Source organism: Protopterus annectens, chromosome 7.part0 (assembly GCF_019279795.1).
Source record: "Protopterus annectens isolate FY-2018-M chromosome 7.part0, PAN1.0, whole genome shotgun sequence".
NCBI classification, from domain to species: Eukaryota; Metazoa; Chordata; order Ceratodontiformes; family Protopteridae; genus Protopterus; species Protopterus annectens.
The window spans coordinates 192,756,011-192,828,099 of record NC_056739.1 but is presented as its reverse complement, the minus strand read 5'-3'; positions in this window follow the sequence as shown (position 1 = coordinate 192,828,099).

Below are 72,089 nucleotides of genomic sequence, written 5' to 3'. Positions count from 1 at the left end.
TGTTTATTTTACTACTTGAGGCAGGCAGAGTGTTTTAAAGTGTTTTTTATTGTGTTTTTTGTGTGATAAAGTGACTTTAATTTTTTACCAGCTGTTGCTGTTTCCCATTTTCATCTTGACTATGGAACAAGCTACCTGTTCCATGGTCGGTCCTCTTTCCAACCACAAAAAGAGTTAAGCAAACAGCTTTTGCTACAACAGCATGCTAGCAATTTGCCTCAGCCACAGGTGAGTAATTCTGCTATAGCTATAGCTATAGTTTGTTCTTCATTCCACTCTTTTACCCAGATCCCTCTGTTGTAATACCTACAGCCACTGTGGACCAGAGGTTAACCACATCATCTGCAGCTGTTGGGGTCTCCTCAGTTGTCATCCATCCTGGGAGAGGGAACAGGGAAGAATTTCCCTGTTTGATCAGAATGTTGTTTACTTCCAAGGGTAAACTGCTGCTGCCATTAATAACACTGTTGGCTTCATTTTATCCTGTCCAAAAGAAACAACAAAAAAAAAATACTTAACATATATCTGCTCTTCCTCAAATTATCCTAGACAGGAGTAGTTTACTGGGTCTGACTCAGGGTTGAATTCAGGCTTTTGATCCTTCTTGTAGAGTGGCTTCTAGTAAAAGAATGAGAGAGACGACTTTTCCTGAAGAGATTCAAGTTTCTGAATCTGGACAATAAGTTGAAAGGACAGATGCAGATTTTCTCCTCAGTTGTCTAATTGAGACTCCAAGGAGAACTCAGTTTGTGATTCTGCCTGTAGGAATTTATCTTTCTCAGAGACTGTTTCCTAAACGTGGGGCAGTGTTTTCAGTGGGAGAACACTGAGGTTTCCCAATTCATCAGAAAATACTGTGAGCTGTTACAGAAGGAATTTCCAGAGCATGCCCCCATTCCTCCAGTTCTATCAGCTCTGGTGGATACGTATGTCATTGGCTGCAATTTTCCTGGTAGTCCGGGTACTGCTCCTAAAAAGGCAGGTAGAATGTTTAATGTTCCTCCATCTTTTAAGTTTTTATGCATTCATACCACACCTGACCCAGCAGCTATGGCTTTAGTTAATCTAAAAACAAAGTAACCAAGCTAGTAAAGCAAGTCCCAAGATGCAGGAAATAATGACTTTAATAGTTAACAATGAAAATAAAAATACAGTTAAGTACTTTTGTCTTGCAGCATCTTTCATTAAGACTTCATCAGAACCAGGTTCTGAAGAAGAAATGGCATGGGTGTTTTAAAATACTTCTTCTTAGTGACTTATTTTGGTTTCGGTGGCAGTGTTAAAACCTCTTCACATTGTTTGCTCCATGACATAGAAGGATAAATCCCTAACTGTGATGCAAACAACCCAAGATCAAGTAGCAGTCTAGGTAATGAAGGAGCAGACACAGGATGGGACTTGAGCATCCAGCAGCTGCTCACTCTTCCAAGTCCGAGTAGTTTGTTATACTGCAGTGTCAGTATCTTTCAGTGAATTAGTGCATATCTAACAGCACAGTGGACCAGCCAGGGAGTGGCATGTGATTAATGTTGCCAAGCTGTTCCCAGCAGATTTCCTGGCATGCATATGTGGGAGAATGTATTACATCAAGGGAAGATGTAGCTAATCTTCACAGTGACATAGGCATAGGTAGATATGCCAGTCATCAAGGGGTGAGGTTAAAACATCTGAGTGGAAAAAAACAAATGTTAGTCATTCTTACTGCTGCAGTAGCCTTTTGACCGTATAGGTTGTATGCTGCCCAGGATGCAACAGCCAAATCGCTTCACAAAGAAGTTGACTCCCTCCCACACCTTCATTGTGACTTTGACTGCTGCTTTCCGTTCAGTGGGCTGTCCAAATGAAGAAATCTTCAGTACTTTCTAGCCATCTGAAGAGAAAGCAGCTCTGTGGTTTCAGAGGAGCAGCAAATGGCCTTCATCTTCAGTTCTAGCAGAGGAAGTCCCCACAGGGACCATTCCACACAACTTTTTGCAGTTTTAAGAAAAGTTATTTTTTTATTGGGCGACTGTTTCCTTAAAAAATGGTATTTTTTTTTTCTTGGTTTCAGAAGTTTCCTGTTAAGGACCACTAATTTTAATTAAGGGCTTATTTAATTTGGGAGTCATGTTTGTGGTAAAATAGTGCTTATGTAAACTTTTAAACTGAATGTGTTAATTAAAGGATCAGGAAGTGTTTTGACAGAGCAGAAAATGTTTTTAATGTTTTTTACACTTCGTAACAACCTGCCTGTTAATTTTTGCTGTCAGAGTGCAGTGTGAGGAAGTGCTTGATTTCTGACAGGATTTTCTACGTTATGCTTATGCTTTCACAGGAAAGAGGACTGTGTGAGGATATATAAATGGGTCTATGTGCTGCTTGTAAACTGGTTTGCCAGTTTACCATCCAGCCAACTCATTTCAGCAATGTTTTCTGGCATTCAAATCTCCTCTTCAGTTGCATCATAGGTATTTACTCCAGTCATGTTAGGTCTTCTCCTGCTGTACCTAAAAAGAAGAACCAATTCAGAAAAGCGCCCTCAAGCCATTGAGTGAGTGAACCTGTAGTGTCCAGTCATTAAATGTCCTACCATAATCACTGTTGTAGTATTCCTTACAACAAGGATATCCTGAGAAGGATAGCCATGTGTGTGTGAACAGCATAGCAAAGCTTGGGACCTTCCATTTGCTATACGTCAGATGTATGTCCTGTGTCTGAGAGCATGAGTTAGTGACATATGAGTGCAAAAACCCAGAACTACTTTGCCACCAGTCCGAATACAGCATTTCTTATTCAGTCTGTAGATTGTACTTCTAGGGTACAGTTCACCAAGCCTTGAGAAGATGTACCCCATGAGGACTTTTAGCTTGTTTCATTTTAGGAACATTAATCTAGAAAGAGAAAATGTGAATGTGGAAGGGAGATTCCCTATAAGGACAGACACGAGGAGAGTCTTTTCTGTTTAGATGCAAAACATGACCATAAAGAGTGTTCTAAATGCCAGGCCTTTATTCGTAAGACTCTGTATAGCCATCTTTCCTCTTTTTCAGTTTACCTGGAAAATCAGCACCTTAAACTTCTTGATTAAGGAACCATAGCTTTGGAATCTTTCAAACCAGACATCCATCCAGCTTTCAACAAGTTAAAAAAATTAAAAATGGAGTAGCAGTCCAGCCTCTGCTGGATGTCTTCATTGTGTTTGATGAAGAGGCTTCAAACTATCCGGTTCAGATGCTTGTCACTACCCTGTTAGAGTCCAATATGGGGCATGCAGTTCATCTGTCCTTTGAGGCTGAGCTGACAGCCATTGAGGAAGAGGAAGGGGAACCTTGGCTGGTAATTTCGGAATGGCCTATGGGGATTCTTGCAGTTTTAGTGAGACAAGAAATCTCACATTATTTAACAGAAGTATACCACAGTTTAGAACCTCTGAGATTTGTCAGAGTGGATGAACTGTTAAAAAGAAACCAGAAATGAGACATGTTGCTTCTATTGCTAAGGACCAGTCCTGATAGCTTTGAAACCTCCTCGGGAGTGCCATTCCCCTTCTCCAGGAATTCCTTCTGCATCTACTCCTTCAAAAATGGACTAGGGAAATTTCTGATGAAGAAGATTTAGACTCGAGAGAATAGTCTTTTGTTTATTCTTCCCAAATTCATTCACCTCTTGCTTTGGGTTCTGATAAGGAGGACTCTCTCTCCCCTGATTCCCCAGTGGAAGAATTTTATGTTGGGGATACTATCCTTAAAATGATGGAACATTTTAAGTGGGAAAGCTCTTAAGATGTCTGAGTATCAAAAAAGATATTATGACCTGCAGATGGATTCTCCTCGACCTACTGCTGTGCCTCCTGTTATTGAGGCCCTGTTTAGGCACCTTTACCTCTGATTCTGAAGCCCTTGAGTCTCAGCCTCCTGCCCCTGTAAAACTGGGCAAGTTTTATATGGTTCTTGAGGATGAGAAGTTTCTTTGTAAAAATCCCACATCAGACCTTTCTGTCATTTTCCTCTCTACTGACAAACCCACTAAGCTTCATGATTCTTTGAAACTCTTCTCATCTGATAAGGATAGCAGAGCCATAAACAGATATGGTAAAAGGGTATATAATGAGTATTTCTAATTATCAATGGATAGTGTGTGCTTTTGGATATCAATGGTGTGTGCCCATTTATTTGGAAGTGAGGGTACAGTTTGAATACATTTGATTGGTTCTGCTTGGGGGTGTTTTTAAATGTTATGGTGATGTAATCAACCATTTATTTAAAAAGATGAATCAACAGGCTGATTTTATCTGATGAAGTTTCTTAATATGCAAGTTAGAAATGAAAGCGTTTATCTCGTAAAGTTTTTTAGATGTCAATAAATTTTGGATAACTGAAGTGTACGTGCTGATTTGGGTACTGGACATTGTAATCCCCCTTTGCAGACTAACTGTGTTAGTTTGGGATTTAGCTTCACAGCATAATGTCTCTCTACAGGCATCCTACATACTTTCAGAGGAAAACTGTGTGACAGACAAGCTGAGCAGGGCAAGGGCAGACCCTTAAGACTGGAAACTAGATCAGGGGCTCTTCCAACATTTGATCAGTGTGTGGGGAGTTTTTCAAGTAGAAGATTCTTCTCCAGGACGCAATGCAAGAAGGCCTGGATGGCAGATGCCTTTTCTTTTCCTTGGGCAAGAATGTTCCTGTATGCTTTTCACCTTTTCCCCTTATTTCTTGGGTACTTCTGAAGATTCAAGAGGACTTCCCCATGATCATTGTGATAGGCCAGGCAAGAGTGGTTCTCCCTTCTTTAGAAAATGGCTAGGGAAAATTACCACAACCTTCCTCACATACTGGATCTACTCGGGTCCCCTTCTAAAGACCGAAACGCCGATTCCCCGACGCGGAAATCACTGACGCCAGATGACCGACAGGTACGTATACCGACAGGGTGATTCGCCGACAGTGGAAAGACCGACAAGGGTAATGTGTGATCGCGACCCAGTAAGTGTGCGACAGTGACGGAGGTAGGAGTGGTCAGGTAAGTGAGTGAAGGTTAGAGTGCAGGTAGGTGAAGTGTGCGTTAGTGTCGGAGCTTGGGCTAGGGGTGGGTAAGTGAGTTAGGGTTAGGGTGCAGGTAGGTGAAGTGTGCGTTAGTGTCGGAGCTTGGGCTAGGGGTGGGTAAGTGAGTTAGGGTTAGGGTGCAGGTAGGTGATGTGTGCGTTAGTGTCGGAGCTTGGGCTAGGGGTGGGTTAAGTGAGTTAGGGTTAGGGTGCAGGTAGGTGAAGTGTGCGATAGTGTCTGAGCTTGGGCTAGGGGTGGGTTAAGTGAGTTAGGGTTAGGGTGCAGGTAGGTGAAGTGTGCGATAGTGTCGCACCTTAGGGTTAGGGTTTGGGTCAGGGCTAGTGTGTATGCTATGTAGTGTCGCGTGTTGTTTACGTTCCGTGTGTCGGTGTTTTGGTGTTCGGTGTTTTGCGTTGTCGGGTTTGTGTGTTGTCGGTTATTTGGCGTCGGTGAGTTTTGTGTCGGGGAATCGTCGTGTCGGTGTTTAGAAGTAGACCCATCTACTCACACAAGTTCAGAGGTGTTTGATACACCCCAACTCCAGTTGACTTCAACTGACTGTCTGGATGATTCAGTTTTGATTCAGGTATCAAAGGCAGCAAAAAACTGCTACTAGGAAATCTTGTATTATCAAGTGGAAAAGATTTTATAAAGGAACCCCCATCAGGGATTGTACACCACTGGTACTGAAGTATGTGTTGCTTTCCTCTGGCATGCCTTATTCCTCTATCAGGGTATACCTTGCAGCCATCCCATCCTGTCTGTACATATATTTTGCCCTTTCTTCTGTGATTTTAGTAAAACAGTTTCTCAAGGGGGTTTACATCTTAGGCCTGCTAGGAAACAGGTGGACACTTCCTGGGATTCTTAATTTTGTGCTAGAAAAGTTAACTATGTCCACATTTGAACCAGCTCCTCAGGTGGATTTTAGGTTTATTACAGGGAAGATTGTACTACTAATTGATTCAAGATCTTAAAGAAGAGTTATTTCATCTGCAAACTGTCATGGTGGGTGCACTCTATCTGTTCTTCCATAGAGAGAAAGGGCCACAGTAAGAACAGATCCCTTATTTATGAGCAGAGTTGTTTCAGAGTTTACTTCGAATCAAGCCATCAGTCTCTCAGTGCTCTATCCAGGTCTTCAGAACCAAAGAGAAGGGATTCTACATACTTTGGGCATGCATAGTCACCTCAGATATTATCTTGTTGGGACTAGGTTCCTTAGAAAAGTTGGTCAGCTGTTTATTTCTAATGGTGGGACAAAGAAAGGAACAATCCATGTCATGACAGATTATTTCAAGGTGGTTGTCCTCAGCTATTGCCTTCTGTTATACCAATCTTGGTAAATCTGTTCAAGGCAATATCAAGAGACATTCTATTAGAGTCTTAGCTTGCCATCTGCCATTGCATATTAGATAGGGATGATCTCTAGAAGCATGCTAGAGGCAGCAACCTGGTCCTGTGTACATATTTCCAGGTGCAGGACTGGTTTTGCCAAGTCCATTTACTTTGATTCAAGCCATCCAGGGCTGTCTTGATCCATATCCTTCCTCCTCCCAGGTTGGATAGGCTTTGGTAATCAACCCATATAGTGAAAAAACTACTGCAGTAGTGAGAATGATGACCATAGTACAATTGTGTAAGCCGCACTTAACATAACAGTAGATTTTCAAATTCTTCACTGCTGCAGTAGCTGCAACCACCCACCATCCTCCTCCTGTTATATATAATTAATTATTTAAGTAATAACCAATGACGTGGTGTAGTATATTGAAGATTTACCCACGGTTGGCATGGTTTAATCACGAGGGTGAAGCCCGAGTGATTAAATAAAGCCAACCTTGGGTAAATTTCAATATACCACAACCACGTACTCAGTTATTGCTATTCTACAATGACATTATTAAAGAAATAAAATACTTTTCTTAAATAATGTCTTTGTATAACGGTGCCATACTGTCCTTCCATGGCTAGTGATGTCCTGCTGTCTTGTTTTGATGTAATGTGCATGCATATGGGACTTGCGTTCCCACGAATTCCCAGTACATCATTGCTTTGAAAAGGACGCAATGGAGAAAAGAAAGTCTCCGTTGCTCCGTTTTTTTTTGTTTGTTTTTTATTTTATTTAAAAAAAAAATTTGGCTACTTTAGGTGTAGGAGAGAGAGACAGAATGGAAGAAATGCAAATAAATTCAGGTATGTGTGTCTAGTTTTAAATAAAGTACCTTATTTTCTTTGTATTTCCTCCATGCTTCCTCTCTGGTATAAATTTTTTTTAGTTTTTGTAAATAAATAAATAAATATTGTGGAATATACGAACGGAAAGAAGTCCGGGTGACCGAACCTTTTTCCGTTGGTATATTCTAGGATTTACAGTGGGCACACTGATGCTGTGGGCAAGATAGTCCTGAAGCTTTCTACAGTCTGACTGCTGATTTTCCTCCAATGGGGCTGTCCAGTCATCAGTCATACTGAAGATGTGGGAGGGACGGAGAGCATTGTGAAGCTGGCCATTGTTGTATCCTGGGCAGGATACATCCCGTATAGCTGAAAGACTAATACAGCAGTGAGGAATTTGAGTATGTATTGTTAAGTGCAGCTTGCACAACTGTACTTTTCTGTGCTCCACATCAGAAATTACAAAGTTTATTGTAAAAGGAAAACATTAAAGAAATATTATGGAAAAAAAAAGAAATTACAAAGTTTATGAGAGCAGGGCTTCCAGGTATATAACTATCCTGGACACAGTGTCCCTCCTGAAAAACTGGAGGCCCAAGTCTGGTGGAGGACTGAAGTCATACTCACAGGCCATTGAAATGGGGTGGGGGGTTGCAGTGTGACCTGTAGGCTTGCTGAAGAAGGACACTGACAAAGAGTGAATAAACGAGCACAATGGCTGCTTCAGTGATAAATCCTTTCAGCTGTCACTTTCTCCTGTGATCTCTGGGAGGCCATAGTAATGGGTTAAACAAGTACGCCCAAGAGCTAGGTGGGAAGGAACTGGTGGTTAATATATGTGGAGAGAAAAAAAACAATTTGAGCAAAAATCCTTTGTGCATTGTTCCTCATTTAATAAAACAATTTTTATAAGAGGGTTATGAATAACTTTTGTCTTTATAGACCATAAAAATGCAGGATATTTCTGCTGTTGCTACTTCCATGTAATCTGTAGAAAAATATAATAAAATTAGAAGCTTAGACATCTCCAGAAAAGCACCAAATCCAAGTACCTTGCCACATGCATCTAGTTTTTATAGTGTATGAGGAACACAGATAACTATCAAAAAAGTGGCTGTCCCATTTGCCTTTGCAAAAGGTCAGTCCCATCAGGCAAAGTTGTTAATATGTGGATGTTCATCGTGCATACAGCTGCAGTCATAACAGATGGGTTCTACTGTCGTCAGGCGGGTCCTCAGTCGGCCGAATTCCAAAGTCTAGGTCCGGTGTCGGTTGTCATCGCTTCTTCCCTGATGTCAGTGCGACAGGAGTATAAAAGAAACAGCCGACGCCATTTTCTTCAGTCTTTCTTGCCGCGCGGTGCCCGAAGCAGAAGCAGTTCGCAAGTGCCGGTCGGCCAGCTCCTGAAATTACGAAAATTTTGCAACCGAAGTCTTCTTGAAAGCTAAGTACCCCATTGGGGAAACTTTTCTTCCCTCAGACCGATGTCAGACAAAGTTAATAATTGTATTTCATGTGGGAAGCAAATACCGCATAAGGATTTCCATTCCCTCTGTATTCCTTGCTTAGGCCCAGACCACGACATCTCGGTCTGTCGTTTTTGTGCTACATTCAACAAACGCACCATTAAGCGTCGGGTGGAGTTTGCCCAGCATTATTTTGGCAAAAAATTTAACTATGTTATGTCGTCGGATACTCCGATTCCAGTTTTGTCTAAAAAATGCAAAGATAAGGACCGACTCACGAGGTCCGCGGCCTCTACCGACACCACGCCAATGCCGACTACAGGTGGTCCGGTTCTCAGCGAGGTGCCTACGCAGCCCCTGACTACCGACGACACTTCATTGGCGGTGTCTTCTGTGCCCGAGGTCGCAGGCTCCTCGGCCCACACCCCGACTACAGATACCGAAGCCACTCTTGGTGGTGAATTTCAAAATGTAGACAGGTCTGCCTCCTCTCAAGGTGTCTTCAGACCTTCCTCTTCTTTTTCCATCAAGGCTTTCACTAAGTCTAAAGCAGCCATGCATTCTAAGAGACAAGCTACACAGGGCCCTTCTCCAGGCCCCATGCCTAACAAATAGATGCTTAAAATGGCTGAGGATTTAATTACTCTTATCAGGGGGTTCTCAACCCCCCCCCGGACAAAAGGCCCAGAGTGGAGGAAGAATCCCCCTCCTCTGACCAGGCCTCCATTATATCAGAGCACTCTGATGAACAGGAACATTCTTACTCCCCTTTTGAAGATTCTGATGCAGAGGAGTCCATTCCCACTGTCTCCCCCCCAGAGGATTACTCATTTGGGGAAACCTTGCATACCTTAAGGGAACACTTCCACTGGGAAGGCCAAGAGTACTCAGATTCCAAGAAAAGGCTTAGGGATTTTCTCTTGCTACCTCAGCACAGGCCTCTGGCTATACCTCCTGTCTTAGACATACTAGATGATGTGTACTCGGAGGCCTGCCTTAACCCAGATTCTTTACCTCCATCCCCAGTCAAGCCTGACAGGTACTACCGGGTTCCTGACTCACACCAATTTTTATACAAAAGCCATGTGGCTGTCCCAGAAACTATCTCACAGGGCCCCAAGGGAATTAACGCCTCCACTGCTAAAAATCCATTACCTTCCGAGAGAGATTCCAGATCATTAGAAAGGTGGAGAAAAAAGGTATATACCTCGGCCACCTTAACCATGAGGGCATTAAACTGCCAGTTCCATATGCTAAAGTACCAACAGTTTCTGTTATCACAATTGAGAAGTAAAATGTCACAACCTGAACAACCAGACTTGAAGGAGTTGCAGGATTTGATGCATAGTGCAGAACAAGTGGATAAACATACCTTGCAATGTAGTTTTGATGCTCTAGAGGCCTCATGTAGAGCTGCTGTTACAGGATCAGTGATACGTAGACATGCCTGGCTCAAGGAACAAACCTTACCAGATCATGTCAAAGCTAAATTACTAGATGCCCCTCTTCAAAAGGATGTATTATTTGGTGTTAAAGCTGAGGAGTTATTAAAGAAAATGGAGGAAAAGGCTAAATCAATGCAAACAGTGAAAGATTTTCTACAGGTACAACCTCCACGTTTCAGTAGAAATTGGCCTTCCAAAAATTGGTCCTTTCCAGCCATGGACAGACCCCAAAGAGGTAGATACAGGCGCCCGAGGGGCAGAGGGCAATCTCAAGGATCGTTTAGAGGCAGACAATGGCAAGCTCCTACACAAAGAGGTGGTGAGGATAGTTCGCAGCCATTTAGAAAGCAAGCCCAATGACTTTCCCCTTTGCATGCCAAGCAAGGCTCAAATGGCAGCACCCTTAGGCGGAAAACTGGCATTATTTTCAAAAAATTGGCATATTGTCACAAAAGACAAATGGATCCTGGACATTATAAACAGAGGCTACAGATTCCATTTTCACACCCTTCCAAAAATGAGAGGCATGCCAAACCTGCCACACAATCAAAGGGCAGAGGCACAAAGACAAATTTCAGATCTCATGGACATGAAAGCTATTCAAGAGGTACCTACTCACGAACAAGGTCAAGGTTTTTATTCCAGACTATTCCTGGTACCAAGGAAGGGGAAAAGATTGGAGACCTATTTTGGACCTATCCATCCTAAACACATTTTTACTCGTACCAAAATTCAAGATGCTCACTTTACAGCAGCTTCTTCCCATGCTGGGCAAGGAGTCTTGGCTGGTAACATTGGACCTCAAGGAGGCATACCTGCATGTCCCAATCAGACAAAATTGCAGAAGGTACCTCAGATTTCTTGCAAGTTCAACCCATTATCAATTCTCTGCATTGCCCTTTGTCTTATCTACTGCGTCCAGAGTGAAATGCCTGGCATCAGTAATTGCCTACTGCAGACTTCAAGGGATACAAATATACCCCTATTTGGACGACTGCCTGATCCAAGCGGACAGCAAGCACATACTTCTGAAACATCTGGCTTATGTAATAATGTTGTTGAATTCTCTGGGATACACAGTCAACAAAAATAAATCAATGTTAATACCCTCTCAGAAAATAATTTTCCTGGGTGCCAACTTGGACACAAACACCCAGATGGCCTACCTCAGGCCAGAGAAGCAGGGGCAACTAACTCAATACTTCAGAACACTAGCAAATCTCACCAGGCTGACTGCAAGGAAAATCCTGCAGGCTCTGGGATTCATGGCATCTTGCATCCTACTAATCCCATGTGCAAAGCTGCATATGAGGAAACTTCAATGGTACCTGAAAAACCTATGGTCTCAACACAGCCACAGTTTGGAAACAATAATACCACTAATTCCATGTCTTCAAAAGGAATTTCTGTGGTGGGCTCAAGCATGCCAAACAAACACAGGCCTCCCATTCTGCAAGCTTCAAGCAAATCAAGTCATCACAACAGACGCCTTGGACTACGCCTGGGGGGCGCACATGACAGATCGGTGCATTCAGGGCAAATGGTCCCAAAAAGAAAAGCACCTTCACATCAATCAAAAGGAAATGCTAGCAGTAATAAATGCTATTATAGCTTTCAAAGACCTTCTGCATCCAGGTCAACTATTGATAAGGACAGACAACACCACAGTAATGTGGTACATAAACAAACAGGGAGGAACCCATTCATACCCCCTATGCAGGCTGGCCATGTCACCTTGGAACATGGCTCTGGACTTACAAATCGAACTTCAAGCACAGTACTTGCCAGGCAAGGAAAACACGCTGGCAGACAACCTAAGCAGAAATATGACAGATCCATACGAATGGAAGTTGCATCCTCAAGTTTTTACAGAGATAATTCAAGCATGGGGAAGGCCAGACATAGATCTCTTTGCCTCCCACAAAAATCACCAATTGGCAAAATTTTGCTCAAGGATTTTTCATCCAAAGGCCTGGAGAGTGGACGCTCTCTCTTTCAGTTGGACAACAATGACAGTTTATGCCTTCCCACCTCTTCCTCTGCTGCCCAAAGTTCTATTAAAAACCAGAGCAGACAGACCAAAGATGATTCTCATTGCTCCAGACTGGCCAAGACAACACTGGTACCCACTTCTGAGGAGCCTGACACATTCCCCGCCATGGACCCTGCCTCTAATGCCTCTTCTTCTGACTCAGCACAGCTTCAAAACTCTTCACAGTCAGCTGAAAACACTCAATCTGGCCGCATGGAAGATTCCTTAACATCACAACAGACCCTACTCTCCAAGGAGGTGCAGGATGTCATTTTGGAGGCCAGAAGGCCGTCTACTAGAAAAGCTTACTCCTCAAAATGGAAACGGTTTTGTGCATGGAATGAGAAAAAGGGCCAGAATCCTGGAAAACTGAATTTACCTCAAATATTACAGTATCTAGCTGAGCTGCTAAGCAGTGGACTTTCATTCTCCTCCATCAAAATCCAGCCATTTCTGCAGAATACAACACTGATCCACCTTTATTCTCTCATCCCCTCTTAAGACAGTTCCTCAGAGGGGCTAAGAATATAAAACCCCCAAGGAAACAACCAATACCTGCTTGGGACCTCAATTTCATTCTAGAAAAGCGGACCTTGCCTCCCTTCGAGCCAGCTGCCTCAACAGATTTGCAATATTTGTCCTGGAAAACAGCTTTCCTTCTGGCTATTACCTCAGCTCATAGGGTATTGGAACTACAAGCCCTCATGGCTGTGCAACCTTTTATCATCTTCCATCAGGACAGAGTTTCCTTACGAACCAACCAGTCCTTTATGCCAAAAGTGGTATCCAGGGTAGCTTTGAATCAGGCTATACACTTACCTACCTTTTATCCTAATCCTCAAAACAAAGGGGAGAGATTACTACATTCCTTGGACATCCACAGACAACTGCGTTATTATTTGGACAGAACAAAGCCTTTCAGAAAATCAGAACAGCTCTTTGTGTCCTATGCTATAGGAGCTCAAGGGAAGCCAATTTCCAAACAGACAATCTCAAAATGGATAGCCCACTGCATACGCTTTTGTTACTCTTTTCATGGCAAAACTGTACCTGCAGGCATCAGATCTCACTCCACAAGGGCCACAGCTAGCTCTGCAGCTTTCCTCAGAGGAGTTCCTACCAAAGATATTTTGGAAGCAGCCACTTGGAGTTCTGTGCATACCTTCTCCAAGCACTACCACCTACCATTATACTCCAAAACTAGAGCAGGCTTTGCCACTGCAGTCTTGCAGGGCATCCTGGCTCCTCCTAGTTCCACCTAGTGCCTACCACCCCTTTCTTAGCTTTGGGATTCTACCCATCTGTTATGACTGCAGCTGTATGCACGATGAACATAGTACAGTTTTGTACCTACCATAAATGTAGATGTTCGAGTGCTAATACAGCTGCAGTCCAGGTTTCCCTCCCTCCTTCTCCTCTTGGGTCAGGCCGATCGGCTAACACCTCCTCATACAACCTGATTGGGGTATTCATTTATGGTGTATTTGCTTGCAACTACTGTATTTTGATTATATGGCATTGCTTTATTACACAAATTTATGTATTGCCTTCCTTCTGGGAGCACCTGACATCTGGGGCAAGCAAAACTGAAGAAAATGGCGTCAGCTGGTTCTTTTATACCCCTGTCGCACTGATGTCAGGGAAGAAGCGACGACAACCGACGCCGGACCTAGACTTTGGAACTAGGCCGACCGAGGACCCGCCTGACGGCAGTAGAACTCATCTATTATGACTGCAGCTGTATTAGCACTCGAACATCTACATTTATGGTAGGTACAAAACTGTACTTTTCATCAGTACTCCTACACTGGTTGCCAGGGCCATAAATTACCTGACCCTGATGACACAGTACCATTCTGATATTGTGAAGCACAGTTGTGAGTTAAGGAGGTTGTAGAAGCAGATTGATAGTCTGATAAAGGATGTTGAAATGTTTTCATCACAGAAAGGCTGTCAAAATTCACCCAAAGTTTGAAGTTGGATCTGCTGTGTTAAATGCAGGTACATTGAATGCATAACCTGTTTTCAAGGAGCAGCTTCTTGTTATATTAGGAGGAGGCATGTATGGTTAAGAAACCAAACTTTTTTTCTGATAAATGTCTAAACACACATTTTGTTGATGCTTTTCAGTTTGGGGCAAAATTTCTGAAAGTTATGCAGTAGATAGAAGAGAAGAAGAAAACTATGCAGAACATTAAGCAGATATTTTTCATCATTAAATTGTTGCAATCACGTAGGTGTTTGAGATGTATCCTGCTAAGTGTCAGACATCTGACCAGTATAAGAAAGCTTTTGGGTACCTTCCATACACCCATACTTCTGAGGAAGCTGGTGTCAGAACATGTACAGACAGCAAAATTCAGAACTTTCTTGTAGTTAAAGATTTCGGTCAGTCTTTTTGCTGTGTCTTCAGTGGTCAGCTTGATATCCTAGCTGAAGTCACTGTTGCAGTATTCATCACAGATGGGTTTTTTGTCACTGATGTCTGGCCAGTGTACCAAAGCTTTACTTTCCCAAGTATGCATGTCTGACTTATCAGCTCTGCTCATGTGTGTCAGGTTATAAAGGATGGACATTTGCGTGAGATCCCCAGACTCTCTCATCACCAGCCTGAACACAGATTGTGCACCCATTTGACTGATCCACGTTTGGTTGTTGGCACTGTTTGCTTCACTGATTGTCAGACAAGTGCCCCATTGGGGAACCATCCTTTTCGTACTTAGAGCTGTGGTTTAAAATTGTTAGATGTCAACTAGGAGGGGTAAATGCCAGTGCGGTAGGCAAATTCTATACAAGGACTTGCTCACTAAGTGCTTTTTTTTTGTCTAGACCCTGATCATAGCTACAATCCAATCCTCTTCCATTTGTTAGTCATTTGTACCCAAGACCCTCAGATTAAGACTTTTCTTGCTCAATGCCATCCTTGAAACCCAGCAATTGAAATGCCTAGCCCAATCTAAGATGGCTGACTCTCAGCACTCCGTCACCTTTCACTCTAAGAAAAAACTCGAGGTGCTGAGATGATTCCCAGTCTGTCTGAGTCAGATGTACCTGCTGAGATGGTCGAACCTGCAGTACATCCAATTACTTCTCAGGCACCCACTACCATTGGAAGCCGGTATGGCCCCTAAGGCTGTGAAGACAACTGATACCTCAGAGGGCCTGCACGGAATCCCTCAGATCCTTGTATGGGAGGGGGTTCCTGTTATGCTTGTTGTTATGGGACAAGGCTCCAATTCTCCAAAGCTCTTGCAGGAGGACTTCACTCCATAAAAAAATAAAAAGAAGAAGAAGAAGTAAAAAAACAAGCATCTGACATCCCTTACTCCAGTAAAAACAAGAGTGGATTGACTTTTCATATAGTTTATTTAAAGTAGTCATAGCCCTGAATCTTCTTCCTTTTGTTTTCCAGCTGTCTCAAGCTACACCACAAAAGCAAGCCTTAAATTCTTCCTCCTCTGAAAAGGATCCTGAACAAGACTCTGTTCTTTCTCTGGATTACTCTTCATAACTCCATTCTGTTGAGTAAGTCTCCTCGGATAAAGGGGACTCCATTTCGTCTGACTCTCATCTGGAAGAGGCTTCCTTTGGAGAAACCATTCAAAATATGATGATACACTTTGTGTGGCAGTCAACACAAATCTCAGAAGTACAAAAGAGGTTCTGCATCCTTCTGGAGATGGGTATTCAGCCTCCTTCGCCACTGCTCTCAGTTCTTGAGGTGTATCTTGAAGCCTTTCATTCTTTTGTAACACTTGACTCTCAACCACCTGTTCCTAAAAGACCGGACAGGTTTTATAAGGTTCCTGATCTTAAATACCTGAACAAAAACCCCATGACTATAACCCAGCAACAGTTTCTCTCTCCTCCAATAAGCCTTCCAAATTGCTTCCCATTGCCAGAGCCCTGCCCTTCAGACAAGGATAGCAGGGCCATGGATAGATGGGTTATGAAATTCACATCTCGGCCATTTTAGCATAGGTTATCAGTTACCAAACACAAATGACCAAATACCTGCTTTCTGTGTTGGTCTCTGCATAAGGCCATGTCAGAACCTCAGCAGATTCTAAACAGTGAATAACCCTTCTGTCCCAAACAACACAAATAGGCAGACACAGCATCAAATGCAGTTATGATGCAGTGGATGTTGTGTCAGGGGCTTCTGCCATTAGCTCCGTGATCTGATGGTATGCATGACTCTGGTCTACCCATCCCTGAAGACTTCAAATCCAAATTTTTGGATTCACCGTTGAACAATGAGCTCTTGTTTGGCCCACAAACTGACAATCTTTTTAAAACTCTGCAAGAGGCAAGGCAAGACCCTGAAAGACTGCAAGCAGATTCTTCTCTCTACAGTTCCTAGATACCATAGGAACTACCCATCCATATCCACTTACTTCATTAAGAGGGACCCTAGGCCCTCTTGCAAGCACAGAAAAGCACCTAGTAAAAGATTTACAGGCAAACTACAGAGGGACTTCCTTTCGGGGAGGCCTCCCTTTGGGGGCAAAATCTTGTGACTATCCTCAACTTCCCTTATGTCCTTTCAACATCCCTCCACTCCTCTATCAAAAAGACTTCCCTTTCACTCCAGTTCTGGGAAGTGATAACAATGGACAAGTGGGTTCTGACCATAATCAAAGAAGGCTGTGGGATGTCTTGGGAAAGTGCCCCCCTCCATGAAAGGGATTCCCGATTGTCCACCCAACCAGCTTTCCTTGATTGGCCCCATTATTCAGGAGTTACTGGTACAGGGCACTCTAGAAGAAGTACCTGCATCCTTCATAGGAAAAGGTTTTTATTCAAGGATTTTTCTTGTTTCAAGGAAGGAAGGGCAATGGAGGCCCATCTTAGACCTGTGCCTACTAAACACCTTCCTGAGTGCCTACTTTTAAAATGCTTTCTGTGCACAGTCTCCTACCTTTCATTCTGCTTTAGGCATTTCTAATGTCCCTAAATCTCAAAGATGCCAATATCCACATGTCCATCCGTCGATCCTGCTAGCGATTCCTCAGGTTCTTCTGTTGTTCTTCTCATTTTCAGTTGACTGCTTTATCCTTTGGTCTTTGAAAACATTTGGGGTAGTACAAAGTATCTACTTCCTATGGTAGCCTTCTGTTATACTCAGAGGATTCAGATTTTCCCCTTCCTGGACAACCTGTTAATTCAAGCCCTGTCCACACACACCCTCCTCAAATAACTGCATTTTTCGGTTCGGCTCTTAACCAACCTTGGATTCACCTTCATCTTCAAGAAATCTAATCTTACTTCCACAAAGGACCTAGTCTTCCTGGGTTGCAGGCTAAATACAAAAATAATGCAGGCCTTCTTTCCTCAGGAACAAGTCCAAAGTCTAGCATATTTTTTGCAAACCCTCTGCTCAATGAGTCACTGCACTACAAGGGACATCTTCAGGGCCCTGCAGTTCATGGCTGCATCCATGCCAGTAATCACACTGCCCAGGCTGCATATGAGGAAAATTCAGTGGTACCTGATGTCTCTGTGGGTGCAGCACTCTCATCCCTTGGACACCCCTGATTCCTCTGTTACCCTGCATCAAGAAGGAGTTTCTCTGCTGGGAGAAGCAGGTGTCTCTCAGCCCGGGCTTTTTATTCACCCCCGGCCCTTCACAACAAAATTCTTCACACAGTTGTCTCAAGCATGGTTTGGAAGGCCTGGATGGGCTCCCAGAAGATGTAAGAAATATAGCCACCCTCTCTCCAAAGAGAAAACAGTAACCTGAAAAAAATGAGGGCCCTCCTGCAGGCTCTACAGATTCTGTCATACCTAGGGAAACAAGGCACACTGCTGGTGTACACAGACAATACCACAATGATGTGATACATAAGGTGGCACAAGGCCATACCCCTTGTGCAGGTTAGCTCATCAGGCTTGGCAGTAGGCCATCCAGTTGAACGTGACCTGCACAGCAGCCTACGTTCCCTCAATGGAGAATGTTTTGGCAGACTTTAACAGAGACCTTGTGGATCTCCACAAATGGATCCTGAACATACAAGTCTTCAATGCTGTCATACTTCGCTGGGGCACTCCATTGGTAGACCTCTTTGCATCACCAGCTCCCTGTGTTCTGCCCACGGACCCCATCTCCTTGAGCCTAGAAGACAGATACCATCCAATGGGCAGGGCGGTTCCTATACATGAAAGGACACTCCAAAACTGCTGTCTCCCTTCTGGCCAAGACAACATTGGTTTTTCATCCTCTTTCACCTATCAAAGAAAGCCACTGGAACGTTACAATACAACCAGACCTAATCACTCAACAGAAGGGTGAAGTTCTACACCCAAACCTAACCTCTCTCATTTTTACTTTGTGGACAGTTGGGTTTTGATCCCTAAAAGATGCTTATTTTCAGAGGAGGAGGTGCAAGTTTTAAAGGAGAACAGGAAATCCGATGCCAGGAAATCACACTCCCAAATGGAAGAGACTCTCCATTTGGTGCTACAGGCACAAACTGGATCCACACCTATCTGAAGTTCTCACTGTGCTCTAGTATTTCTATGACCTTTTGAATTTTGAATTGACTTATTGATCGAATAAAGCACATTTGTCAGCAATCAGTGCCTGTTTATCTGCAGACCCTTCTGTTATGTCTAGGACAGAGTTAAAGTTCTTTCTGAAAGAAATCCTATACCTTAAGCCTCCAAGGAAACTAATTGTCTCACAGTGGGATCTTTATCTAGAAGAGCTCACTTTACCCCCTTTGAGATAGCTGCTTCAGTTATCTTAAAATTCTGCATGTGGAAAATTGATCCTCATACTGGCTCTAACCTCTGTTTGCAGGTTGTCAGAACTCCAAGCACTCATGGCTACTGTGCCTTTCCTTATTTTTCACAGAGAAAGGGCAACACTTAGGACCAGTCCTTCTTTCATGCCTAAGGCTGTGGGTGAACTATCCCTCAATCAAGCTATTCGCGTAACTGCTTTCTTCCCCACCCCTTCAAAATGCCTTCAAAGTAGGGAGAAAGAAGCTTGGATATTCACAAGCAGCTGATGTTCTCTTTGGACAAAACTAAGACCATCAGGATGACTGACAAACTGTTTGTTTTTTCGTGGAGGACAAACTGGGCCAACCAGTCTCAAAGCAAACCATGCATCCTGGATATCCAAGGTTATCTCCTTCTGCTTCTTAATACAGGGAAAACCCCTGTTCTCCTGCCCTAAAGCACGTTAAACTCCGGCAGTTGCCTTTTCTGATGACTTCCACAAAGGAGTTCATACCAGGACCATCTTGGAAGTAAGCACTTCTTCCTCTGTGCACCCTTTCACCAAGTACTATAAGATCAATGCCTTCTCTAGGTCTAGGACGGCCTTTGCCAGATTTCTGGACTCCTAGACAGTTCCGCCTCTTCACTCTAGCCAGCCACCCCACCCCACATCCCCCACCCTCAGCTCTGGGAATCATTCTTCTGTGATGAATACTGGAACAGTGATTTCAGTGATTTCAGTTAGGACATAAAACAGTTGTGTTAAGACCTTATCAGAACAGTAGATGTCCTGATGATCACTTGTTGCAGTATTCCTTCTCCACTGTCCTCTTGTTTTCTGATCATCATATGCATACATGCCTTCTTGGGGGAGTTTCCTACCTGTTGTGGCTATGCCTCCCCTTGCTGACCAGTTTCTTCTCTCAGTTGTCTTCAGGCTGCTGCCTTTGAGATAGTCTGAGTATGTCACCCATGCTTCCTTTATAACCCAAAGCATAAGAGGTGGTGAGGTCATACATCGGATGTACGCCCTTGAAAGGGTAAAGCTTTGATACCCTGGCCAGACGTCCGAGACAAAAAAAAAATTGTGAGGAGTACTGTAGCAATGATCAGCAGGACAAGCATTGTTACAGTAAGTCCTTACACAACTATACTGCATATCTTTTGGGCAGATAAGCACCTGTTTGGGTACTTTTCTTCTAGTTTTGAGAGAGAGATTTTGTTGCCTAAGTCTAGGTGAAAAGAAAAATTGTCTGTGTGGAAGGCAAATTCCTTACAAAGATTCTCACACAGCTTGCTTTTCTTTAAGGGGATTACTCAACATCCGCTTGTATAGTATCTTTTTATCTTTTACAGGAGTCTGCTTAGTGCCCTTAACATTTTTCTTGAAGGAATAGCTTAAGGCCCTCTCAAAAGTGGCCAGTATCGTAGACATCCTCAATTCTGGCTCTTAAGAAAGAGAAGCAGATTGTTGATGTGACGTCTACTTCACTCTCTTTTCTCCAGCACTCAATGGATGAGACTTCTGTAGCTTTATTGGAGTCCTCATGCCATCCATGTCTTTCCCCACCCCAACCACTCTGGTGCTGCTCCTAAGGACACTGCTAAAGGTCAGTAGTCTGGCTCATCTCCTAGTGCCTGACATAACGCCTACTACCATGAAGGAATAACCTTGTTTAATGATTTCAGAAGGGCCCAACAGTATCGCTGAAGTGCTGGTGAGGGAAGAAGTACTAGGCTTCTGTACTGAATGCTGTATGTTTGATAGTATTGAGTTTTGTATGTGGACAGTATTAAAAAGAGAAATCAAAAAACTAATTGTCTCTCCTCCTTCAACCCCATCTATAAAAGATTCCAAGGAAAAGTGATATTCCTTTTCTTAAGGTTGTAAGACCTTTGTGTTGGTAACCTGCTTACTCTTCTCCTCTAAAAAGGGAATGGTCTCCCTCTCCTTCAGATAGAGACTTCCAGTCTGACATTGAAGAGATTTGGGCTGGACTATGCCTCTCAGGTATCTTCTTCTGAATTTTTAGAGTCTGAGGTGGAAGAAAATTTTTCTTCATACTCTCTAGTAGAAGAAATTTCTTTTTCAGACACCATAAGTATTGGAAGAAAAAAAATCTGAGACTCAAAAAAGGTTATCTTTTTTAAGATAGAGATCTGCAAGCCTTTGTCCTTCCATCTTGTCATTGGTGCTGTGGAGGACACCAAGTACTATACAGTCAGCCTTCAGCACCCAAAAAACCCTGACAGACTTTGCAAGGTGCCACAGTTCCCAAGTTCATACTCCACAACCCTGTAGTTGACACATATGTCATTTTCTTAGCCAAAATTTCTAGTTCTAAATACTTTACTGGTAGTGATTCTGTGCTTTTTGACAAGTATGGCAAAAAAGCATATACATTCTGTACCCTAGCATTCAAGATTGTCAACTGTCAGGTTTGCATGGTTAAATCCATCTGTCTATAACCCAGTTTCCCATTTTTGTACATGAGGCTGGGATTTCATGTCAACAGTAAACATCATATAGAGCTAGTGTGCAGACTGCCTGGTGGTTAATCCTGTTATGGTTGATGTCCTGGCTGAAATCACTGTTGCAGTATTAATAACAGATGGGTTTTCATCCGCTGACATCCAGCCAAGGTACGAAAGCTTTACCTTCCAAGAGTGTATGTCTGGATGATGACCTCAACTTGTCTGCATAGGGGTATATAGACAGAAGTACATGAGAGATCTTCAGACGATCACTGCCAGCCCGAATGCAGGTCCTTGCACCCAACAGACTGTCATCGTTTGGTGCCATAGCTTCATTTGTCAGATTTTTAGAAGTGCCCCATTGAGGATCCATCCTTTCTAACCTTTTGAATGTGTATTAACTGTTGTTAGATGTCATTTAGCAGGGGTGAGTGCAAGTGCGGTAGACAAATTCCATAGAACCACTTGCACACTAAAGTGCCTGTTCTGTCTAGACCCTGAAATCTACTTATCTTGTTCTATTTGTCAGTCATTTGTTCCAAAAAAAACTCTAGTCCAGGTACCTTCCTTGAGACAGAGTTTAAAAATCTTAGCAAACTGTAACCTGTCAGAATCCCCAGACATTGGCTTTCTACCCAAGAAAATCTTAAAAGACCCCATAGAGGAATTCATCTTCCATCATTTCCAAATCAGACATACCTGCTGAGTTGGTTGAAACTGTAGTGCATCGGATTTTATCTCAATAGTCTGCTACCATGATCCTTCCGGAGACTGGTATGGCTACTGAGGCCTTGCAGATGAGACAGTCCTCTGTCAAACCGCACGTAATTATTTTGGAGGGTCCACGCGGAGTCCCTCAGATCTTAATACTGGAAGAGGTCCCAGGATCACTTATCAGAATGTGCCATGGTTCCAATCCTCCCAAGCTAGTACAGGTGGACATCACCCCCAAAAAAAAAAAAAATTTAAACATATGACATCTCTTTCAACTACCAGGGAAAGAAGAATGGATTGATTTATCTCAGAGGCTATTTCAAGTCATTATGGCCCTGAAGCCTCCATCCTTTGTGACCCAGCCTACACAGGCTACACCTCAGAAGCAGACATTGGATTCCTCATCCTCCGAGGAGAAAAGAAAGGCATATTAAGACCATCCTTTGGACTACTCTACTCAGCTATATTCTCCAGAACAGCTGTTCTCTGATAAGGAAGACTCCTTCCCTCCTGATTCACCCTTAAAAGAGGCTTATTTTGGAGAAACATTGCAAAGTATGATGAAGCACTTGAGTAGCAATCTAAACAGGTGTCAGAAGTGGAAAAGAAATAGTCTAACCTTTTGGAAATGGGCACTCCTGCACCACCTCCAGTTTCCCCTTGTGCTAGTGGCTTGCCTGGATGCATTTCAAGTTAATGCCTCCACACCTGATTCTCAACCTTCCACACCCAAAAGCCCAGACGTGGTCTGCAAAGTTCTTGATAAACTTGAGTACCTATACAAGAAATTGTGGTGGATCCCACTGCAGTTTCCCTGGCCTTGGACAAGCCTTCCAAGCTGCTTCCCAACACTAATGCCCTCCCCATTGATGACAGTCGAACTATGGATAGGTGGGACATAAAGTGTAAGCATCCTCCACACTGGTTTTCAGAGCCCTTAACTACCAAATTCAGATGACTGAATACTTTTTCTGTACTTCAGTCCTTGAGTAAGGCCATCACAGTGCCTCAGACACCAGTGTTTAAACAGCATATGCAGGCTGTAGTAGCCCAGGATTCCAGAATAGCCAGGCAGTTTTAAATTCAGCTATGATGCTGTGGATGCTTCTTCCAGGACAGCTGCTACTGGCTCAGTCATGTGAAGATATGTCTTCATGTCTAAACTCTTAGACTCTTCTCTGGATAATAACCTTCTATTTATCTCACAAACTGCCAGTCTTTTCAAAGAATTATAGGAACAAGGCAAAACAGTGAAATAATGATGTCAGATTCTTCTTTCCACAGTTCCCAGGTATCCTAGAAATTATCCATCAAAATCTACTTTAAGAGAGACTCAAGACCATCTCATAAGCAAAGGTAAAGATTCCCATAGGATCATAAGATCATAGGAGATTACTTGGCTGTTGGCCCTGAGGCCCTTACAAGCTCAGCCAAGAATTTAGCCAATGTTCTGACAAGTCAGCCTCTGATGCCCATGTCCAGCAGGGACACATGGAATCCCAGGGGTGTATTTTCTGTTCCCCATCCAGTTATACAGGTTGCACTTAAAAAGGGTTAATGAGGTATTCTACTTGATGTGGAGATGGAGTCTGTTCCACAGAAGGGGGGAGTCTCTAGGACAGTAATCTGCCCCACCAACAAGTCCTGTTGATATCACAGACCAGGTTGAGGTCACGTTTGCAGGTTACTCGAATGGAGCTGGACTTGCAGGTATGCAGCAGTCCCATCGGGGCAGGGTTTGAGATTGCTTTGTATGCCAGACAAAGGTCACCTCTGAGGAGTCTGTATGAGACTGCGTAGAGGGACAGGGCCTTTAGTCTATCTGTGTAGGGTAGATGTTTGAGGCCCTGGATCCTCCTTGTGAGGAACCTCTGTGGTTTCTCCAGCTGCTATATGTGCTTTGTGAGAAAGGAGCACTGTACTCAATAATAGGTCTTATAAGGGAAGACTACAGGGATGTTATGACCTCCTTGTCCCTGGATGAGATACCTTAACTAATGATGTGGGCCATGTAGAAAGCTTTCCGTACAACGGAGGCAATATGGTGGTCAAAAGTCAGTTTGCTATCAACCTGTGTACCCATGTCCCTCACAACTGATTGCGTGCTTAGGACCTTGTTATTAATGTGATTACTTGTGGGGACGTCACTCTCCCCAGTGGGGATGATGATGCATTTTTTGCCATTCAGTTTGAGACCATGTTTCTGGCACCAGTCATTTGTTTGGGTGAGACAGTCTTGGAGGATCTCCACATCACTAGGGGAATTGATGACCGTGCCCAGCTTGCAGTCATGTGCAAAGCTGGTCAACCATAGCCCACTGGTTTTTTGCCTGCACCTCAGAAAAGTATATCCCAAACAACAGGGGCCCCAAGTCTGATCACTGGGGTCCACAGCTCATTACGAGTCTACTGCTTGAGGTCACTTCCCCTATTTTGACTAGGTGGGTTCTATCAGTGAGCCAGTTTGCTACCCATCTATTAATATATGGATTGATAAAATAAGAGAAACAAACAAAACCAGTGAACAGATAAATCCCAGGCAACTCAGCAGGAAATAAAAAATGCTTATTCAAGCCTCCAAATACGATCTTGGTTTATTCAAAAAAGCAGAAAAACTAGAAAAGTGTTTGGATTTGTTTTTTCTAGTTTTTCTGCTTTTTGAATAAACCAAGATTATATATGGATTGATGCCTAGTTGAGACAAGTTCATCTGTTATACCAGAGTGGGGAATAGTATCGAAGGCTTTGGCCAGGTCCAGGTAGGCAGTGTGCACCATCTTCCACTCGTCTGTGACTTTGGTGACTGTCTCAAAAATGTCTATCATATTTAACAGGCATGACCTCCCCTTGATAAAACCAAACTGTATGGGATCTAGTGTTCGGAGGTTGCCAATGTCCTTGTTAATGAGGTCCATGATAATCCCCACCATGGCCTTGCAGATCAGGCTAGTTAGGCTGATGGGTCTATAATTTCCTGGATCAGTGGACACTCCACCTTTGTGCAAAGGGATGACAGTGGCTGTCCTCCACTTGGCTTGGATGAACATGGTACTTAGGCTTTGGTTAAATAGGATGCCTAATAGTGCTGCAGGTTCCTGCCTGAGTTCATGTAGGATGCAGCCTGGGATGTTGTTGGGTCACAAGAGTGTATTTTTTTGCCTTTGAGAGGGCAGTGATGACTTGTTCCCTAGAGATAAGGGGAGGAGAGCAGGTGCAGGGGATGTCCTGATTTACTGTTCGGGGGGGGGGGGGGCAGAGGGTTGAAGTTTTCATTGATCCTGTCTACCAGCAGGTTGGCTATTTCTACAGCATTTGTGTATGTAGTGTCCTTGACCACCAGTTCTGAGCAGATCTGAGTGCTTCCTTTGAGATTGCGGACATATGTGAAGAAGACCTTATGATGTGGCCAGTTTGGACTCAAAGTTTGCCTTGGAGGATTTCACTACTGCTCTAATTTGCTTGTTCAGGCTAAGGAGAGATTTCTTCCAATTAGGCACCTGCTCCTTCTTGGTCCTGAACAGCAATTTTTTTTCCTTTTATTATGGAGTTTATTTATTGCAGATGTCCACCAGACATGTTTACTCCCCCTTGAGGCGGAGGATTTTAGCCTGTCAGGTATTCATGATTCCATGCAGCTATATAAATGCTTGTGTAGTACTTTGGTGTAGGTTTTGGGCATTTGTGCCAGTTCCTATGGAGGGAAAGGGGGCTGTGAAGCTGTTTATACCTTCCCTCAGGAGGTTGTAATCAGCTTTGGAGAAGTTTTTTTGTTTGACCCTAGCTGGGGGGGGGGGGGTCAGGGGGAGATGGTGACTTAGAAAGTGACTACTTTGTGGTCAGATCTTACCAGGGAGGATGACACTGTAGGGATGCTGCAGTGGTACTCATGTTGTTTAATACCAAGTCAAAGATGTTTTCACCTCTTGTGGGGGTGTCATCCAGCTTGTCCAAGGCATTTGCATTGACAAAATCGAGGAATCTCTGGGCATTTGTGTTTTGGCATGAATAGTTCTTCCAGTTATGGTTGGATAGTTAGTCGCCCAAAATCAGGGTAAAGGGTTGAATCTTGATAGATTTGAAGAGGTCCAGATAGGTGGAGTGGGCATCCTGAGTCAAAAATGGGGGCCTGTAGCTAACTATGATTTGAATAGGGGTCTTGTCAATGGTTAACTGCACCTGGAGTGTCTCCTGTGCATCATGCTGTTTGACCAGCCTGGAGATGTGTATGTCTTTTATATGTATTGCAACTTCACCTCCTTTGCTTTGCTGCCCACAGTTTGGGATCTGAAAGTATAATAGAATGAATAACCTGGTATGGCTAGGCTGCTCTCCACAGCTTTGAACCAGGATTCTGTAACTGCACAAATGTCAGCATCTTCCAGGATTTAGAATGCTTGCAGTGAGTGCAATTTCATGTTTAGACTTCTAATGTTTTAGCAGCATAACTTTTAATTTGCATTTTGATGACATTTTCATGTTGGTAGTTTTGACCTCATGGCATTGCATAAAAAAGGCAGTATGGGGAGGCAAGGGCCTTTGCCTGAAGCCCAAGGGAGACAGATGCAGGCCATTTCTGGCAAAGTATCGTGGTTTGTCAGTCATGTCTTCCCAGGCTGTAATGTACTGGATCCCCTTGGAATGACACCAGAAACTAAACAAATTGTTAGTCAGTCTTTTTCTGTTTGTGCTGAGGCATCATTCTGGGTGATAGTAGATTGCTGCTTACAGCTAGGAATATACCTGCCCTGGAACACATATTCAGCACTCTAGCATGTCTCTCTCCATATAGTCCAGCCCCTGGAACACATATTCAGCACTCTAGCATGTCTCTCTCCATATAGTCCAGCGAGGCACGTCTCAATCATTCACACCAACATGGACTATGATAGTCATAACAGTACCTGTTGTTGAGAGACTTGAGTACATGGGTGATATTGCAGATTCTGGCACCTGACAAACAACTAACCATGACTTTCTCCTTATCCAGCCTGGTGAGGGGCATATCTGTGTGTCTGGCAATGGAGTCTCCTATGATTAATATGTTGGGTTTATGTTTAGGCCTTAGTGGCTGTGAGAGACAGGTGTGTGGATTGTGTGTGCTGTGGTGGGCAGTGGAGTTTGCGTGTTTGTTTGCCTCGGTGGTCTCTCTTGTTTAGCTATGTTTTTGTTGAGGACTCCGCATATGTGGGTGTGTGTTGTATAGGTGTTGGGTGGTGGTTGAGGTGTGGTGTTTGTGTTGACAGCCTTCTCAGTGCTAGATATACTGGCTTGTGAGGGAGAGGATAGGCTGTAGGTTGTTAATGTTATTGCGTCTCTCACAAAGTGTCTTCCTAGGTTGTGGTAGTAGAGAGTTGTCCATGTGCATGAGGCAGGATGCCCGTATCAACCAGACTGGCAGGAGAAAGCATAGGAAATTGTCCATCCATGTTTGTCAGAATCAGAAGGCGAGAGGCCAGAGAGAGTTAAGAGGGTAGAGTGGAAGGTCTAAGAGTAGTGCTACTAAGGGAAAATTTCTAGCTGGAATACCTCACAAAGGGTTAAAAACAGTTCAGCTGCGGTGCGTGACATGCAAACAAGCCCAAACGAGCTCTAATGCAGGGTTTAAATATCACAAAAATAGAAGATTCTAGTAACACAAATCTAGCTAATCCCTGCTTTCTTTACCAATTAGCTTGTGCCAGACAAGGTCCAGGCAGCCCTGCTACTCTCACTAGCAGAGGAGATAGGCCCCTACCAATACAAGATGACTGCCAGAAACACAGAAGGCAAACACAAGATGGCTGCCAAAATCTCAGAAGGCAAAAAAAACAGCCCTGGAAGCAGCAAATCTGTATCCAGAGTATGCTACTCAAGTTAAGGGTTAAGAACACAGTAAAACTCACAAAAAAATCACAGATTAACCACTTACAGACAAAAACAGAACTCACAGTATGAGAAAATACAGTTAATCAGTAAATTGCTATAAACAGTGCAAATGTGATCAATTAGCTTGCAATCACAACGGTAAAAAACAGCTCAAATAGACCAGTAATTCAGTACAATATTGTCATCAATTTAATAAGGCTACAACCCGCGGTGCTGGTGCTGCGGTAGCGTTGTCGCCTCACAGTAAGACGCTGTCCGGTTCGATTCTCAGCTAGAGTGTCTTCTGCGTGGAGACGTGCGTGAATGGGCGTACCTTCGTTGAAGGTTGTGCATCAGGCCTGGCAAGCCGGTACGTAAAAATCAACTGCCAATCATTAGCGGACCGGAGTTCCACTGTGGTGACCCCTAATCGGGAAAAGCCGAAAGACACAAACAAAATGACAAGCAGTGACAAATGCGGCAAGCTACCGACAGTAACAAATGCAGCAAACTAAATGCAGTTGCAGCTTGTTTGCTGAAAGCTGCAGTGAGTTAGACCTCTTGATCTTGCTCTTGATCTGCTGTTTTACAAAAACTGCTGTGAGACTACAAAAGATAAGTGCTTATTTTCAACTGTTGTCTGCACTTCTGATTAACTAAAACATTACTGCATATCTGTTTAAACTGTGCAACTGCTTTTTTTAGGCTTAGTGAATTAAGTCCTTACCTCTGTTCTGATCTTTGTCTCCTTTTTGTTTCTCTGTTTTTTGTTCATTTTACTTGTTGCTGCACTTGAAAAACACTAGCACAGAGCTGAATGTAGTATTGTTTATGATCTTTGGAGCTTGCAGTACAGTTACTTTTGTCTAGAAAGGCCTTAGCTGTTTCTTCATGGGAGGGGGTTTCAGTTTGGTCTGATCTGGCTAGAGTTACTGCTACAAGGCTCTGTTTTTTGATTGGGTAATTAGGCTGGTTCCAGTTTCTCTGCCTTAAATAGCAAATAAACCACAAAGGGATACTCCTCCTTGAAGTTCACAGTTTGGTAGCAGATCGTTGTGAGTATCTCCCCCCCCCCCAAGAATTTCTCTCTCTATCTCCCATTCATGGAAACAGTGACATCGGTCAAATGGGTCCTGAACATCATTATCAAAGAGGGGGGTGACACTATAATTTGGGAAAGCATTCCCCCTCTGGGGGGAGTGCCCCTTCATCCTCCCAAACAGATTCACCTCCTGAACCCTATCACCCAAGGCTTGCTAGCACAGGGAACCATAAAGGAAGTCCCCTTAACCTTCATATGAAAATGTTTATATACTCTTGTGCCAAGGAAGGAGGGCCAATGGAGACCAATTACGGACCTGTCTTGACTAAACACCGTCCTAAAAGTGCCTACCTTCATAATACTTTCTTTACTCCTTTTCTGCCTTTCCTTCTTCCTCAGGCTTTCTTCGTATCCCTAGACCTAAAGGATGCATAGCTACACATTTCCATTTGCTCTTCATGTAGATTTCTCAGGTTCTTTTCTGGATCATCATATTTATAGTGTACTGCTTTGCCCTTTGGTGTGTCTACAGCTCCAAGGGTTTTCACAAACTGTTCAGGTCCAGTAGTGTCCTTTTGCCACACTCAGGACACCTAACCTGGACAGCCTTCAAATCCAGCCACTGTCCAAGGGCATCCTCCTCAAGAATCTTCATTACACTGCATGTCTCCTGACTCCTTCATGATTCACCATCAGTTTAAAAAAAAAATCCCAGCTCCGTCCTACCCAAGACTTTACTTTTTTGGGCTGCAGACTGGACACTTCCACCATGCATGCCTTTATCCCTCAGGAGAAAGTCATTGCCCTGACTGACTACTTCAGAACACTGTCCACCAAAGTTACCTGCATGGCAAGAGATACTTCAGAACACTCACCACCAAAGCTACCTGCATGTCAAGAGAGGTCCTCAAGGCTGTGGGTATTAGGGCTGCCACAATTCCTTTGCTCCCCCTCGCCAGACTACACATGAGGAAAATACAGTGGTACCCAAAGTCAGTGTGGTCCCAACATTCACACCCTCTTAATGCCCTGGATTAAGAAGGAACTTTGTTAGTGGAGCTATCAGGTCATTTTCATCCTGGGCCTTCTGTTCTCTCCAGCCCCACACAGCCACATCCTGTTCACAGACGTCTTGGTCAGGGCATTGGGGGGGGGGGGGGGCTTGTACAGGAACTACAAACCAAATCTCTCCACCAACAAATAAATAACAGACATAGAAACTACGAAACAAATTTTAGTTTTTATCTGTTGGCTGGCTTTCCTTCATTTATTTATTTTATGGGCTTATACAGGAGCCCACAAAGTTCAGGGAGAGTGGCTTGGCTTGGCCACCTAATAAAAGAACACATCAACATAAAAGAAATGAAGGCACTTCTACAGGCACTGCAGACCTTTCGTCCTTCCCCCTCCTTCAGCCATGGTGACCACAGTTTTCAGAGAAAGATGGTCCAAGGCATGTGGTCCTCCCCAGAGACCAATGCATTGCAGTAGTTGCAGCTGATCTCCATCTGCAAGGATTCCAGGTGTTTCCCTACCTGGGTGATTGGCTCGTAACAGCACCCACAAGACATCAGCTACTCCAGGCAATTCAGGTTATGCTGCACCTGTTCAGCCACCTAGGATTAACAGTGAACGTGGTAAAATCCAAACTGACCCTAGTACAGGATATTGACTTCATAGGGACACAGTTGAACACAATCACCCAGATTGCAGCCCTGCCTCTACAGAGAATAAAATCTTTGAGACGGTAGGTTGTGTCTAGTAGACACTCCATCCCCTCCAACTCATCTGATTGTCATTGCCCTAAGTTCAGTTTCAGCTGCCATTCTTTTAGTGGCCTTAGCCAGGTTTTTTGTGCAAGTTCTCCAGTGGACCCTGGTGGTACAATGGTTTATTCGGTGTCACCTGTTGTCAATCCTGATCAGACTTGCTCCAATTTGCAGTTGTCACCTATGTTGGTTGGTGGATGCTTACAAACGACCTTCATCTTGGAAGACCCTTAGTCCTTACCTGTCCTTCGGCCATAGCGACCACGGATGCCTCCCTGTTGGGGGGGGGGTATTTTTAGGGAAAGATGGTCCAAGGCATGTGATCCCCCACACAAACAAAATTGCACATAAACGTCATGGAGATGAGGGCTGTTCTTGCATTGCAAGCCTTTCAGGACTGCCTTCCTCTGGGGACAATTGCAATTTTCACAGACAGTATGTCAGTGGTATGGTACATCAACAAACGGGGGAACCCGCTGTGCAGAGAGGCCATGAGGGTTTGGGAATGGGCGATTGCTTCAAACCACTTTCTCATTGCAGCGCACATCCCAGGGGAATCCATCATTTTGTCAGACAGACTGAGCAGGTTGATATTAAGTCCTCATGAGTGGTCCCTGAAGCAGTCAGCAGCAAAGCAAATGCTGTTGGGGCCAATCTTGCTTTGACCTCTTTGCTTCTCCCCTCAAGAATAAGTCCAGCAAGTACTTCACTCAGATCTCCCCTATGGGGTGTCACCAAAGGGTGTTCTAATCCATGATTGTCTCCCAGGTCTCCTTTATGCTTATCCTCCAATTCCCTAGATACTCAAAGTTCTACAGGCAAACAGCAGGTTGAAGAACAATCTAATCCTCATTGCCCCTCACTGGCCTTGTCAGGTATGGTTCCACTTCCTGTGGTCTCACAGCAAATATCCTCCATGGATACTAGATCACAGACAGGATCTGATTTCCCATCCATCGAAATGACAGATTCCCACTCTCTGATTCTCTACTTCCAGTGATCCTGCTGAAGTCCAGGCTAGCTATCCAGGTCCATGAAAGTATTCTTGCCTCTGAAAAGCCCTCCACCAAGAAAATATGTTGTAGCAAGTGGAAGAGGTTTTTCATCTGGGCCTCACAAAGGAATATTGACCCCCTTTTTTGGCTTCAGTCTTGGACGTCCTTATGTTCCTAAGCTAGCTTTTCCAAAATGGAGCTAGTTTTTCTACCATAAAGGTGCAACTTGCAGCTATTAAAGATTTCCACATTGGGAAGGGAGTTGGGTTTCCCTCTATCCTTTCCACTTCCAAACTATGTCTGGTCTTTCATCTTAGGCCTCCGATTAAATAGCCTTCTCCCCCGTGGGATCTCACATTGGTACCACAGGGACTCACCCAGAAACCTTTTGAACCTGCTAGCTTTTGTGATTTAAAGTATTTGTTGTGGAAGACTGCCTTTATTGTGGGTATTAAGTTGGCTAGAAGAATGTCGGAATTACAAGCTGTCTTCTCAACCACCATACATAACCTTTTTTAAAAATAGAGATGTCCTTCAAGGATGCATCTGCAGTCTTTACAAATGGGTTGTCCTGTCGTCAGGCAGCCCTTCGGTCGGCTGATTCCAAAGTCTGGGTCTGGCTTCGACTGGTGTCGCACTTCACCCGATGTCATTGCGGCAGTCATTCGGGTATAAAGGCATCAGCCGACGCCATTTTCCTCAGTCTTTCTTGCCGCGTGGCGCCCGAAGCAGAAGCTGTTCGCAAGTGCCGGTCGGTCAGATCCAGAGATTACTACTACCGAATACTACTTCGAAGACTTCTATAAAGCTAAGTACCCCGTTGGGGACTCTTTCTTGCCTCAGCCGATGTCAGAGAAAGTTAATAACTGTTTATCTTGTGGGAAACAAATACCTCATAAAGATTTCCACTCCTATTGCATACATTGTTTAGGCCCAGACCACGACGTAGCAGCTTGTCTAGCCTGTGCTTCTTTTAACCGACGGATGCTTAGACGTCGCTCGGACTTTGCTGAGCAGATTTTCGGCTCCGATTTTGCCTACATTATGCCGTCGGATCCTCCGACTACGCAAATATCCAAAAAACGCAAAGAAAAGGACCGACACTCGCAGTCCGCGGTTTTAGCCGAAACCGCGGTTAAGCAAACCACGAGTGTCTCGGTTTCGGCCGAAACCGAGCAAGCGGTCCTTTCTTCAGCTGATAACTTGCCTTCTACCGAGGCCTCTTCTAACCTGGTAGAAACGGCTTCTGAAATCCAACCTTCTGTTGCGATTTCACATGATTTATCAGACACCATTCCCCTAGATATTTCTACCCCTGCACGTGGAGCTGCTAGGCCCCCTCCAGCTATGTCTATTAAGGCCTTTGCCAGGGCTAAAGCAGCCAAAACATCAAAACCTGTGCCTGCCAAGCCCCCCTCTCACAGGCCCAGCACCAGCTCCCATATGCTTTCTTTGGCAGAGGATCTCATCTCTTTAATTCGTGGAGCCCAGCCTCATCCAGACAGGGCCTCTCTCCCTCCTCCAGAAAAGAGGCCTAGAGCAGAGCTCCCTGAACCAGTAGCCACAGATGATTCCTCTGATGACTCAGAACACACAGACCCTCCTGAAGCTTCTTATTCTCCTTACGAAGACTCTGATGCTGAGGAGTCCATCCCTTCAGCCTCTCCTCCTGAGGAATTTTCCTTTGGGGAAACCTTGCATGCTATGAGGGAACAATTTCAGTGGCAGGGCCAAGATTTCTCAGACTCTAGAAAAAGGCTTGGGACCTTTCTACATTTGCCACAGCATAGGCCTTTAGCTATACCTCCAGTTCTACCTGTTGTTGATGATGCATTTAATTGTGCTTGCACTGCTCCTGATACTTTACCTCCGGCTCCTGCTAAGCCCGATAGGTACTATAGGGTCCCGGACACTCATCACCACTTATATAAGGCTCCTTTTGCAGATCCAGAGACTATCTCCCAGGGCCCTAAAGCTGTAACAGCTACTTCTTCTAAAAACCCCCTCCCCTCTGAAAGGGAATCCAGGTCCTTAGAGAGATGGGGTAAAAAAGTTTACACCTCTGCTACTTTGTCAGCTAGAGCTTTGAACTGCCAATTTCATATGATTCAATATCAAGAGTTTATGCTTGACCAGTTGACTAAAAAGCTGTCCTCTGAAGAATCTTTAGATAAAAAGTATGTTCAAGAAATGTTACATAACATACAGCAGGATAGTAACCATTCTTTAAAATGTGGCTATGATGCACTGGAGGCTTCCTTTAGATCAGCCATGACTGGCACAGTTATCAGAAGGCGGCATGCATGGTTGAAAGAACAGGCATTACCAGACCATGTCAAATCTAAGCTTTTGGATGCACCTATGGACAAGGTCAGTTTATTTGGTGCCCCCGCACAGCAGGTACTAAAAAAGATGGAAGACAAAGCAAAATCTGTGCAAACAGTGAAAGATTTCTTACAAGTTCAACCTCCAAGGTTTAGCAGGAACTGGCCCTCCAAGAATTGGTCCTTTCCGGACTCCTCTAAGGCACAAAGAGGCAGGAATAGGCGCTCTAGAGGCAGAAACCAATCCAGGGGTGCCTACAGGGGTCGCCAGTGGCAGGGTAACAACCAACGAGGCACGGATACAGCCACCACCACTACAACAACTCAATCACAGTGACTTGGCGGTGGCACCGCCTACCAGGGAACAACTACAAGCACCCTTAGGCGGAAAGCTAACATTATTTTTAAGAAACTGGCACTGCATTACAAGAGAAAAATGGATTTTGCAGACTATAGACAAAGGTTACAGGTTCCATTTCCATACACTACCAGGAAAGAGAGGAATGCCAAACCTACCACCTTCTCAAAGGGCAGAAGCTCTAAAACAAATATCTCAATTATTAAGAATGAGAGCTGTGGAAAAGGTACCATTTATGGAGCAAGGGAAGAGATTTTACTCCAGGCTCTTCCTGGTACCAAGAAAAGAAAACAAATGGAGGCCTATTCTAGACCTGTCCGCTTTAAACACATTCCTCATTGTTCCAAAATTCAAAATGCTGACCCTACAGCAGCTTCTTCCCATGCTGGGCAAGGAGTCTTGGCTGGTAACTCTAGATCTCAAGGAGGCATACCTGCACGTCCCCATAAGACCAATTTGCAGAAGATACCTCAGATTTCTTGCAGGATCAGAGCATTATCAATTCTCAGCATTGCCCTTTGGCTTATCTACTGCGCCCAGAGTGTTCACGAAATGCCTGGCATCAGTAATCGCTCATTGCAGACTTCAGGGAATTCAAATCTATCCCTACCTGGACGACTGCCTGATACAAGCGGACAACAAAAACAAACTAACAGAAGACTTACAAAGAGTCATCTACCTGCTGCAAGCCCTGGGATATACAGTCAATACAAAAAAGTCAAGGCTGATTCCATCCCAAAGAATAACCTTTCTGGGTGCAGAACTGGACACATCAAAACAAATGGCATTTCTAACTGCAGAAAAGAAAGAGCAACTTCCCCTCTACTTCTTGGCATTAACAAAGCAGAGCCATCTAACTGCAAGAAAAGTGCTACAAGCTCTAGGCTTCAGGGCATCCTGCATAATACTGGTTCCTCATGCCAGGCTGCATATGAGAAAGCTGCAGTGGTACCTAAAGAATTTGTGGTCTCAGCACAAGCACAGCCTAGAAACCAAAATTCCAATGATCCCATGCCTAAGGCAAGAGTTCTTATGGTGGGCTCAGGCCTGTCAATCAAACACAGGACTACCCTTCTGCAAAAGTCAACCAAGACAAACCATCACGACAGATGCCTCAGACCTCGGTTGGGGGGCACACATGATGGGCAAGTGCATTCAAGGCCTATGGACTCAAGACCAGCTGCATCTGCACATAAATCTAAAAGAAATGATGGCAGTAAAATTGGCAATCCAGGCATTCAGACCTTTTCTCCAAGAAGGCCAGTTGATGATAAGGACAGACAACACCACAGTTATGTGGTACATCAACAAACAGGGAGGCACACACTCATACCCTCTATGCCGGCTGGCACTGGACCTATGGGATGTGGCTCTGAGCTACAACATTCAATTACAATTTATGTACCAGGGAAGGAAAACATTCTAGCAGACATATTAAGCAGAACTACAACAGATGCCCACGAATGGATGCTGCATCTGGACATCTTCAAAACCATCACAAGAGAATGGGGATTACCACAAATAGACTTGTTTGCATCCCCATTCAATCACCAGTTGAAGAAATTCTGCACGAGGACTTACCACCCACTTGCTTGGAAGGTGGACTCCCTATCCTTCAGTTGGAAAAACCTGACAGCATACGCATTCCCACCACTTCCTTTGATGCACAAGGTGCTTCTCAAGATCAAAGAGGAACGTCCGAGGATCATTCTGATAGCCCCAGACTGGCCAAGACAACATTGGTATCCACTGCTGAGGAGCATGTCCGGGAACAAATATGGACACTGCCCTGATCCCATTACTGCTGACACAGAACAACTACAACATCCTGCATCCAAACCTAAAAACTCTGCAGCTAACTGCCTGGAACATTACATAACAGCAATTAACCCAAATTTATCCCAAAGGGTTAAAGACATAATCCTGGAGGCTCGTAGACCTTCAACAAGAAAGAATTATGCAGCAAAATGGAAAAGATATCTCATCTGGAGTACTGCAAAGGGGCAAGATGTGACACTGGTGAACATAGCCAACATCCTGGAGTACTTGGCGGAGCTCTTCCATGCAGGCCTGTCCTATTCCTCCATCAAGATACATGCATCAGCTATTTCAGCAGAATACAGCTTGGATCCTCCTGTCTTTTCGCATCCTCTGCTCAGACAGTTTCTGAGAGGAATTAAAAATGTAAAACCTCCCAGGAAACCTCCATTGCCAGCATGGGACTTGAACTTTGTGCTAGAAAAACTGACTCTACCTCCTTTCGAACCAGCAGCTACAGCAGAATTGCAATACTTATCCTGGAAGACTGCTTTCCTGCTGGCAATAACTTCAGCAAGAAGGGTCTCTGAACTACAGGCATTAATGGCGGTACAACCCTTCCTGATCTTCCATCAAGATAGAGTGTCCATGAGAACAAATCCTACATTTATGCCTAAGGTGGTATCCAGAGTCTCTTTAAATCAGGCTATCCACCTTCCTACATTCTTCCCCAATCCACAGAACAGGGGAGAAAAGCTCTTACATACCTTGGATGTACACAGACAATTACGCTACTACCTGGACAGGACAAAAAACAATAGAAAAACTGACCAGCTTCTGGTAGCATATGCAACAGGAAAGGAAGGAAAACCAATTTCTAAACAGACAATCTCCAAATGGATAGGAAATTGCATTAGATTTTGTTACTCCTACCATGGAAAGAAACTCCAGAGAACATCAGGCCTCACTCCACAAGGGCTACAGCCACTACCACAGCTTTCTTAAGAGGAGTGGCTACCAAGGACATTATAGAGGCTGCTACTTGGACCTCCGTGCATACATTTGCCAAGCATTATAACTTACCTCTATACTCTAGATCCCGTGCTGGTTTTGCCACTGCTGTTTTGCAAGGGATCCTGACTACACCATAATCTATTCTCATTTCCTCCTCCCCTAGTTTAGCAATGGTATTCTACCCATTTGTAAAGACTGCAGATGCATCCTTGAAGGACATAGTACAGTTTTGTACCTACCATAAATGTAGATGTCCGAGAGGAATGCATCTGCAGTCAGGATTACCCACCCTCCTTCCCCTCTGAGGTACTCCTAGGGTACTTACCAATATTCAGCTAGCTTGGGAGGGATCTATTATGGTGTATTTGTTTGTATATATGTACATACATGCTTATTTTGTGTGTTTACTCTCTACTATTTGGAAACTTTGGCATTTATCCAAATTTAGCCATCCAAGAGGGCACCTGGCATCTGGGGCAAGAAACACTGAGGAAAATGGCATCGGCTGATGCCTTTATACCCGAATGACTGCCGCAATGACGTCGGGTGAAGTGCGACACCAGCCGAAGCCAGACCCAGACTTTGGAATCCGGCCGACCGAAGGGCTGCCTGACGACAGGACAACCCATTTGTAAAGACTGCAGATGCATTCCTCTCGTACATCTACATTTATGGTAGGTACAAAACTGTACTTTTATCTTCAGGCAAATCCTTCTTTCATACCAAAGATTGCATCAGAGACAAACATTAACCAGTCCATCCACCTACCTGTATTTTTCCCTAGTTACTCCAATAAAGGTGACTATATGTTATACTCCTGGGATGTTCACAGACAGTTACATTTCTCCTTACATAGAACTAGGCCTGAGAAAATCTGAGCAGTTCATTGCCTTTTCACCAAGTAGGTTGGGCCAGGCTGCGTCTAAGGTTACATTAGCCAAATAGATTATGGAGTGTGTCTCTACAGTTTATTCTCAGCAAGGCAAGCAACGTCCCCGCCCAGCTAGAGCCCACTCTACCAGATCAGTGTTGACCTCTTCAGCTTTTTCTGCTACAACTCCAATTGATGAAATCTGTGCAGCAGCTACTTGGGCCAAAGCTCATACTTTTGTATCTCACTACAAGTTGGACATTATTTCCAAGAACAGAGCATCCTTTGGTTCCATGTTACTCAGGCATATTCTTCCTTGCGTTCCTCCCAGGGTTTATGTAGCTGGGGACTCTGACCCATTCGTGATGCATATTGAAATGGACAACAGATTAGAAGTTATGTACTTACCATAACTTGGTATCTGTGTTGTCCAATTTCATTATGCATCACATCTTACCCTCCTTCTCCCTTCCTTGTACAGCTGGGAGCAATCTAGAGAATTACGGAACCCAATGGTTCCTAGTTTGGGCTCCAGTAGGTCTCTCTTCTCTGTATCTCTATTGCCCTTTGGGATAACCATCTTGAGAAAGGGACAGCAAACTCGATCTGAGGGTTTGAAGAGGAGTGAGACATCATGGGAGAGGGAGGAGTTTGAGGCTCGGATCGTATGTCTGGAAGAAATGGCCGAGTTGGATCTGAGGACTGATCCGAAGACCCATTCATGATGCATAATGAAATTGGACAACACAGATACCAAGCTGTGATAAGTACATAAATTCTAGCAATGAGCTGATCCTCAACCATACCCAATTATGGAAATAGTTGAGAGTGAATACTACACATTCTAGACATTCACAGGCAATTGAGGTTTTACCTTGATAAAACTGAGGATATAAGGAAAACAGGCCACTTGTTTGTCTGTTTTGTGGACTCCCGACAGTTCAGTTTCTTGTTCCTCTTATTTCACCTCCATGCCTTTTGGTGGAATTGGACCTGAAAGATGAACATCGTCACATACCCATTCACAGAATATATAAACTCTTTTAAGGTTCATAGGTTGGTACTAGGCTATTCGCCCTAGGGCCTATACAAGCCTAGCCATAACAATTCCCTGGCTATTTCGTCTGACAATATTTACTTCTCTGAACCCCTGTCTAGCTGGGCGACTGACGTGATCCCTGGGATAAATTTCCTATCTCCCATCCAATCATCAAGGTTCCTTTTTAAGAGGGCCAAAGAGGTGCTCTGCTTGACATGTATGGGCAGTCTATTCCAGAGTCTGGGGAGTCTCTGGGTCAGGAACCTATCCCTCCAGCTTGTTTTGTTCATTGTCATGATAAGGTTTAGATCTCTGGAGTGTGTGGCTCTAAGGGATTGGAATTTCTTTAAGTGTAGCATGTCCAACAGCTCTGGGTTTGACATGGCCTTGTATATTAAGCAGAGATTGCCTCTGAGTAGAGGGTATGCAACAGAGTATAGGTGGAGTTTTTTTTAGACGGTCAGCACAGAGCATCTGCTTTAGGCCTGTGATTCTTTTAGTGAGGTATTTCTGCGGCCTTTCCAGTTGTTGCAGATGTTTTGAGAGGTACATACCAAATGGGTATCTCTGGTTTACATTTTCATTTCTGTCCTTTACCCTTTGGTCCCTACAGTTTCAAGGGAATTCACAAAGTGTCTAGCAGCAGTGATTGCATTTTACAGACTGCAGGGCATTCACATTCCCCTGTTTAAATGATTGCCTTATTTTTGCAAACTGTATTCAAAACTGTCAGGAATCTCTGCTTTTTTGTCAGGAATCTGTTTCAAAACCTATGCTTTCATCTCAGTGTGAAGTCATCTTTTATACCTTCTCATAGAATAACATTTTTGTGTATCTGCTAGACAAGGCTTGGGTGATGGCTTATCTTATCAGGACAACTTTTTACCACATCTTGTTCCCCCAGTTTTAATCTGTAATCAATTAGTATAACAAGGGAGTATCTCAGGATTTTAGTATACATTGCCTCTAACTAGTCAGATTAAACAAGGAAAACTCAGTGGATCTGATGTTGTCATTTTCATTCATTCCTCAACTGATGGGTTTTGGATCTGACCTCAGATCCAGCTCGGCTGCTTTTACCAGATTCACAGATCCAACTCTCTAGCGCCTCCCTTTATTTATAGCTCCCTATTGTCTTAGCATTACCTCAGGTCTTGTCTGCCACCATATCATTCAGATGCAGATTTTCTGCTCTCCAGCTACAGGGTGTCAAACTAGGTTCTTTCTTTACATACCATGAGTTTTTTTTCCTATATTCGGCTTGTCTCCTCTGTAACCCTTCCTGAAGTTCGGCTTTTCTGCATTAGTCCTTTTCTTTCCTAGTTAGACCTTTCTACCTGCTATAGGGTACTCTACAAGTACCATTGTTGGTACCCTTTCCTCTGCTCTTTTTTCCTACCCTCTACATGGTGTTATTCAGTACCATTGTTAGTACCTTATACTTCTCCCGTTATAAAAAAATAAAACATTTTTTTTTTCTTTCTTTGTTGTCTTATTGTACAGCCATGAGGTGTCCAAGAAGCCTACAGGCTTCAAGAAATGCACTTATTTGGGCATAAAATCCCCAGTTCTGATAACCAACAGGGATTGTATTTACTGCTTGGGTGCTGCCCATTTGGACACTGAATGCTCTGTGCAGGGTTTAATTCCTGGGCATTGAGTGATAGGAGGAATAAACTTTTCTTGAGGGGTCTTTTACCTTCTTCCTTATCTGCTGGGGCTCAAACCCCCTTTAAGAAGATGTATAAAGTGAAGCTTGACTCTACTGCTAAGGAGAAAGAATCCAGGAAGTGGTCCCCTGACAGTTCTCCCAGATCAGCTCCGGTAATCGAGCCTCCAGCCAAGATCTCAAAAAAGTCATATCTGACCTCCTCGGATCCTAGCACATCCAAGGCTTAGTAGCATCAGACCCAGTCTCCTTCTTTCTCACCGGAGCTGATATCTCCTCTACTACATTCCTCTTTTCTGCAGGAAACACTGCGGAGACTCTCCAGACCACCATTAACCAGCTCTTCCTTTAGGTCCTCCAGGAGCTTATCCAAAGCAGAGGTTGAATAGAATGATTATGAAGATCCTCAGAGCTCAAATCCTGATTTTTTTTTTTTTGGGGGGGGGGGTCCTGGCTGATTCTCCCATTCGACTGTGAGCCTGCTCTCTATCCAGCCTTAAGTTGTATCCTTCTCTGATCCAGTCTGTGGTTTTGGAGCCCTCATATCTGAGATCGTCGGGAGTGTCCTCATCTGATCTAAAGATGGGCCTTTCTTCCACTCTGACAATGTTCCTGAGTCATCCAGTTCCAGTCATTTTGGAGCAGGACAGCTCTTGGAGCCAAAGTGTCAGCACTTTTTCCGGAGAGGTTGGGGTCAGCTCTGAAGCTGTTGGAGCTATCTTTGCCCAGTGGAGCCTCGACATTAGACAGCTCAAGTCCGACACCCTCCTTGAAGCGTGGGTCTGTGAGGATTCAGGGAGCGACAGTACAGGTGGCTTCAGCTCCAGTGCGGTCGGCTGCTGTTTCTCTGGACCTTCTAACTTTAAGGTGGTGGAGAAGGCCTTCTATTTACATAGAGGACATCCTTACCCTCATTGGATCCTGCTTGTGTACCACTACTGGAGTTGTGTTCTGAGCATCTCGGGTCTATACCATGTGACAGCCTCCCTGATCAAGCTTTCAGTCAGTCATCCCTCAGGACTCCCCTGTTACTTCCAAAACCGCACCAGACCACCCCACTGATGAGGCCCCTAGGAAGAGACCATGTAAAATGAGACACACAGATTCTCCCGAATCACTCACCAAGGACACCAACTTCGATGAAGGGGGAGGGGTTACCCAGAGCACCACCTGATGAAGTTTCCTTTGGAGAGATCCTGGAACTTCTCAAACAAAAAGGTGGATGGTCTTCTGAACCCCATTCCCAGAGGGATAGGTGTTTCTGGCTGGCCTGACTGCTTCTTGGATGGTTCCACCAGCTGATGAATTGATTGACCTATTCTCATACCATGCATGGAAGGAGACAGATACTATGGAACTTATACAGATTTAGGGCTTTAGCTCTATCACACAGTAGATGACATGATCTTGGTGGCAGTCACTAAAAAGAGAGCTTGCAGAGCTCATTTGTCCATCCCCTTAACTGAATAGATTTGGCAAGCCCATTTATGTCTCAGCAACCTTTGCCCTGAGGTCACTGAATTATCTGGTGAACTTTACCAGTCTGCAAAGAAATTTGACCAAGAAGCTCTCTAAATCTGTTTCTGGGTCCATGTCTGTGGAGGACCAAAAGAAAGCGTCTTCACAACTGGCTGCCCTTTAGTCCATTTCCAACGTGTCCATGAGGCTATTTCACACTGCTGAAATTACTTGTGCAGTGGGTTCGGGCATAGCCATTAAGAGACGTGCATGTATGCACTTGTGAGATTTTACAGAGCCCTTCAAGTCTTTATTCAGTCAGTGCACCTTTTGATGGATCATCCTTTTTCAACCACAAAGTGAAGGAATCTCTGTCCAGACGTGAGCAAGATGGAAAGACCCTGTCTGCCGTTGGGATCCATTTTTTTTACCCCACAAAGATCCTTCTCTCAGAATCAACAAGGCAGTAAAAAGATGTGGTTTTGTAAGTCCCAAGGCCTTTCCAAGACACATTCAGAGGTAGTTCTTCTCAGGGCAGAGGGGAGAACTCTAATGGAAAACACCGCCCTCGCTGCATAGGTGGCCCGCAGGACCAGGGTCTCAGATTCTTTCTTGGATAAGCTCTACCAGCACTCCTGAAAGGTTGCCCAGCTGCGCTACTCTGGAGGCAGTTGGGGGGCACTTGTTTCTGCACCCAGAACACTGGGTATCCATCATAAGAGATGCTTGGGTGCAGAGAATATAATCCAGAGGTTATTTCATACCATTTTCCCAAATTCCCCCTATGAAAATTAAAAAGATCCCTGATGTACCACCCAATCAGATGGAGGCAGCAGCCTTGGAAATAGAAAAGCTTCTAAAAAAGAGTCTTCCAAAAAGTACCCCCAGACCAAGTAGGATCTGGAACCTAGTCAAGATTCTTTTTAGTGCCAAAACAGACAGGGAACTTGATACCCATCCTGGATCTCAGCAAGCTAAACCAGTATATGAAATATTCAAAGTTCCAGATGGTCACAGTTCAGTCCACTTTGCCCCTGCTGCTTAAGGGGAGTATGCAGTTAGAACTTGTCTGATTGAAGACTGCTGGAACAGGGCTCAGTTTTGAGCTTTTTTATTGGTTAATTTGTTTAAATCAGTTTGCTCGTTTTCCACTGTTATATTTAAGTGTGTATCTGTTTTCCTGTGTTAAATCAACCTAAACAGAGTTTAAATATCTTTAGCATAGTCTGGTTACAGGTTTTGCTGTATCCAGATCTGTTTGTGTGATTCCTGTGTTTCCTGCTACGTCACCTTGTGTTGGCCAGTGCCTGCCTGCACTTAGTGGGAGTAAGTGAACTGGTTGAAACTAGTCTGGCATAGAGTGTTGAGCTAAGAGCTCAGGAACAAGGGTTGATTGCTCACTTCCAGTGTTTCTATTTTACTTTCATTTTTGTGGTATTTAAACCCAGCATTTGCGTGGGTTTGTGCTTATTTGCCTATCCCTCACCACCGCTGCCCTATCACACGTATAGGTGCTCTCCTCAGATAGTACCCACTGTACTATCCCTGACCTCTCTTCCACAGATTCTGATAACCATAGACAGACAATTTCCTATGATTTCTCCTGCTAGTCTGGTTGATATGGGCATCCTAAGACATGTAGCAACTGCTTTATGTACACAGACAACCCTCTACTACTACCACCTAGGAACACAATATGAGAGAGATGCAATTGCATTAAAACCCAGATTCTGATAACCATAGACAGACAATTTCCTATGATTTCTCCTGCTAGTCTGGTTGATATGGGCATCCTAAGACATGTAGCAACTGCTTTATGTACACAGACAACCCTCTACTACTACCACCTAGGAACACAATATGAGAGAGATGCAATTGCATTAAAACCCTAGAATCCTTGCTGTCTCAGTCACAAGTACATCTGGCACTAAGAAGATCATCTGCCCAAGCACTACGAACACCACACCTCTAACACCACCCACATCTGTACAACACACTCCTACATATGTGGGGGTTCTCAACAAAAATATACCTAAACAAAAGAGACCTCTGAAGCAAAAACACATGCACATCACAACCCACAGCACCAAGCATCACACACACTACACATGTCTGTGTCTCACAGCTTGTAAGGGCCAGACCCAAACCCAACATACTAGTCATAGGGGAGACTATCATGAGACACACACATATGCCCCTCACCAAGCTAGACAAGGAGAAAGTCACTGTAAGTTGCTTGTCAGGTGCTAGAATCCACCATATCACGCACACATTCAAGTCTCTTAACAACAGGTACTGTTATGATTCTGTCATAGTTCATGTTGGTGTGAATGACTTTGAGACCTACCTCTCTGTACTGTATGAAGAGAGACATGATTGAGCTTGTTGAATGTGTGTCCCAGGCAAGTATGCCCCTAGCCTTAAGCAGCAACCTACCATACAGACCATGATGCTTTGCCAGAGATGGCTTTCATCTATCTCCCCTGGGCTTCAGGCTTCTGGCAAAGGCTCTTGCCTCCCCTATAGTTCCTTTTTTAGGCAACGTCATGAGCACGAAATTACCAATATGAAAAATTCTTCTAAACGAAATTTAAAGGTCATGCTGCTAAACACTAGGAGTCTTAGCATGAAACTTCACTCATTGCAAGCATTCCTTGCCCTGGAAGATGCTGACATTTGTGCAGTCACTGAAACCTGGTTCAAAGCTGCGGAGAGCACCCCAGCCTTACCAGGTTACTCATCCTACCATACTTTCAGACCAGAAATGGAGGGCTACAAAGCCAAAGGAGGTGGAGTTTCAATATTTGTCAAAGACATGCACACCTCCAGGCTGATCAAATGGTATGATCACAGGAGACACTCCAACTGGAGTTAACTGTTGACAAAACACCTGTTCAATCATAGATGGCTACAGACCCCCAACCATGACTCAGGATGTGCACTCCATCTATCTGGACTGGAATCCATCAAGATTCAACCCTGTAACCTGATCCTGGGTGACTTTAACTACCCAATCGTAGAGTGGAAGACCTATTCTAGCCCAAACATGAACGCCCAGAGAATCCTTGACTTCATCAGTGCCAATGCATTGGATCAGCTGGTCAACACCCCTACGAGAGGTGAAAATATCCTGGACCTGGTCCTTAGCAACATGAGTAGCCACTGTGGCACCCCTACAGTGTCGTCCTCTTTGGTAAGATCCGACCATAAAGCAATCTCTTTTGACGTCACCATCTCCCCTAATCCCCCCCCCCCCCATCAGGGTCAAATGAAGAAACTTTTCCAAAGCAGGTATAAGCAGCTTCATAACCACCGTCCCTTCAGTTGGACTTAGCACTAATGTCCAAGCCTACACCAAAAAACTACATGACCACCTACATAGCTGTATGGACTCAGCAATACCTGACAGGACAAAATCATCTTCCTCAAGGAAGAGTAAACCTGTCTGGTGGACAGCAGCAATAAACAAACTCTATAATAAAAGGAAACAAATTGCTGTCCAGGACCATGAAGGAGCAGGTGCCAAGTTGGAAGAAATCTCTTCTTTGTCTGAACAAGCAAATAAGGTCACTGGTGAAATCCTCTAAGGCTAACTTCTAGTCCAAATTGGCCACATCCACTAAGGACAGTCACAAGGCCTTCTTCATGTATGTCAACAATCTCAAAGGTAACACGCAAATCTGCTCTAAACTGGTGGTCAGTAACACCACATTCACAAATGCCACAGATATAGCCAACCTGCTGGCAGACAGGTTCAGTGAAAACTTCAATCCTTGTCCCCCCCATCAGTAAACCAGGACATCCCCAGCACCTGCCCCCCCTCCCCTCATCACCATGGAGCAGGTCCTTAATGCCCTCTCAAAGGCAAAAAATAATCTCCATGGGACCCGATAACATCCCTGGCTGTATCCTAAATTAATCAAAAAGTCAAAGATGAGCAGATGGATAAAGTGAAGCGTAACACCAAAAGTCCAAAGTAACAACCAAGCACTTTTCACAACACAAAGCAATTTTATTCAACAAAGCTTTCAGACATCTAGTCGTCCTTCATGTTTAAAACAATTCAAAACAGTCTTCCATTTAAATATTCAAGGTAAAGCACACGACACAACCTATCCTATCACATAAAAACACTAAAGTACTAATTCTGTATTAAAATAAGAATTAAAATTGGCATAAAATTAAAAAATAGAGAATAAAATAAAAGAGGCAGAGGGTAGTTCATAAACCAAACTCCAATACATAAAATAAAATGTATGCAATCATTTGTTGTTTCAGTTTTAAAATTGGTTTTAAAGTTACTTGTTTATTTAAACCCGGATGTACATCAGCTTGCATGCGAACAATCCATTCATATTCCTTTATATCTAATTTATTAATATCCCCACGTCTAATATTAGGTTTTAAGTATGCTATAACTCTGAATATAAACTGATGTAGCGTCCCTTGCTCCTGCACGTGTTTCCTAGAGAATTAGTCTCCACACCTGTGCGTATGTCAGACTTATGCTCTGTTATCCTGTCTTGTAATCTTCTAGTTGATTTGCCTACATAGAATCCTGAGCATAAGGTGCAGGTTGCCTAATTGTACAATTAAAAATAAATCTCTTCTTAGTAACGAGATGCATGAACTCATTTGAATGACAAATATTCGAACAACAAGACCAATTATAACATGGCACAGTTTATTTAGTACTGAGGTCAATATGACCTTGTTTATTCAAGGAAAAGTCTTTATAGCATAACCGTTGCTATAAACTTTAACAGTTCCTGTATGCAAGTAGGGGTTTATCGGGTAACCATTTTTCATAGTCAGGTATAACCTTTAGCATATCCCAATTCTCTTTAATAATTCTCTCACCGGGTTCACTAGCTCTGCTCAGTGGCTACACATCTGCATTTCGTGTGTATGTATCAATGTTAGTGTGACCTGAAAAGAAGGGTTTTGCCTGCCCTTCCCTTGACCTCATCACATCTTCTCTAACTACATTCAATTCACTGGCATCAAATTCTCTTGTTAAAAATTCATTGGTCATTTCAGGCATCTGTCTAACACAAAGGTCAGTTCTGATATTGAGTCTACTAGCTCGTAAATACTGGCTTTTAGTAATACCTTTAAAAGTATGCTTTGCATGCATACTGTCTTTATGAAGGTATTTATTTGTGTGTATATCCTTTTTATATATACAAGTATCCAAACAATTCTCAGTCAAAAAAACCTGAACATCCAAAAAATGTATCCCAGTGTCGGACACATTCATTTCAAATTTCAAAACATCAGTGGCTTGACCTAAATATGTAAGAAAATCATTCAAATCATTTCGATTTCCTCCCCAAATTAAAAAAAATGTCATCAACAAAACATTTGTAAAAGAGTATTTCAAGGGTAAATATATAATTCTCACCATAAATACTCAATTCCTTCCACTTTCTCAGAGTCAAGTTGGCATATGTATTTGCCACAGCAGTTCCCACTGCTACCCCTGATGTTTGATGGTATATTTGCTTAAGCGTTTTGTTCATCATTCAGTACGGAGGTACAGCTAGCTGCATGTCCAAGCCCTCTTTGGATGGCATTTGTAATAACATTAGTAGTTTGTTCTGAAAAAAAGAGCAAAACTGTCAGGAACAGGATGAGTGGATAAATTCAAAAGCGTATCCTGTGAAATGCTTTCACCAGCCATAGTCGAAAGCAGACCACAACCAACAACACGAAACTCAAAAACTAAAAAAGAACTTCCACAGAAAAATTGATAAACAACTGAATAGTCTGTTCCAACACACTTAGGAAAGCACAGACACCAAAGCTAGCGCTTTCATTCACTTTATTTCTTGTGAACTTCTTCAGAAAAACTTGAACTCCACCCACAAGCACTTTTATATAATAAAATAATCACATGCTAGATCATTTCATGAAAATAATTAAACTATTATCTAAACTGTGATGGCTAATTGGGAAATAAATTTTGTCGACAACAGTATATTTGATAAAAATATTTTATTTTACCGTTGATATATTGACGATTTGTTTTTCCTTTGGCATGGCACCTCTGAGGAGTTTGGTGATTTTGTGACATATTTAAATGGCACTACAGATTTTTTGAAATTTTCTATCAGAGGGTATGGTGAAAGTTTGAACTTCTTGGACCTGAATTTGACTTACGATTCTGTGTCCAAAAAGGTTATTAGTAACATCTATAGGAAATCAATATTTGCAAATCAGTATTTACATAAAGAAAGCCTACATCCAATCCATATGAAAAAAGCAGTGGTCAAGGGGCAACTGATTAGACTTTGTAGGGTAACATCATCAGACGAAACATTTCTTAGTGAAATGGAGATTTTAAGGACATTTTTTGAGGCAAGAGGTTATGACAGGTCCTGGCTGAAATATATTGAAAATGAAGTTATTGTCTTGAGAAAGGAAAAAGCCTGTCCAATTTTGTTTAGTCAGGTACAGTTTTCTACACACAATACAGAACAAGAAACATACGTATCTGATAACAATAAAGAATTTTTTTGTGCATTTGTTTTACCCATTACAAATGAAATGTGGTGTATCAAAAACATCATAGTGGATAATTGGAAGGTATTATTGAGCAATCAGGATCTTATAAAAATAATAGGTAAGCAACCTAATTTTACATTTAAGAAAACCAATAAGATTAAGAGCTTATTAGAACATGGTGTCAATAAGTGTGATAATACTGGAGACAGTATAATTCTGACAAAAGGGACATATGCTTGCAATAATTGTAGGCAGTGTAGGTACATCAGCATCTCCTCATCGGTTAAATGTTTCCACACTAGAAAGACATATTGGTCTAAGAATTATTATACATGTAACAGTGAGATGGTGGTTTATGTCGCTCAGTGTCTCTCATGTCCCAGTTATTACAATGGAATGACTACTAGATGTTTAAGGAGAAGAATCTGTGAACATCTTTCAGCTATCAAGAAAAAAGATGTAGCTAATGCTTTGGGAAGACATTCAACTGTATGCATTAATTTCAAGAAATTTTGTTTTTCTGTTCTAGACAGTGTTAGCCAAAAAGCATTTATGGGTGATTGGAAGATCATTTTGGAATGTAAGGAATCTCTTTGGCAACTTCACATAAGGGCAGATAATGCTCCTGGGTTGAACGAGACTATAAATATAAAATGTTTTTTAAAAATGAAACAGTAATACACATCTAACATTTGATACATTTATATATACAATGACTTTTGTATTTTATGGTATTTTATAAAAAAACTTTTTTTAAGTTTAGATAATAGTTTAGTTATTTTCATGGCATTGTCTATCATGTGATTAATTATTTTATTATGTAAAAGTGCTTGTGGGTGGAGTTCGTTTTTCTGAAGAAGTTCACAAGAAATAAAGTGAATGAAAGCGCTAGCTTTGGTGTCCATGCCTTCCTAAGTGTGTTGGAACAGACTATTTAGTTGTTACACAAATAAATACCTTCACAAAAATAGCCAGAACACTGCAGAAAAAACTAGCATCAGAACCACCATGTGCCAGATGAAAATGCTGGGCCACATGGTTTTCCAATCTCACATTCCTTATAATACCCCATGTGTTCCATTATACGTCTCTTAACCATCCTTTTAGTTTGCCCAACATACCACCTGGTGGGTGTACACCCACACCCTGTGATGTACACCATTCCACATGAGCAACAATTAAAGTTGCCCAAAGCTTTATACTTCCTTCTATTAATTTTACCACCATTTAAATTCTTGGCCGTGGTGCAAACTTTACATTTTTCACATAGAAAACATCCAAAGCAAATCCCCTCAACCTGTGGTTTACTCATATTAAGCAACTCCTTTAAATTTGAAAACCTATTGTGTGAGAATGTTACCCTGCTGGGGAATAAACCATTTAAAGTCTTATCCTGCCAAACAATGTGTCAAAATCTCTTAACTAACCCATTTAAAATCTCCAAAAAGGAGAAAACTTGTTAACAAAGAAAATTCTTTTATTACTGTCTTCCATATTCCTACCAGACCAAACCCTAATGTCATCTTCAAATCTCCTCATATAAATACCTGTCACTGTGAGACAACCCTTATCCTTCATTTCTGCTTTTCCTAATACATCCTCAGTATACCCTATACTCACCGTGTTCCTGACCTTATCAAATATGTTATTAAAAATGCACTTATACTCCCCATATGGTAACGAATTAAAAAGATGTAGGGGGTGTTCTATAAGTGAACTTTAACCCACAGGTATTTTGATGCAATCTTCAATAAACTCCTGAATTTCACCCATGTCGCCCTTGCACACAAATATCAAATCATCTATGTAATGTTTAGACACTACTACACACTGAGAATAAAAATTGGCATTATAAATTAACATATTCTCGAAATAACTCATAAAAATCACAGCATATGATGGGGCATAAGATGCCCCCATAGCTGTCCATTCCTTTTGCAAAAACATCTGTTTTTTTTTATAATCTAAAACAATTATGTGTGAGGGAGAATTCCAAGAGCTGAAGCAAAAAATTTGTTAGAGGGCCTTCATCCACCATTTTCCCCACTGCTTCCAAACCCCAAACATTACTGATGCTTGTATATAAGGCCCTAACATCCACACTAGCCCAATAAAAAATATTTCCCCACTTCATTCCAACTAAATCAGAAAATTATTTACCATTCTTGATTTGTGAAGCAATTCTTGGCAAAAAAAACTTATAACTGGACATCCATAAATATACCTGCATTCTGTAAACATGCTCCTACTCCTGACACAATTGGTCTCCCTGGTGGATTCTCCAAACTTTTATGGACCATAGGTGTAATAAAACATTTAGCATCTTTGGGTTTTTTAAATATTTTTTTAACATCAGACTAGGAGAAAAAAAACAGTCTTTCTCCTCTCTCCAGTAGTTCCAACAAAAGGGAATTATAATGGGCTACAGGATCATCGTTCAATTTTTGATAGACAGTGTCATCACTTAACAAATCTTTAGCCATTTTATTATACCTGGCTCTAGATAAAATGACCCAATTGCCCCCTTGTCAGCTTGAATGAAGACGTAATTCTTGTTTACCTCATGTAGTCTCTGAAAAGCTAACCATTCACCGTTATTTAAATTGTAAACCTTCTCCTTTTTAACAAACCTGAAATATTCACATTCCATCTGTTTACACAAAACATTCTCAAAAGTATTAATAGCTGCAGACAATCTTGGAGGAACAAAAGTACTGACATACAGAACATGGGGTACATTCATTTTGCCATATCCAGTAACAAAACCTTCTCCATTTACCCACATTATTAACACCTTCATCTTGATAATCACAGTAAATATCCACCAACTCATTTTCATGCAAAGACATTTCCAGAAGTGAATCCTCATTCTCAGAAACAGCGCTACTTTCTTGTGATGACTTCTTATGAAAAAATACCTTCAAATGCAACTTTTTACAAAAATGGCCAACCTCTAAAAGAAGGTCTGCAAACTAGGAAGACAGGTTGGAACAAACTTTGCCCCTTTAAGTAATAAACTCTCAGTGTCATTGTTGATGTTCAGATCGGACAAATTTATAATATTTAAAACATTGCCATTACTCAGGATATATTGTCTATTCTCCACATACCTGTGGAAAAAAATATTACTGAAATCCAGAAGCCCAACACAAACTGAACTTCCCATATATACAGTCAATTCCTTTTCTTTCTGTTGTTGCCCTGCCATCTTCACCCACAACCTTTGGATTTCTGAGGACTGGATCATTACTCCACTGGTACAACAGTCTCCATATTTAAATTCTCAAAAGAGATGCTCTTCGTCCCACTGGATATGGTCTCAACAGACTATACTGACTAATCTCACAGTACTTGAGATTTCCCCTTGGCTTGATTTCCATTGGCCCTGCTTCTTTTGGATATATGTTGCCAAGAAAAAATTATGTTATTTTTATAATCCCTCATATCCCGGTCTAGCGTCCTTCTGTTGTGATCGACAATGTCCCCTTCTACCTTGCTGACTCGCATTTTAATTTCATTCATTTTATTAAGAAACACATCCTCCGAGGTTGCCTTTATAAGAAGCTCTTGCAAATGCAAGATATCACACTGTACCTTTTCATGTAACCTCAAGTTTCTTTTCACTAAAATTTTGAGCAAGCCATGGGTGCATGCCAATGAAATGTTTTTCCATTCCTCCAACAGGTCTGCCTTCTCTTCCATAAAATCAAAAGCAGGCAGGCAATCAACTGTCAAGCCCCTGGGAGTTATACTTAGGCTGGTGTATTTTTTCTAACAGCCTAGTGTGATAAAACAGCATAAATTCTTTAATTAATCGTTCCAGGTGTTCAAACTCACTTTCATGTGAATTAAAATTACCCAGAGACCAAGGATCACCCGAAGCAAACCTCTCAGCCCTCTCGTTCAATAAGTCAGCAAAGGTGAACTGACTGCTCTCAGGTTGTGCACTGGACATCATCAGAAAACACGCCCCTGTGATCCCACCTGTGTCTCTGCTGGACAGGGGAAACAGGTGCTGACTTTGAGGGAACATGGGCGAAATTCTTGGCTAGGCTTATAAGGGCCTCCGGGCCAATAGCCTAGTATCATCCTATGAACCTAAGGACAATTAGATGAGCTTGATAGTATGTATTCTGAAGGTCTATCATTTCAAAATGAACAGGTGCTTCAGAAGATATCTTCTCTTCTGACTAGGAGGCAGTCATTACCAGTTCAGAGGGCTTCTCTCTGGCTTCACCACAGCCTCCAAGGTGTTCACCAAATACATGGCTGTGGTAGCAGCTCACCTGACACTGCTGAGATTCTAGGTTTTTCCATATCTAGAAGACTGGCTCCTGACTGCTCCGACCAGGTATCTACTTGTACGAGCAAGGGACTCCTTGCTCCAGTTATGTGACCATCTGGGAATCATAGTCAACTACAAAAAGTCGTAACTCGCACCTACACGGAATCTGGAGTTAATAGGTGCTCATCTAGACATGGTCAGTCAGATAATGTCACTTCCTCCAACAAGAGTACAAATCCTCAGATCCCAGGTCATGGAAGTGCACTTGCATTCTTCTCCTGCAGCACAACTAGCTTGCGAGCCTTAGGGTCCATGGCAGCAGCAATAACTCAGGTTTCATCAGCTAGATTTCATATGCAGATTCTGCAGTGGACTATTTCATTATAGTGGCCTATTCTTCAGCTGCACTTGTACACTCCAGTCAGGATCACACAAGTTTGCAAGGAACATCTTCTCAGGTGGATCCATTCAGAAAAGGATTTCTCAGAACTGTTCATTTTTTTACCATATACCAGTAGCCACAGTGACCATGGATGTCTACAAATTGGGATGGGAGAACATTTTGGGAAGGGCAGTCCAAGGTACATGGTCACCAGGGGAGGTCAATACGCATATCAATGTCCAGGAAATGAGAGCAGTCCTCCTACTGTTACAGGCCTTTCAAGATGTTCTCCCTAACAGGATAGTTGCGATTCAAATAGACATTGTCTGTAGTCTAGTGCATCAACAAACCGGGAATCCAGATCTTATTTGCTATGTCGAGAGCCAATGAGAGTGTGGCAATAGGCATTCTTTTCCAGCCACTTTCTCATAGCAATGCACATACCAAGGAAAAGCCAGCACACTTGCAGACAAAATAAGCAGGTCCATTCTGATACCTCACAAGTGGTCTCTCACCATCGAAGTGACGGAGAAAATTTTCTGTCAATGAGGCCAGCCATGCTGTGATAATTTCACTTCTCTGCACAAGTGCAGCAGGCTCTTCACCCTGGTCCCTCCACCAGGAGATTCCCTGAGAAATGCTGTAGTCTAGAATTGGCCCTCCGGTCTCCTGTATGCTTAACCCTCATTACCTCTAATCCCCAAATTTCTAAAGAAAGCATACTGGTTGAAGAGCATGGTTATCCTCATTGCATCTTTTTGGCCTTGTCAAGTTTGGTTTCACTTCCTGTGGCCTATCTACTGTATCTGCCTTGGATACTTGACCCAAGTCCCAGATGACCTCTCTCACCTGACAGGAATGAAACATCCAGATATCAGCAGTGTCAAATTGACTGCATGATTTCTTCATTTCCAATTATGGCTTGACAGTCTAGGCTTTCTTACCTCATCTGCTATATTCTTTTATCTTCATAAAAGGTGTCTACTAGGAAAATTTATAAAAGTAAATGGAAAAGATTTTCAATCTGGGCCCTCAGGACAGACTCACATCCCTTCTCTGCCCTAATCTCTGCAGTTATTGAATTTCTGGCCTCCATTTTTAACAATGGGGTGAGTTGTTCAGCTATCAAAGTACAGCTAACAGCTATTTCTAATTTTCATTCAGGCAAAAATCACTCCTCTTTGGCTTCTTCAAAGTTGTGCAAAGCCTTTCTTAAAGGCACCTTTTTGCTCAGGCCTCCAGTCAAGGACCCTTCTCCTCCACTGAATTTGACTACCATGCTACAAGTTCTGACTCAACTCCTACTTGAACCATCAGAAAGATAGACCTTAAATTATTGCCCTGGAATATGATCTTTCTTGTTGCTATCACTTCCGCTAGACAGGTATCTGAACTCCAGGCCCTTTTCTCCAGATCTCCCTACTTGATTTTTGATAAGGCTAGGGTTTCCCTAAGCATGAACCCATCTTTCTTTTATGTAAAGTGACTTCTGAATCCAACATTAATCAGGTTATCAGTCTACCAGTATTCTTCCCAACATTTTCAAACAAGGGTTAATTCATGTTACAACTTTTGGATGTATACCAACAGCTTAGATTTTATCTTCAGCAAACCAAAGATTTCAAGAAGACTAACCAATTGTTTGTATCTTTTTCTAAGAACAAATTGGGGAAAACAGTGTCTAAAGTGACTCTGACTAAATGGTTGACTGACTGTGCATCTTTTGTTTACAAAGGAAGAGCATTATCTTTGCCTAAACACCCCAAAGAGCGTTATCTTTGCCGAAGCACTCCAAAGCACATTCCACAAGGTATGTAGCCACTTCAACTGCTTTTTGGTCAAGAACTTCTACAGATGGCATTTGTGCCACTGCCGCTCAGTCCAGTGCTCATGCTTTTATTGCTCATTACAGTTAGATTTGTTTCCAGGAACAAGGCAATATTTGGCTCCACAATACCCTGGAATATCCTTCCTTGAGGGCCATCCAATGTTTATCTAGCTTGGGACTCTGTCCCATCAGTTGAGGAATGAATGTAAATGACAAAAACAGATAAAAAAGTTATGTACTCACCATACCAAGGCACCTGTGCTGTCCATTTTCATTCTTCCTCAACTTCCTGCCCTCTAACCACTTCCCTGTCTTGTAAGACCTAATGGATACTCCCTGTGAGAATCTGTTCCTTGTTTGAGCTCCAGACTCTTTCTTTGCCTCTGTCCTCTTTTTGTAGCAATTTGGCATCATGCATATATTGCTTGGGACAGCAAACCCAATCTCAGGTATGCTAGGATGATAGGGCATTATGAGTTAAGGGAGGAGCTTGATAGTTGGATCTATGAGTAAGGTAAAAGCAGCCAAGCCAGATATGAGTTCGTATACAAGACCCATCAGTTGAAGAAGAATGAAAATGGACAACAGGAATGCAACATGATGATGAGTACATAACTTTTGTTTTCTTAAGTCAGTATAGATTTCATCACCATTTCTGAATTTTGGCACAAAAGAATAACTGTGGTAGATAGGCCAAATATTGTTGAATCCAGGTCTTCCAGTTTCTCATGCAGCCCCCATCCCTATCTGCAACCACAAATGCTGAGGACTTTGCTTGAGGGGCTGTATCAAAGGAAATCAAAGGTCAGTATCTTTGGGACCATCATTTTAAGAAAAATCACATAAACTGCTGGATTCTGAGCCTTGTTCCTCCACCCCCCACCCCCCAGTGATGTAAGCTCTAGCAAACATCCCATAAAGCTATATTGCATCAGTGTTTTAATGATGAATGTAATGTAGTGGTATAAGTAAACTTACCATAACAGTATGTGTTGAAATGAATCACTGTTGCAGTACTGCAACCCTCCCTCCCTCTAGTTTTGCCTCTGTTGTTATTCTTACTGCAGGTATTTCCTGTCTGGAGGGGTCCATTTATTTTTATCCTCCCTTTTCTTCTAGCACATAATTATTAATTTTCAACCTAGTCTGGTTGTCAATGTGATGTTGTGGGGTATTCCCAGCTGTACCAGGAGAAGTAAGACTGCCAACATGCCCAGCTGAAGTTTTGTAAATAATCTTATATCATTTGACTGTCACATTGATTTGTACAGATAGATGCTTGTATTAAAAATGTATTTGTAAATGTTGCTTATGGTAAAAATGCTGCAACAGAATCTTAACATAGTTCTGAATGTATATTGTGCCAGAGTCAGGTTACTAGATGTGATGTCATTCTTTAACCAGCTGAGGGACAGAACTCTGGCAGCAGCAGCTTGTTGCTTGTTTTTCTTTGGAATCTGATATAAAAGATCTATGTCAGTTATCACAGTTCAGCAGTTCAGGTATTAGTTGTACAGTTCATTAATGTATAGTATTTCATCTTGCCTTTTGGAAATGAGCATCTCAGTAGTACATCTTGCCTTGTGATACTAAATAAGTTAACTAGGGACTGTTTCTCTTTAATTAGGAAAAGTACAGTGAAATTAGTTTAGTATTATTTCTTTTTTTGCATCTGTGAGATTCTATCAAACTGTGTTATTTTTAAATTTTCTGTGACTGAAACTCCGTTCTTTAATTTAACTAAATATTAAATATTCTCATGTTTTCTATTTTGTTATCCATTATTAAATATTTTTATACCTTTTCATTGTGGCTGGTCTTTTAAAGAATACTTTTAGCATCTTGAGAGTACTTGTGCTTATTTTGGTGACACTGTGGCCACTCTGAAAAGCCTTGCTATGTCAGTCTCACACTACCATTTATATCAGTACTAATTTGACACAGTATCATTGGTTATCCTTTGTAAGAGCCTTAGAGTATCTGACTGGTGGCAGCAGTCTACCTTGTAGTCTGGAGATAGGACACAGCTGGTGAATCTGTGGCAGCCTTTCCCAAGTGTGTGTGGGTGTGTGTGTGTGAAAAATCAGATAGTCAGGTGTGTGTGTGTCAAATACTTGGAAATGGGGCACAGTGCTCCAAGGTGGGTCTTGTTTGGGATTTGGAGAGACAGAGAATCCAGTCCCAGTGGAGCATGTTCCCCGTGGGTTCTTGGGGGAAATTATGTTTGATGCAGAGAGCTGCATTTGAAATACTCTGTAAATGTATTCCTGTTTTTAGTGACCGCCAGTGTTAGTGGTGAAGATTGGGGCTCCTTGATTGCTGGCTCAGGGTAAAGAGGGGCAGTCTCAGTCCATATACTCATTCTCCCTATTCTAAAGCAAGAAAGCTCTGCTCTGAATTTTGGCTCCCATGTAGCTGTTTTTACACCAGCACACCCTCAAGCTTCCTCAAATATATGGTACATGAGGAAGGCACCCAAAAACATCCTTATACTGGCTTGGGCATCTGATCCTTGGCAGGATACATTCTAAATAGTTGCATGCTATTGCAACCGTGCTGTGTTTGAGCATCTACTGTTACAGTAAGGTTACTTACACAAACTGTACTTTTCACCCTCCTGTCCCTAAATACATTAAAAATTCTCCTTAAAAATGGTCATTGTACACGAGTAAAGCCAGACAGCAGTGGTCACTAAAGAAGAAATAGGAGGAGCATTATCATCTTGAAGGGAACTGTTTTTTTCTAGGCCTTAATACCATTCCCCTGTATACTGACAACAACTCTTGTCAGGCTGGGCAGGCAGTGAGGAGTAGCTAGAGCCCACAGGAGTGACCAGAATTGCTCTGTCCTCCCACCCATTCAGCCCAGCTCTCTCTCTCTCTCTCTCAGGGTCTGACCTCTGCCAGATCTCTAGCACAGATACTTTTGACATGCCCCCCCCCCCCCCACATACACACACACACACATTTTGCAGGATAGGCACACACATTTCCTTGTCAGCACTATCAGACAACTCAGCTGCTGATCAAACTTGGGTCAACATCATTGGCCTGATCTCTAAACAAAAAACAGTTTGGGTGGCAACTGGTACGGAGGGGGAGGAGGCAGCAGCATCATAGAGACCCTTCCTAGCCGAGCAGATCCTTTTACATGGTTGCCAGAGCATTACCAGTCACCTGCCCTGCATCCTGCAGTGCAGTCAAGAGGCAGATTATCCTTTTTACATAGGCCATTGGTATTTAAAAACATTAAACTAGTGAGTCTGAGAAATGCTCTTGGGTAAGATGGTGTAAAGCAACCCAGTAGTAGGGTACTTTGAAACCGCAAATGTATTTGGTCAAGCCAGTGTTTCAAAACCTTGTAGATATCAGGACAATAGAAATTTTCAGAGGCAGAACAAGAAACTGGCAAGCTTTTCTTTTTCCTGGTGCCAAAGAAAAAGTTAAGACCAGTCTTAAATTTAACAAACCTAAACAAACATGTAGAAACTAAAAGCTTAATGTATTGATTCTGGCAATGAAGTTACTAGTCCCTGACCTATTTTCCCATCCCAGTATTGAAGTCTCAGGAAATTTGTGAGGTTCAGGAGGGGCAGTTCTTATTTTCTGTGCCCTGGGATTTTTATGAAGTATCTTCCCCTGGTAATTGTAGACCTGAGACTGCCTGATTTAAGCACAGACTCTGGAGACCTCACTTTCCACCACAAGAAACTTATGTTTTCATCATTTAGGCATTTACCCCAACATGTAGGAGTCAGATGTATTTCCTTCAAAATGAAAAAGAACCCAGATGCAATTTTGGCAACAGTAATCTGTATTATGTCACCTTTTCGAACAGGATTCCAGTGTTAATGCAATTTTTCATTCGATTCAGAAAGAAAAGCATTTAATATCCAGCACACTTCTGAAGCTAATGGGATCTCTGCCTTTTATAATGGCTCTTTTGACAAGCTTCATAAAATGCATTTGATACATAAGGAACTTGCATAATGAGAAGAACCAGCCATTAAAGTACAGTCTTCCTTTCCTGTTGTGTTTGGTTCGTTACACTGCTGGATTCCACATTAACCCTGAATTCTGTTTCTTCCATTTGTTCCTCTTTTCCAAGCCACAACTTAACAGCAGGTGTCTCAAATGATTATTTTGGGAGATAATTTCTTCTGCATCTCAGAGAAGAAAAATGTGTAAAGGTAAAAATGATGTTACTGATTCTCCTGACACTGGTATACTTACAGACAGTCCTCCAGCCAGAAACTTTGCAAATGACAACAAAATAACTGGTAATTGAGCGGAAACCTCATCTTACCAGCTCTTCAGATCGTCATTTATAATCCAGGATCATGCTATCAAGTTGTATCTACTTCTGCATGCATTCTTACATACAAACCACAAGTCAGGGCAGCAAACACTGCACAGAAAGGTGTCAATTTCTTAAAGACTGCTACAGAGGTGTGTTCCTCAACAAAGGAGGAGAGCACAACTGTCCACAGATCTGTTTGCATCACACTTGAACTGGCAGCTTCCAGATTTCTGTTCCAGGTTGCTCATTCCCTTGCAAATTCATACTCCAAATTAGACTATGTCAAGTTAACTCATCAGTGCCGATGTCTTAACAGCAAATTGCCTGATCTTCAATTTCTCCTGCAACGTCAACATATCCATATCTGTATTGCAAGTGAGACTTGGTTTCGTTTTAGGGGTCACGCTTCCTCCACAGCTTTTTTGCTGACCATTTATTCAGACCTAGGCAGGTCCCAGAGACTCACAAATCAAACTCATTGAACTCCCAACTTGTGCTGAACAAAATAATTTATCAATTTATAGCCTATTATAGGGCACCTTTCACCTCCCCAGATGACCGTGTAAGATTCCTTAATGTACTCCCTAAACCACTCATAATGAAAAACTCCTTTATGATGGGCAGTTTCCGCTGATATATTATCACACCTGTATCTCTAAAGTTGGATATTGTCAGAGATTCCCAGACTTGCTAAATGGAAATTTCATAAAACAAATAGTAAACCAGACATCTGGGGGGCAAAACATTCTAGACCTTGTCCTGTCTAACAACATTTCTAGATTTGCTCACCCCATTAGAGCCAAGTGTAAAGGGAAACTTAGAACAAATAATCTGGTAGCCCACCACAGTAAATAAACTCTGCAACAACAGACAAACTTCTAAAACCCTTATAAACAAATCTAAATCTAAACATTCCCATATCAAAACTGTCAAAATTGACAAGGAACTAACAACTATTAGGAAAATCTAAGCCAAACAGGAATTGAAACTAGCATCTGAAGCCAAAGGTAATTATAAATCTTTATTTAGTTACATTAGAAAATTAATAATTAACATCCATCAGTGTACTGAGCTAATCGAAAATGGCATCACCCATTTTGACCCAAAAGGCATATCTAATGTTACCAGCAAATACATTCATTGCAAACTTCACAAATCCTTGAAGCTGTTATACCCTTTATGACCCTGACAAAATCCACCTGACTGTGCTCTCTAAAACCAAAAGTACTATTTCTTTGGGTGTAAACAATGTATCAAGGTGCCTGATAAGTAGTACCAAGCATGCTGTAGTGGAACCTCTCTTGATCTTGTTAAACCTAAGTTCCTATATCATCCCTCAACATTTGCCTCAACCTGTGTTACCTACCCTCACGCTGGATCCAGGTTGGTAACTTTTCTCATTCAAAGCTTCTCCCCCTGCACTCAATTCTTCCCTTCTCCCACAGTGCACTGCATTCCTACAGTCCCTCAGTACATGTTTACCACCATCTGTATCAGACAAAATCCTCCAGTGTTCTGCTGTTCTACACAGATTAATGCTTATTTTCCCTGGTTTGGTGTCTGTTCTTGTCAGCTAATATTTCACTTAGCCTTTTGTTCATAGAAGAAAATAAAAAAAAAAAAAAACTTTCTGTCTCCTCCTTTCCTCCCTTATAGGCAGAGTCCTACTTCTGTAGAGATTTGTGTACTATACATTTAATCTGAAGCAGTTTACTTTATTTGGTCTTCAACCTGTGGGAATACGGATCCGAGCCAGCAAATATTACTAGCATCAGCTCCGAGCTCCAGACTCCTCCCCTTACCCATAATATACCTCCACTGCCTTCCATCCCCAGATCTCGTTTACCGCGATTTGTAATACATCGTGTCTTCAGAGCTCCAGCTAGCAGTGGGTGAATTCTTACTGTAAGTTTGAAAAATTCCTTTTCTTGTAGCCGATTTAAGTTAGTGTAGGTACCCTTTCTCCCCTCCCATTGCATTGGTGTTGAGTGTAGGTTTGTTTAGATAGAGTAGTTTGTCTGTGGTGCCCGTCCCCCCTTTAGTGTTGTCTCTCTCTCTAGTGTGGTGAGTGGGTGTGTGTCTGTAGAATAAAAAAAGAAAGTTTTTTGCCTGTCTTTTTTTTAAGGCTTCTTTCTTTTTCTTGTAGAATGGCTGAAAAGCTTATCTTTAAGTGCTGCACAGAGTGTGGTCATAAGCTCTCCCCAGTGGATGCCACACTCTGTGTGTGTTGTGCTTAGGTGTGGCCCACCTTAGTGTGGATTGCTCCATTTGTGTGGGGTTCAATCCCCGAGCGTTAAAGGATAGAAAGGCCAAGTTGGCCCTCAAAGGTCTTCTGCCTGCTACTGATCCTCCTTCCTTGTCTTCAGCTTCAGTCACAGCAGCTGCTGTGACTGCCTCTCCCACTTCTCTTCCTTTGGCCTTCCCTCCCTCCCAGGCTGGGACTTAAACTCCTGCGTCTAACCCTGTGGTAGCGGAGCAGAGGAGAGGTAGACAGCAGGAGAGAGAGTCAAAGATGAAGGTAAAGAGGAAGAGGTCCGCGGACCTCACTTCTCCAAGCAAGTCTGCATGGATCCATGACTCCCCTTGGCTCCGGTCTCTGAGGTTCTTCCCGGAGCCGGACGAGGCACGTCCAGTCTTCCGGGCCTCGGTTCCCCGACCCGCCAGGTCGGAGTCTGTGGCCTCGTCACAGTGGACCCGCTCCTTATCGGACATGGATCTGGATAAGATGATGAGGCGCTTTATCCATACACAGATCCAGATGGGGGTCTTGCCAGCCCTCCCCTCCATCTGGGGGGGGGGAACTTGCTTCCTTCTTTTCAACCGATTTCTCCTTCCCCAATCCAACCTTTGGCTTCGGAGTTCTCGGATCCGAGGTTGGCCTTGCTCAGGGGGTCTGCACCAACGGTCCTTGTTTCCTCAATGCTGACAGCTGCCTGGAGCATCTCGGATCCGACCAGTTCGGATCCGAGCTGCTCTTGGAGCTGGAGCTGGAGCCTGGGTGTCGCCTCTGAGGGAGTGGAACCTTTTCCATTGGCTCCGACATTGTCATACCAGGTTTCCACCCTCGGAGCTCTGTCCACTTCGGGTCCGTCTCCAATTCTCGTGTCAGACCCAGGGAGACCAGCCTCCTTATTAGCTTCCCAGGAGGTCCGCTCTCCTTCGGCATTCGATGTGGTAGAAAGGGTCCTCTTCATCGGATCAAGACCCCTGACTGCCCCCTCGGACTCCAACCAGACCCTCTCAGCTCTGTCTATGGTCCCCATTGTCTTACCAGAGGGACAGTCCATGCTCGAAGAGTCCCAGACAGTTCTCCCAGAGGAACAGATGGCTTGTGAGTGCTCCCCTGAGAGCCCCACTGGAGATGTGCCTCACAAGCATACGTGCAAGAGGAGGCACTTGGACTCCTCCGAGTCCCTAACTGAGGGCACAGATTTAGATGATGGGGAGGGCTCCCGAAGATCACCTCCCGACGATGTCTCCTTTGGAGACATCATGGAGATCCTGTGCCAGCGGGGAGGTTGGTCTGCCCCCAAGCCCTCCTCTGTTGAGTCTGTGTTTCTGGAGGCTTTCAGCATGGGCCCGTCAACTTCCTGGGTGTCCCTTCCTGTGGATCCTTTAGTAGATTTGATCATCTCGCGGGTGTGAAAGGAACCAGATACCATGGAGCCAATCCCCAAGCACCCTGATAAGGTTTTAAGTCCACCCATTGACAGGCCTTCCTGGAACAAGGGCTCTGCAGTGGATGCCATGGTGGTAGCTGCAGCCACGAAGAGGGAACTATCTCAGGAAAGTTCCTGGGTCCACCCTACTGACCGAGAGTCATGGATGATGGACTGCCTAGGGAAGCGGCTGTATGCTTCAGCCACCTTTTCAATCAGGGCACTGAAATACTTAGCCCATGTCATGAGACTCCAAAGCGACCTAGTGAAGGAGCTGGAGGAGTCTCCACCCAAGTCCATGTCACAGGAGGACAAGGCTTCGTTCTCTGTGAAAATGGCCACTCTGAAAGCAGTATCAAATACGTCCATGCAACTCCTCTCCCATGCTACGGAAGGAGTGGCTAGGGTAACTGGGTCCAGCTTGTCCATGAGGTGTAACGCCTGGTTCAGGTTGTGCCAATTTACCGAACCTTTTAAGGTGTCCTTTGCCAATGCCCGTTATGACGGCTCAACTCTTTTCAGTAAGACCGTCAAGGAGACCCCAGTCCAGAGTGAGAAGGATGGGAAGACACTGTCTTGCTGTCAGGATCCACTTCTCTAACCCTCAAAGGTCCTTTTCCCAGAACCAGAGAGGGCAAAAGAAGATGTGGTTCCGGAAGTCTCAGTATTCCCGGGACACTCAGGGCTCTTCTTCCCCTAGAGGCAGAGGGAGACAGAATGGATGCCGGCCCAGAGGCTGATGAGGTCTGCAAAACTTTGGGTCTCGAGAACCATTCTTGGACAGACCCAGGCAGCAACCCTAAGGGGTTGCCCATCTGCTCTATTCTGGAGGCAGTCGGGGACGATTGTCCTTGCACCCAGCGGCATGGGAGTCCATAACAACAGACTGCTGGGTGCTTCATATCATATCCAGAGGATATTCTATCCCCTTCGTGGGTTTCCCCATATCTCCCAAGCACCTCCCAGATGTTCCCCATGCAAAGGGAGGCAGCAACACAGGAAATTTCCAAGCTGCTAGGAAAACAAGCCATCAAAACTGTCCCCCCAGATCAGTCTGGATCGGGCTTCTACTCCAGGTTCTTTTTGGTAGCAAAGAAAATGGGGGACCTAAGGCCCATTCTGGAACTCTCTACCCTGAAACTGTCAGTTGCCAAAGAGAAGTTCTGGATGGTCACACTACAGTCCATCATGCCATACCTGCAAGAGAGCGACTGAATGTACTTGTTAGATCTCCAGGATGCTTACTATCACATAAAAATGCACAGAAGCTCCAGGAGGTTCCTCGGCTTCTGGCTAGGAGCCAATCATTATCAATTTGAAGCCCTACCCTTTGGTCTGACCACAGCCCCCAGGGTGTTTACCAAAGTGATAGCGGTTGTAGCGACTCACCTGAGGCTTCAGGTCTATCTGTACCTGGACGATTGGCTCCTCACTGCTACCACCAGACGTCTACTTTCCCAAACCAGAGATTACATTCTCACACTTGCCCTGAGTTGGGGTATCACAATCAGCACACCCAAATCTCTACTAGAGCCTGTACAGGTAATAGACTACATTGGTGCCAGGATAGATACACTTGAGTGCAAAGTGTTCCTATCCTCAGAGAGAGTTCAGAACCTCAGGATGCATGTCTCCCTGATTTACCGTTCTCACCTCCCAACAGCAGAATCAGTGTTGGGGGCCCTAGGCTCGATGGTGGTGACCATAACTCTTCTTCCATGTGCTCAGCTACACATGTGGATTCTTCGGTGGACTCTAGCGGTTCAGTGGTCCCTGTTGGAATTACCATTAACCTATCCTATCCACCTAAGTCAAGTGTGTCAGTCATCCCTCATATAATGGATGAGCTCTCTGGACATTTTGGAGGGACGACCCTTTGTTCCAGCCCCAGCCCAAACCACAGTGACCACAGATGCCTCCCAACTTGGGTGGGGGGGCATTGTTAGGGAAGGATAGTCCAAGGCCTGTGGTCCCCCATAGAGACCAGCTTGCATATCAGTGTCCTAGAGATGAGGGCAGTCCTAGCGTTGCAGGCCCTTCATGCCTTTCTTCCTCTGGGGACGATTGCCATTCAGACAGACAACATGTCAATAGTCTGGTATATCAACAAACAGGGTGGGACCAGATTTTACCCCCTTTGTTGCGAGACCATGAGAGTGTGGGAATGGGTGATCTCCTCCGGACGCTTTCTCATCACAATGCACATTCCGGGATGGTCCAACATTCTAGCGGACAGGATAGGTCAGACCATTCTGATGCCTTACGAGTGGTCTCTGAATCTGTCAGTAGCGGAACACATCTTCAGAGAGTGGGGTCAACCTTGCTGCAATCTCTTCACATCTCCTTCCAATGCGAAGTGCAGCTGGTTTTTCATTCTGAACCCACTGCCGGGGGAGTTTCCTAGAGACACTCTAGTTCATGCTTGGCCTCTCGATCTTCTGTATGCTTACCCACCAGTTCCTCTTATCCTGAGGTTTCGGCAGAAAGCTTGTCAAGTGGGGAGCAAGGTGATCCTCATTTCCCCATTCTGGCCTTGCCAGGTATGGTTTCCCTTTCTTTGGTCACACTTTCTGGCTCCACCTTGGATCCTAGATCTCATTCAGGATCTGATTTCACACCCATCAGGGGTGCCTCATCCGAGTCTGGAGAGCCTGAAGCTCATGGCTTGGCTGCTGCAGTTCCCGTGATTGCTAGGACTCCCAGACTTTCCTCCTCAGTTAAGTCTATTTTGGTAGCTGCTCATAAGTCTTCAACCAGAAAGGTTTATCGCAGCAAGTGGAAATGTTTTTCTTTCTGGGCCTCTCAGAGGAGTTTAGATCCTTTCATGGCTCCTATTTCCACTATTCATGATTTCCTAGCTGATATTTTCCAGCATGGAGCTAGTTCTTCTACTGTCAAGGTTCAGTTGGCTGCCATTTCTCATTTTCACGTGGGTGAGAACTCTGCATCCTTGGCATCTTCTAGACCCCCCCGGTCAAAGATCCTGTCCCCCCGTGGGACCTTACTATGCTTCTCCAAGCTCTGGTCGCCCCACCTTTTGAGCCTGCCACAACTGTAGATCTAAAATTACTGTCATGGAAAACAGCTTTTATGGTCGCTATTACCTCTGCTAGAAGGTTTTGGAATTACAGGCCTTATCCATCAAATTTCTGTACATGATTTTTCATAAAGATAGAGTTTCCCTTTGAACCAACCCATCTTTTCTTCCTAAGGAGGCGTCACCAGTCAATATCAGTCAGACTATAAATTTGCCTGTGTTCTTTCTCAATTTTACCGACAGGATGGAATACAAGCTACACATGTTGGATGTTCATAGACAGTTACGATTCTATTTACACAGGACAAAAAATGTTCGTAAATCTGATCAATTGTTTGTTTCGTTCTATAGACCCTTTTTGGGCAAACCTATTTCCAAGGTCACTATAGCTAGATGGATTTTTTCATGCATCCTGCAGGTCTATAAGGACAAAGGCATGTCTCCTCCAGGTCAGGTTAAAGCTCATTCCACTAAGTCTGCAGCTTTCTGGTCTAAGGTGTCTTTGGATGACATTTGCTCTGCAGCTACTTGGTCTTCATCTCATACATTTATTTCTCATTACAAATTGGATTTAACTTCTAGAAGGAGAGCATCCTTTGGCTCCGTGGTGCTCCGGAATATCCTTCCATGAGACCCTCCCAGGAGTTTAGTAGCTAGGGCCTCTGTCCCACAGGTTGAAGACCAAATGAAGTAAACTACTTCAGATAAAGATGTTATGTACTCACCATAACGTTCCATCTGAGTAGTTGTACTTCATTTGTCTTCAACCGTCCCTCCCTTCTTCCCCCGGACCTTGGCGCATGTTCAGCCTACGGGCTGCAGTATAGGTCACAAATATGTTCTCAGGTTGGGTTCCAAGTATAAGTTCAGCAAACTCGATCTGGGGATGGAAGGCAGTGGAGGTGTATTATAGGTAGGGGGAGGAGTCTGGAGCTCGGAGCTGATGCTAGTAATATTTGCCGGTTCGGATCCAGTATGGATCCGTATTCCCACAGGTTGAAGACAAATGAAGTACTACTCAGATGGAACGTTATAGTGAGTGCATAACTTTTTTTTTTCTCACTTGCCTATATTTTTTCTTTTGTTATCTTGCTGCTTTTTCTCAGTGTATACTGTTTTTTTTCACAGTTGATGTTGGTTGGTTCTCATTTTTATTGTCATTGAGAAAGATTTGGACTTCCATAAGCGCTCCAAGGCTTGGGCACAAGATACCGCCAGAGGACACACATTAATTACCATTGCACTGTGTGCTAGGATGCTGGAACACTTGCAGTCAATTTGCAACATTTTTAATGGCTTTAGAGTACCATTCCCTTCTGGAGCACAAAACAAATTGATCCTCAAAGGTCTTCTAGCTGTAGAATAATCAGGAAAAGTTGATGAGAAAAGAAATGGTAAAGATAAGGATAGAGTGAAGAGAGAATAAGTGAAAAAGAATAAAGAATCCCCTTTTCCATCTTAGGTTCAGATTGCCAAGCTTTCTATGTCCAGAGAACTATCTGCGCAGACCTGTTCAGAGTTCATGGCTCCGTACCCCCTTGATGCCAACATCCTTATTCTAAGCCCATTCTTAGTCCAGACAGGTCTTCTCAGAGGGATGCCTCCAGCAGCAGACATCCTTCAACCTCCTCCCTTAGGTCTGCTAAATCTACCAGAAGTGTTACGGATATTGATCGGGATGGAATGATGAGGGTGTTTGTCAAGGCTCAGATGGACATGGGTGTCATCCCATCTCCTTCTGTTTCCAGGATGGATTGTGTTGGCCCACCCACAGCAGTTTCTTTGCTCCTTCTCTGATTCACGTCCTGTTACCAGTGGTTTTGAAGCCAAAAACAGTCCCAAAGTATCCTCTGTGCAAATCTTATCCCATCCATCAGTCAATGCTAACTTTGCATCTGACACTCTTCACCCTGGTTTTCTTGGAGCCCTGTTTGTCTCAGCACTGAACTCATGATGCAAAATCTTCAACACCATCTAAGGTGCTGACCAGTTCATTGGCCATTCTTTATGTCAGAGACAATGACGTTTCATGTGTCAGCACTAGTTTGAGATGTTGATCATTCCCACTGCCTCAGTGGCATTCCGGATTGTCTGCCAAGTTAACCTAGTACTGACCAGCTTTCTAATGCCTTCTTTCCTTCTCTCTTCCTGTACAGCTGATTGGCTGGGCATATCCTGAGAGGAAAGCCTTTAGCTGTCACAGGAAGTGATTGTTCAGTCTTTTTTGACCATCCAAAGAAAGTGTTCTGACTCTTCACAGGATCCAGTGCTGTTTTTTCTAACTTACTGCCCAGATAAACCCCATTTAGTATTAGATATATTATTCCCTTTCTATGTGTATGTTTAATGTTTTATTTCTGCCAGTGTTTGCAGTAATTCCTGTGGAAATTTCTGCTTGTAGCAATGTTTATTTGACTTCTATCTTTGACAAATGATTTTTTTTTCTGTTTGTAAGTAAGCATTCAGAACTTCTGTCATAAGTGCAGTGTGTATTGTGCTGTTAGGCACTAGAGGTCTGTCTTTGCTGATGTTCATGATTAGCTGTAAGCATTATATCCTGCCAATGATATAACAGCTGGCCAGCTTCCAAAGCTTCAGGACACCTGCCACATGCCCAAACTGTCTGGCAGATTGAACTGAGTTGACTAAAGACAATTTTGGGTGCCAAGCCCTTCAGAGTTTTACTGCACCAAAGATTATGCTCCTCTGAGGCTTTCAGGGATCAACTGTTGACTTATGCTGTTTATTTCCTGGGCATATAAGTTCCCTTTGGAGGAAAAAACTCTCACTGAATATTTTTGTTTAGTATTTATACTTTTCTCTTCAGGAAGGTTATTTTAAAGCTAGGAGTTTGTGTTTTAACAGACTATCACAAGACTATTCTCTACTTTTAAACGTGAGCACTTTTTGTCCTGTAATTTTAAAATTTGATTAACTAAAAAACATTTTTCTGTGGAGAAATTGTGTTTATTTTACTTTATGAGACTGGTAAAATGTTTTAAAGTGTTTTTCGCTGTGTTTGTGAAAAAGTGACTTTTAAAGACGTTTAGTTTTTACCGTCATTTGTTGCTGGTTTTCCCTGGGAAAGAGGCACCTTTTTTTGTCTTGACAGTAGAACAGTCTGTTGGTCCCATGGTCTGTCCTCCTTCCAGCCACAAAAAGGAAAAGTTAAGCAAACAGCTTTTGCCATTACAGCAGGGTAGTATGTATAAAGTTATTTGATCTTTTAAGTTTTTATACACTTATCACACACCTGGTCCAGCAGCTATAGCTTTAATTAATCCTTCAGCTGCTAAACACTTAGTTAATTCCAATCCTACTCTTTCTGATAAGCATGGGAAGATTATTGATAACAACAGGAAAAATGTATACTTCTGCAACTTTAATTTGCAGAATTTTGAATTGTCAGGCTCATATGTTAAGGCTTATCCTAACCGATTGTGAAAGTATGCATTTTCTTCTTGGGAGGGAATCCACTTAAAATAATATAATTTCTTCTGTTGTTCAAGTCACTACTTATTCTATACAGTGTGTGTGTGTGTGTGTGTGTGTGTGTGTGTGTGTGTGTGTGTGTGTGTGTGTGTGTGTGTGTGTGTGTGTGTGTGTGTGTGTGTGTGTGTGTGTGTGTGAGACTCTTGATAACCTCTTCCAGGACTATGGCCACTGGTATTGTGTTGAAGTTTGCATGGCTACGTTCTCAGACCCTCGCAGAGAATTTTAAAAATAAGATGATATTTTCTTTGGATAGAGATTTAGTTTTTGGTCTCTCTGCTTTAGAGGTGATCAAAAAGTGTGAGGAAAGGGTTAAGCTGATAGAGGGAATCTTCAATTTACTCAAGGAATTTTCTAACTCATCATCCAATTGTGGTAAGAAACAAAATAAAGCCTCAAAAGAATACAAGTAAACAGACATTTAAAAAGAAATGGCAAGGGGGTTCCAAGACAAATTCTGTAAACTCTGAAAACCAGGGACAGTCCAATAAATCAGAATGACTATTTAAGAGACTCCCCACCCCACCCTGGCAGCCCTTTATTTCTTCCAGAAAGTCTGAATCTTCACCTTTCTCTTTCACAACAGATAGTTTCAGACAAATGGGCTCTGAAGATCAGTAGTCAAGGTTACAGATGGCAGTGGAAGGAAATTCCTGCTTTCCAGGGATAATTCCTCATCCTCCAGACCAGACTCTCATTTGTACCTCCTCTTCGTCACATGCTGTTCCATCGAGTTTTAGAACCAGTTCAACCTTCTCAAGTGGGAAAGGGGTTTTATTCAAGAATGTTTTTAGTGCCAAAGAAAGAAAATACTGTGAGACCAGTTTCTGTATTATTCTTCCATAAACACGTTTATGATAGTGCCCAAATTCCAAATGTCACTTTACAGACTGTTACCTCTTCTTCCTCATTCAAGGTTCCTTGTAATGTTAGACATAAAAGATGCTTGTCACATTCTGTGTGAGTGGATCACATTATCAGATTTATGCTTTCCCCTTTGGACTATTCAGTGCACCAGTAGGATTCAAAATGTCCAACTCCAGTTGTACCTCATTGCAGACTACAGGGAATCCACATTTTTTCCATATTTAGATGACTCATCTTTTCAGAGTCTTTCAAAGTGTCAAGAATCTCCCTCTCTTGGGTGAGAGATCTCTTACACAAGCTGAGATTCCAAGAGAACATTCAAAAGTCTTTCTTGACTCCTCCTCACAGGATTGTGTTTCTGGGATGTCAGCTAGACAGCACATTTCAAACAGATTTTCTTAGATCTATTTCTAGGGTTTCTAGTCAGACTTGTGTCATTGCTTGGAAATACCTCAGGATTTTGAGTCTCTTTGCTTATATAATTCCCATGTTAACCCTGGCAGGACTCCACATGAAAAAGATACAGTGGTATCAGAAGTCTCTTTGGTCTTAGCACCAAATACCCCTTGTCTTTTCAGATCCTAGTGCTAGGGTTTGTCATAGGGGAAATCACTTGGTGGAAACAACAGCTAACCCTAAATCCACATCTCTCCTTCTCCCTCTCTGTTGAAAAACAGTCAGTCACCACAGATTCCCAGGACTTTGCTTAGTAAACAGTTTCAGGAGGCATGAAAGTGCAGGGTGAGTGGGACACCAAGGATAGATGCAAGCACATAAATATAAAAGAGATGCTTGCTGTGATCAAGGCACTCAACTCATTGAATCATCTTTAGTCTCTGGGACCTCTTCAAGTTGTTACACTACAGTCATGTGGTGCATCAACAAGCAAGGGGGAATGAACCAGGTCATACCCCTTCAGCAGCCTTGCCATGTTTGCTTCGGATATAGCTTCACAGCACAATCGCACTCTGTAGGCATCCTACATTATATCAGAGCAAAATTGTGTGGCAGGCAAGATGAGCAGGACAAGGGCAGACCCTCATGAATGGCAACTATATCGGGTGGTCTTCCAAGATTTGATCCATGTGTGGAGAGCTCCTCAATTAAGACCTCTTTGCCTTCTCTCTGAACAATCAGCTAACAAGATTCTGCTCTAGGGCCCCATGCACGATTGCCTGTAAGACAGACGCATTTTCTTTTCTTTAGACAGGAATGTCCCAGTATGCTTTTCACCATTTCCACTAAAATCCAGAGTACTCCTGAAGATTTGGAGGAAACCCCCAAGATCATTGCGGTGACTGTTTTCTAGCCCAGGCAGTCGTGGATTTTTGTCATATTGATCACTGCTGTAGTAGCCTTAGCTATATGAGTTATATCCTGCCACGGATGTAATGGCCGGCCAGCTTCCAAAACTTCGGGGCACCTTCCATGCACCCAAAATGTCAAGCAACTTGAGCTAAGCTGTTTAAAAGACAAGTTTGGGCATAAGACACTTCAGAACCACACTGCTTCTGAAGAGTATGTTCCTC